The 69,170-nt window shown below is 39.3% G+C and overlaps 3 protein-coding genes across 4 annotated transcripts; all 3 read left to right on the top strand.

Annotated features, from left to right (window-relative positions):
• The first annotated feature begins 2,694 nt into the window (after window positions 1-2,694).
• On the top strand, window positions 2,695-5,814 carry zgc:162396 (uncharacterized protein LOC555292 homolog). The gene is made up of 6 exons (XM_054615366.1): window positions 2,695-3,003; window positions 3,155-3,315; window positions 3,426-3,642; window positions 4,868-4,968; window positions 5,244-5,381; window positions 5,592-5,814. The coding sequence occupies exons 1-6, from the start codon at window positions 2,893-2,895 to the stop codon at window positions 5,680-5,682; spliced, it is 819 nt and encodes a 272-aa protein (XP_054471341.1). The 5' UTR covers window positions 2,695-2,892; the 3' UTR covers window positions 5,683-5,814.
• Window positions 5,815-7,811: 1,997 nt separating this feature from the next.
• On the top strand, window positions 7,812-12,113 carry zgc:162780 (uncharacterized protein LOC555377 homolog). Its single transcript, XM_054615899.1, has 6 exons — window positions 7,812-8,059; window positions 8,193-8,353; window positions 9,756-9,972; window positions 11,340-11,443; window positions 11,585-11,722; window positions 11,966-12,113. Exons 1-6 carry the CDS (start codon window positions 7,949-7,951, stop codon window positions 12,060-12,062), a joined length of 828 nt encoding a protein of 275 aa, XP_054471874.1. The 5' UTR covers window positions 7,812-7,948; the 3' UTR covers window positions 12,063-12,113.
• Window positions 12,114-20,020: 7,907 nt separating this feature from the next.
• Window positions 20,021-60,446, top strand: ube2f (ubiquitin-conjugating enzyme E2F (putative)). 2 transcript variants are annotated; one of them, XM_054615232.1, is made up of 10 exons: window positions 20,021-20,245; window positions 22,595-22,781; window positions 24,200-24,229; window positions 28,470-28,535; window positions 36,864-36,931; window positions 39,481-39,551; window positions 39,943-40,000; window positions 45,358-45,390; window positions 46,505-46,567; window positions 57,685-60,446. In XM_054615232.1, the coding sequence occupies exons 2-10, from the start codon at window positions 22,667-22,669 to the stop codon at window positions 57,733-57,735; spliced, it is 555 nt and encodes a 184-aa protein (XP_054471207.1). In that variant the 5' UTR covers window positions 20,021-20,245; window positions 22,595-22,666; the 3' UTR covers window positions 57,736-60,446. The 2 variants fall into 2 exon arrangements, with proteins under 2 accessions (XP_054471207.1, XP_054471206.1); XM_054615231.1 differs by having other exon boundaries at window positions 20,021-20,202.
• Window positions 60,447-69,170: the final 8,724 nt, after the last annotated feature.

Below are 69,170 nucleotides of genomic sequence, written 5' to 3' on the forward strand. Positions count from 1 at the left end.
CGGGTGGGTTTATAGTGAGGTTTACTGAAGGGCACCTCCATGCGTCTGTATCAGACTTCAAGGGGCACTGACCAACCATGGGTATTTGTCGAGTTGGGACCGGGTTGTTACAACACCTCACAGAACTTCGTTGATGTACTATGCTGAAATGACTAATGCGTTCGTTTTTCTTGGGTGAAAAGTGGGTGACATTTTGGAAAGTCACAATAATTTACAGTCACAGACACAATATTTGGCTGTCATAAAGGGTTTCAGAGGCTGTGAAATGATATGACAATAGCTTAATTTAAAGCTAACTGAGACATATTATGTGCACTCTGGAGTATTTACAGCAGCAGGCTTGGGTATGTATCACATGTGCAACATTCATTGTGATAAAGGAACATGTCCCCCAGTCCAACAATGTTGATCATTGATGTGTTAAGTAATAGTTTTGAACAACAGTATATCAGACCTTAGTTACACAACAACAGGCTACTTGCTATCAGGACAGATTCACTCATTTTCATGGGATTTGTTGACAGTAAGAACAATATTACACCCATTTGTTTCTTTTTTAAGGATTTGTTTTTAGTAAGCAAATATATGAGGAAACAAATGCACAAGTCCAGTATGTTCTGCATTAATTTCTGATACTTTCAGGCTTTAAAAACATACACAATACTGTTAAAAACATCTCAATGAGGCAAACCAGCTCAAAGGTTTCAGCATAGTACTTTGAACTTTATGAACGTGTTTTTTCTTGTGTATGTAGTGTGGAAGGGTTGTATTTAAAAAGATTCATCTCTGGAAATTATTTATTATCAAATAATTTCTTAGACCTGTAAATGAACAAGAATCCAACAATAACTTCTGTACACCCATGTGTACCAATCTGAGTTACTAAGGATTAGAAGAAAACATAGTATTATGGAACACAAGTGATGCAATATTTTGCTTATTTTTCGGATGATACAGTACAACAACACACACATAGGTCATGAGTGATGTAAGGTTACTGTACTTGTATTGGTCCCTCAGGCCTACTTAATGACCACCATTGCCCTGATGTCCCTAGTGTATCTTCACCAGGTGTTGAAACAGTGCTTGCAGAATAGTTAAGGTGTGTACTGGCTTGAGATTAATTTCAGTGAAAGAAAATCTGAAAGGACATTAGATTAATGGGTTTCGCTCAACGGCAATGTTGATGAAGTTTGCGCTAATGAGAGCCCATGGGACGGTTAACTGTATGCTTTATTTTTCAGAGGTTATTAATGTAGAGAAACGAAGTACGAAATGGTCAACATGCCATTATTCCATACCCCCTGGTGAGCAATTAAACATGCCTTACTACCCTGGAGTGCCACCCTGGGTAACCAAACCAAAACAAAGATGTTTTTCAGTTTAGCAAATGGTCAAGATAATGAACAAACAAACACTCAAGTGTAACCTGGAATAATCTAGTCATTGGTTTGGAAAAACAGAGGCGACTGACTTTGTGACCCTGCACAACTTTGATGAGACTGGTATGACCAGCCTGATCACACAGAAGTAGGGGAGATGACCATGATCTCTTAACATCACTTGAAGTGTTGGTGGCAAACTGAAAGCAATGAAAGTCAATTAGGATTAATTTGTATGGTGGACTCACAAATGAAACGCATCCACGTGAATGTACAAGGCTCAAAGCTAGTGACTTAGTGTAAACAGTTGGAAAGACTATGTCAGGTGGGAAAGGAGGCACAGGAAATTCAACCTGCAGACCGGTGTCCGAGACCGGTGTCCTCAAAGTGTTGTTGAGTTAATGTGAAGTGACGGCCATGATGTGTTACATATTTTACTTTGTTTACATAGCTTTTTCAAGCCCAACCAAATGTTTTTTCTAAACCTAACTATATGGTTATATAATGGTAAATTATTCCTGTTGTGATGCGGTGTTGAGAGGTTGTGGATATTTCCCGCATTCATGTGAGATCATGATGGCTATGACAGTAGAAGTCACAAACTTTACCTTCATTCAATGTACCTTGTACTAAAATTGTCATGTTTTTATAGAGACACTACTGGTAATTGGACTCATGCTGGAATTGTGACAAATTACATGGCAGATTAAAAAACCTAGTAAAACATTGCAACATATATGGGCAGGTCGTGTAAGACTAGGCAACAATATTCTCATTCATTAACACTCTTATAACACATTTTAAATTCTCCTTAAGGGAGACGCAGAACCCCAAGTGAACCCGCTGGCGCTCACAGCAGCCCACTACCCTTAAAAATTAGGATGGGTTGGATGCAGGGGCAACATTTCATGTATATTCATTACGTATCTGTATGTTTGTGATGATAAAAATAAAGCTAAAGTTTAAATACTTAGATAAGGATGTATCTTGAGCAGCGCACATAAGATATCTTGTGTGTGAATGCAACTTTGACACCGGATAAGAAACCAAGCTGTGTCACAGTGTGTATCAAAGCAAAAGACTGAGTTTTCACTTGCAAAAATATTTGTGAGCTTGCAGAAGCGTTGCAACTAAGATCAAATGTGTTTTCCACTATTTGACGTTGGGATTTCACAATATAATTCATCATTGTGTCAATATGCAGCTGTTAAAATACTATCTGCAGAAATTCTCTGGCCATTAAAGGGTTAAGATAAAGGCCCCGTCTCTGTTAAGAATTGTTTACTAATCTGCAGCTGAAGTAGTGCAGAGAGCGTGAGAGTGCAGACAGAACAGCAGCAGAAAAAGAGGGAATGCGAAAAGAGAGAGAAGGCGCATGGAAGGTTAAAGAGGTTAAAAGAAAGGGAACAAAACAAAGGCAAAGAAGACGGGAACAACGAACAAAGGAAACTGTTTCGGAGCAGAGGTCAGAGAGGGCAAAATTTGCAGCAGAACAGAAAGAGAAGACACCATGACATACCGGCTGTTTGAGGGGAAGGATCATGCCTCCACCTACCAAAAGTATCGCTTTACACCTCCAGATGAGGTCAAGAACATCATTCTTCAATACCTCGATAAAAAGGTATGTCATGGCCAAATAAACTGTGTTTGTACAGTTCGTTCGATTATCATAGTGCATTTTGTATGCCTATTTGATGCACAGAACAAGATTTTTTTTACTTTGAGCTATTCAACATATTGCACAATGACAGCACATCTGTTAACATCCTCAGAAGGGACAGCCTCATCTGCTGGCAGTGGATCTAGGATGCGGGACAGGTCAGAACTCGAGGCTACTGGCACCGCACTTCCAGGAAGTGGTGGGCATTGACATCAGTGAGTGTCAACTGGAAGAGGCCAGGGCCGTGCCAGGGTTCTCTAACATCACATACAGGTAGACTCTTTATACGTGAGGACTTATTACTCTTTGAAAATAAAGAATGAAGTTGAAATGCTAATGTTGAGGAAGTATATCTTATTGCGACCTGTCTCCTGCACTTGCAGGAAGGGGACGGCAGAGGAACTTCCTTTTCCAGACTGCTCTGTGGACTTGCTGACAGCAGCGTCTGCAGCTCACTGGTTTGATCATTCGAGGTTCCTGGTGGAGGCAGGTCGGGTTTTGAAACCCCGGGGTTGTGTGGCTCTGCTCGGCTTCAGCGACTCTATCACCAGACTTCACTACCATGACTGTGGAGGAAAACTCAATCAGATGTACGAAGAGGTGGGTGTAGACTCTAGTTTCATGGGAGTCGTGTTAATGTATTGCTCATGGTTAAACAAAGAGCTGATAGTGAAAAGATCTGGCAAGATAATTACCTTAACCTTAATCTGGGTTTAAAGAGTGTCTCAAGTTCAGAGTCAGGATGTGGTCAGCTTATCTTGGCACAAACAACAGAAGCAGAGGGAAACACCTTTAAAAAGTCAGCTACACCAACTCCTTTTAGATCTCATTATGTTATACTTAATGTATTCTTTGTTTAATGTGCACATAAAGAGATATGTAAAAGAACAAGTTTTTCACAGTTTTTAGCGTAGAACAGCCAGGCGCAGTATTGTGTATTGTCTCCCAGAGTCTTGTCACCATAGTGTCTTGCAAGGTTTAGTACCATCATTCCTGTACTGAGACCTGTTTACTAAAAGGTAAGCTCACCAACCAAATCTGGCGACCTGTGCTGGAAACGAAAATGTTGCACAGAATACAGCAGACTGATACACTAAAACTTAAATAAATGTCATAATAACATCTCTGTTTGTCTAACGGAATAAACAAACAAGATACCGGTTAAACTGTGTGCTCTACAGGTGTTAGGAGGCAGATTTTGAAACTTTTGATTTGCGTTCAGTCTTTATGCTAACCTTAGCTAATCAACCACATCCCATCTCCAGCTCTACATTTACCACATAGGCACAAGATTTATATCAATCCTCTTGTCTTATTCTCGGATAAGAAAGGGAATAAGTGTTTTTCCCCAAATGTTAAATTTCTCCTTGCAGTTGCGATTCACTGTGAACGTATGCATAGGTGGACCATAGTAGGCCTATATTTGAGCCACACGCATTTCTGTATTAATGTATGGGTCTAATAATGTTTGTTCTGTGTCCTAACACACTTTCTATATACTTTCAAAAGTATGTTCTAGTCTTTTTTGATAACTGAGAGACTATTAACTATGCTCTATCGTTGCTTGTCCTGATTATAGTCCAAACCAGTGGTCTGAATCTGTTTTTTTCTGTGTCAAAAGTCCAGTGGTCAGACCACATCATACTATTTAATGTATTATCACCTACTGGCTACCCTCATCCTTCATCCACACATGCCACAAGCACATTTATTTGTTTGTTTGTGTTTATTGATTATTCATACAGGCAGACAGACACTGTATGCATGCAACACAAATTAAACACAAAATGGGACGATTAAACATCTATATGCATCCACTTACCAGGTAAAGCAGGTGCTGTTGCCATACACTAGCAATCGTGTAATTGTATCTGAGGGTAAGCTGGAAGAGCTCTACTCTGCCATCCCTTTTCCGGACAAAGAGAGGTAATCACCACACAAACCTAAACACACCTCTGCCATAGCTAAATACAATACCATTGTGTGCTTTTCCTACAGAGACAGATTTATTAAATTGTTAACACACTGGTTTAGAGCTGAAATCCCGATTTAAACGTAATCCTTAAAACAGAAATGGAATTATTATTGCTGCCTGGAATTAATGCTTAATGCACAGTTACATGAAAAAAAAGTGTTGTTATGCCTCAGTATTGTTTAATTGTCTTTATATGTAATAATACATCAATATAATCATACAACAGGATTGAGAGCATTCAGGTGAAGTCGTCAATCTCAGTGAGGAACTTGGTTGGTTTTATTGAGACCTGGTCCATGTTCCAAGGTTACAAGAAGAAAGATCCCAAGGCTGCTGACGAACTGCTGCTTAAAACTCAGAAGAGGTCATCTATCCACACACACACACACACACACACACACACACACACACACACGCACGCACACACACACACACACACACACACACACACACACACACACACACAAATTGAACGTGTCTGCTATTATAATGATCCTTTTTAGTAAATATTAACTGTCTGAATGTTTTTCTGTGGAGTATTGAGCTGAATAATCAATCACCGCACTTTTCACAGGTTTCTGGAGGAGATGGGAGTCATGTCTCCTGACACTGAAATAGAGCAGGAAATGGAATATTTCTGCGTCCTGGCATCAAAACCAGGATAATCAACAACATGCCATTGGGTGTGTGTTTTTAGAGAGTTTTTGGGTCTTATATGAACTTGAAAACTGTCCAATTATTGATGCATGGAGGAGTGTGTTGTGGACATTTCTAAATAAACTTTGTTTTCTGAGTAGAACTCCTGCTTCCAGTGACTGTCTTGTGTAATGCAAGTGAATAAGTCAGCTGACAAATACCTTTGACCAGACTTATACTATATAATCCTCAACGCACTGCTTATTGTCTTAGGGAAGAACGTTAGACCAGTTTACATATGACAAACTGTATTTTGCTTGTCTTAAAGTTTCATTTTGCACCTCTGAAATCGTTTCCCAATAGAACAGCTGATCCCTTGAAGCAAAGTGAGGGGTTACGCAACTGGAGATTATTTTGTAACATAATATACCTACCCTTGTTGTTACACAGAAGGGGTGCTGAGATGCTTTGGTTTAAAGGAGAAGTCCAGCTTTTTTTTGCCAAGCTGTTGAAAACATTGGATGGTTGGTGGCCCTACTATTTGTTCTTACAGCTTGAGTGCACTTTCTTTATTCTCAGTTCTTTCGCAGAGGGGTAGAAGGCAGCTTGGTGCTTCGGAGAGGTTGCCCCCGCTTTGTGCACTGCTACTGAAGCTTAAGTAACTTGGTTTCATGCTATAACTTCTCGCAAAGAAACAGAATGCAAACAAATCTGTACTGTAAAAATGGACAGTATTTATCTTTTTGATAATAATAACGAGCGATACAATCTGCACCAGAATGTATATACATTAAAAAAGCAATATTTTGGGAAATTGATGGCAGTCATCTAATCCATTTAAACAATTATGAAAAACTTGACATTCAACTGATATGGGTTTTTCTTTAATCTCCGTAGGAGTTGTGATGTTAATATAAAACAGCAAGACTCTACCTGATTATCGCCATCATTGATTAGAAAGGGTGTATTATTGAGTGTATAAATTAAATTAAAATGTGCAATAGTAAAGATTCACTGTAAAAAAGGGACCTAATGGTAACAAATACCACCTATAATAGCTTGTACATGAACCCTGAAGGGGTGAGATGTAAAAAAAAGTTAAAGCAACCTTATGTCATTTTTGAAAGAATCTGACTAACTTCCTGGATATATCCTTTAAACTTATATTGTAGACCCTTCTGTTTGCTTCTCTCTCTTTAATTTTTACATAAATTAGATATTTAGAATATTTCTTCAGGGAGTGCAGTTAGTGACATTGTGGGCTCCATGGAAGCTCTGACAGATTGACAGAGTTTGAACAGGGGATGGGGCTTATACTTATTTTCATAAGGTCGTACAAAAAAAACATTGTTGAATGTCATTGAGTTTACAGCGTTTTTCACCTAGGAAACAGACTGAACTGAACTCTACTGACCACTACATCAAGGTGTCACATTTCTACAACCCTGACCATGAATAACAAACAGCCCTCGGTAGATAGTACCTTGCGGTAATGAAATACAATTTCATTACCGCAAGGTACATTTTTCATTGAATTTCATATTCTATGGGAAAATTGCGTGGACATATACAGTATATATATTTTTAATGTCTTTACTCTGTTTATTGTAATGCACTATTCACCAAGGCAAATTCCTTTTTTTTGTGCAAACATACTTGGTAATTAATTGTTTCTGATTCTGAGAGATTCAGAGAGAGGAGAGTTGCACACAGGATGTTATTGTAAGACTCATTCACATACCATTCGTACCTCACCCTCATCATCTCCACGGGGTTTTGATTGTTTCTGACAGAAATGCATACCAACACATAAGCTGACATTTATTCACACAGACCTTTGTGCTTGATTTCCGTTCAACATAATTATTATGGATTACATTGAAAACATAGCCTTGTTTAAGTATCATGCAAGGATAAAAAAGTAAAAACTGGATGTCACATAATGTAAGAAAAAGCGGAGCTGTCCCTTTAAGGGAGTTCATTGTCAAACATGCCTCATACTAGTGAAAGTAGTGAGACCTCCCTTTTCCCATGCACCCCTTGTTGCCCCCTTTTGTGTGTGTGTGTGTGTGTGTGTGTGTGTGTGTGTGTGTGTGTGTGTGTGTGTGTGTGTGTGTGTGTGTGTGTGTGTGTGTGTGTGTGTGTGTGACTGCCGGAAGAAAGGAATAAACAGTCATTTGAATGTGGAAGCAAGTTCCTCTTATCCAATAACAAAACATAAAATAGAATACATTGCATTATTCTCCTTTTCAAACTTATGCTGGATTAGCTGTTGAGAGAGGGGTTCCCCTAGTGATGGCTTACCGTCTGTATGAAGGAAAGGAACATGCTTCATCCTACTGGAAGTACAGGATCTCTCCATCAGATCATCTAATACAACAAGTGCTCAACTTCCTGGAAAAACAGGTAGTGCATTTTGAAAAATCGTGGTGTTTGGTTGTGTAATAAATTTAAAAAAAGTAGCGATTACCATTGTTATTGATTAATTGCAAAACCAACAGTACAGCAATGTCATATAACATGCTAAGTATTACATCAGATAGGTCATCCCTTTGAGCTGGCAGTGGATGTCGGTTGCGGCTCAGGACAGGGCACACTGCTGCTGGCCAAACACTTTGCCTCCGTGGTGGGGACAGATGTTAGTTCTGCCCAGCTGGAAATGGCTTTGCAGCATGCCAAAGAGCCAAACATTACTTACAGGTAAGCATGGACCAAAACATTTCCCCTTATAAATAAAGATTTAAAGAGGAAATACATAGATGCACTCTGAATGCAACTTGTGCCTCAGATAATTTATCTTTACCTTCATTTTTTCCCTGGCTAAAGAGTGTGAGATCAACAGGCCTAATAATGTTAATAATGATAGGTTAAAAAAACAACAACAATACATTTCACATAACATAATTTGTTGCAGCTCTGAAAATCTGGTAAGCTACTTGATTGAATCTTGGCCAAAGCAAGAACAATGTGACCCTTGTCCAGTGAAATTCAGTCGTGCAGTAAGGCTTAGACAGTAGAAGACATGTAGTATCAGCACAGGACAATAAAGTCCTCCTAAAATATGTGGCATGTCACACAAGGTTGGTGGGTATATGAAAAATAAAAACTACCAAAACTTTTTCATTTATTTTAGAAGTAATTCTATAAACCATATTGTTTTAAAACTAAATTTAGGACTAACTTCCTCATGTATTTTGCAATGTTATTTACCATTTAAATTCTAATGCTTTACATTTTGTTGCTGGGAATTTATTTCATGCTACGCATGTATTTGAAGGAAGAGGAGTAAATCTTTTGTGCAGATTATAATATGAATGCAGCAAGTGACACATAAAGTCTTAATAAATAAACTGTGACCTTTAAACTGTGAAGGTATGCAAAAACTTCTAAGTGCAGTTAACGATCAAACCAAACCACGATTGTGCAATTCTACAATGAATGTGAACTGGAGCATGTCTTTTAAAGGGACAGTGTGTAGGATTTGGTGGTATCTCACTGTGTAGTTGCTGGTTGCAACCAATTGAATATCCCTCCGCTCACCTCACCCTTTACAAGACTGCAGTAATGCGAGTGCAAAATAGTTTTAAAGTTGTTTGCCTAGCTCTAAAGCAGCTCATGCATTATGGGACCCCAGGGTTCAATATCAAGTCAATTAATAAGTAATTATGAATACTTTTAAGAATAAATTGTGCTTAATATAAAAATCTACCTGAAATTTGAGAAAAAAAAAAAAAACTTGACATATTCTTATAAAATATTTTTTCCATCATTACAATCTTTTTTTCAAAATGCCCCCTTTCTAAAAGATGAAATGGCTAAATGCCTTTTTTTAAACTTATAAATGTCAAATTTGCGGTTAATACCGTGAAACTTCAAAAGTTGAGCCCCAATTCGACACCAAGTCTTTTTTGCAGTTTCACAGTGATCCAGGCTGTCTAGAAGCTACATTTTTTTGGTGCACTGTGAGACTGATATTTAAACATCAAGTTTAAAAAGTGGGTTGACAATTCAAAAGCTGGTACCTGAAAACCTCCTCCATTTCATCCTAATGTCAGCAGTGGTCAGAAGTGTGATTCGGCTGTTGCTTCTGTTCTATCTTTAGACAGTGTGTGGCTGAGGAGCTGCCGTTCGCTGACAGCTCAGTGGACTTGGTGACAGCCATGTCTGCCTTCCACTGGTTCGACCGACCTCACTTTCTCCGGGAGGCCCACAGAGTCCTGAAGCCCCTTGGCTGCTTGGCTCTGCTCAACTACACCATTGACATGCAGCTCAGCTACTCCGACTGCTGCTCACATTCACTCAACCAAGTCTGCAAAGAGGTGCTCACAAGAATATTCACCTTAGAGAAGTTATTGTAAATGTGTCACTAAAAAAATTAATGATAGCTCTGTCCTTATCCCAAGTGTCCCAGTAATCCATGAAAGTGTGAAAGTTAGCGGGCGTTAACAATACCAGGACCCTGAAACTGCCATCATTCATTGTATTATTTACACCTGTGTTTTTACCTACTGTGACATGTCTGCTATGGAAAAGGCTTGCAAATGAGATATATTATTATAAAAGATAAGGTACTGTACGAAAAAAAGGCATAGGTATATTTATACCTTTATTGTATCTCCCCTATGCCTCTGGTGGGGTTTTGTAACGGCATCACCACCTGGCTCCTCTGCCTGACTCATGAACCTAAAAGGAGAATCCTTTTTGCAGTTCTGCTGGTGTAGGGGACAAACTCTCAGTCATCATTTTCAGACCTCACATCATAGTAGATTTTATGTCCAGAACAATTAATGGCCTTCAAGGTGAGACACCCCAGGCAAAAAGCACACACTGGTCAATTTTGTGATTTTGGGCTATTTTGCCTCTATAAGTCTTCTTTCAGACTATTGGGAAAAAACCTCCAAAACATACATTTAGGTGTTTACTTAAATACTTTGTTTATTTGAGTCTGTTGATTGCTCTTTTAATCACCAAATGTTAGCATTAGATAATGCATCATTAGCATATTAAGACAAAGAATTTCCCGAAACTTGTAGTACAAAAAAGGGACTTTCTTAATTTAAATAATTTAATGTTGAAGTTTCATGGTCATATCTATATATTTTTTAACCCTATTGATCTGTAGTGTCTTCAAAATGTATTTTATCTTACAATACGTATCTTTAAAGAGCATTTCCTCAAAATATTTTTTTTCTCAGACCATTACCCAGAAATCCACTTTCCTATGTATATTCATTCTACACTTTCCAAAAACTTGTGATACAAAAAAATTATTATCCTAATCTAAGTAATCAACAAGTGTAATGGTGACATCTAATCTTTCTTTTTTTTAACCCTATTCATGTGAGGTGTCTTCCAATTAATTAAAAATGAACACCAGCATCATCTTGTGGATGTTTTTAGTAAATGAATAGCTTTCCTGAGTAGCACAGTTATCTCAATAGCACTCATTTGCAATGTGGATTAGGAGTTTGTGTTAGACAACATTAAAATATTAATAGTAAATTACACTAAGAAAATAAACACTAAATAAAAAACATATATTTCTAGGTACTAAAATCATTGTTAAATGGCTGAAAACACATCAGATAAGAAAAAACCCAGTTCATGCTGTATATTTATATATGTCATGCCATTATAATTACAGTGATAAACAATCTCATGACTCCCTGCCTCTTGGTTTCACCAGTTTTATGCAGCCTTGCAGCCTTACCGCAGTGCCCATCTCGGTCCCAGCTCAATTGAGTTATACCGGGAGGCCTATGAATCCATCCCTTACCCTGACAAGGAGTGGTGAGAGCAAGTTTTTTTGGGGGTCAATTTCAGTAAAATCCATGGCTGGCTTAGAAAAAAAAAGCATGCCAGTGAATGTTTTATATGTACTTGGATGGGCAGCAGGAACACATTTACTCTGTGTTGTTTTATTTGTTACAGGCACGACTGTGTGTGGGTGAAAAGGCCCATGCCCCTGTCCAGTTACATGGGGTTGGTGGAGTCTTTCTCCAGCTATCAGGCTCTGCTGAGAGACAACCCGCAGAAAGCCAACGCGCTCTCTCAGGACTTCTGTCAAAGGTAAAATGCATAATGGTAGCATCGGTACAGTATACACATATGTGCATATTACAAATGCTTGACAAAGCTCTGTAAAAATTATTAAAAGTAGTGATGACTTTTACATTCTGGAACAAAACATACTATCAACAGATGATGAAAATGACTTTATTTCATGGATGTTTAGCTCCATAAAACTGGCATATTGGAGAGGTAAGTGAAACTACACCCCCTGACTGAATAATGACTCACATGTCTCCTCAGGTTGATGTCCATAATGAGGGTGACCGCTGTGGAGACAGAGGTGGTGGTTTCTGTGAAGTATTTTTACCTCCTGGCCTGCAAACCGCAGGAAGCCTGACTCCTGCCAGCACTTGCATTTTTAACAAAGTCATGAAGAAACTTGTGCTACCCCCCAGTCTTTGTCACCTTTTAATGTGTCAAAGTTTTCTGCTTGACATCTAAATAAAAAAAAGTTTGTTAGATGTTCGCTTCTTATTTAATAGCTCTGTTTTGCCACCTGTTTAAAAAGGAATTGTTTGAAATTTTGGGAGATACTAGCATTTACTTTCATGAGAGTATAGAATATTTTGTCATCTAACTCTCAGCTTTCTGAAACTATTGTTTTAAAGTACCACCAAGGGAAGTTGTAGGGATGATCAGCTGTTTCTTTTAACAAAATCATGCACACACATTTTATTTAAACTTTTATTGATTTGCTAAAGTACACAGATGATATTTGTGTGAAGCTTACTTATACATTTGCTCCAATTGAATATTGTAAATGATCTACTTAGTGTGTAATTGGTCAATTTTCAATGGCTCACCCACTGTGAACAAAGTATATAAGAGAAGTATTTGGGAGGTTGTACCATGTACCACTAGAGGGAGACATGTGATCAAAAGTGATGATTGGCATTGTTACCAAGCGGGACACCATATCATCATGTTCACTGACACATACCGTGGCGGCACTGTGTCATTTTGAATCACTTGATTGTGATTTTGAGGGGGCAATTACCCTATGGCAATTCTTTTTCTTTATAAATAATAATACATAGTGGATATGACAGCTATGTTTGTACCTTTTGCATCTCCTCCAGTAAGTTATATATGTAGGTCTAGTCTTGTCCCAATGCTAATGTGGATAAAATACGTCTTTGCTGTAATCTAGCTGGGAACCACTACCACTAACCCCCCTCTCTGTTTGCTGGAAGAAATCAGTGAGTGTGAAAAATCCAAAACACCTTCACTGACCTACAATATCTCGGAAAAGTCCCACTGGCTGACTCATGCTTCCTTACAAGTATCACAAACTTTGTCATTAGTGGTGTTTGTGATGCTTGTCAGGACCGATGTAATTGCATCCCCCTCTTTTCTCACATTTGTGTGGAAATGCTCCCAGCAACCTTTTTCCACTACTGGCAGATCTGCTCTGACAGAATCCTGCACTTGTTTTTTCCTTTACCCACATTCAAACAAACACAAACACATCCCAGATGCCCTAACTTGTGAGGTCTGGCCATCTTTAAGTGTTTGAATCTCACTCTTTGCTCGAGACATTTGTTACGAGCAGAAAGTGTTGCACAGTGCAGAAGTGTTCAGCCTTCAGTTGTGCTATGTTGGTAGCCGCCGGCATGACTTGAGGCCGAGGCCCGACTGACCAATGGAGGTGTTTTGAGTGGGCATTTGAATGGTCTGCACCTGGTAGCACAGTGAGGGCAGGTTGTCAGTTTTTATCTTGTAGCCTTGAGCTATTTCAGTATCAGACTTTGGCCTCCCTCCGCTGTAAAGCCTTTTTAGTCATACCACACAGTCCTACTGTAAGCATGTGTACGTGTGAGGTTATTTCTTTGTGAAACAGAAAGTGTCATCAATCAAAAAAAGGTTAATCACAATGTTAATCACTATGTGTTTGTTTCTTTATTCATCACAAAGGGAAAGTGAGGCTATAAAGTGCTGCAGGGATGATGTATTTCTGGAGGGCAGCCCCGGAAGTTAGCATCACACTGGTTCCCCTGACAAAGAGCCGATGGAAATATTGCAGAAAATAGGCTCTGTGGTAAACTCAAGTTTATGCAATCGGCAGAAGTAAAAAGATAAGGTAAGGCTATAAGTTCGTTTATAGCCTGACGTTATCGTTTTACTTCTGCAAGAGCGCTAGTGTACACAACAAGGCTGGAAAAGGCCGATTAGTCGGTGTGATGGCGTTTAGTCATCTTTTTTAGCCACTTGTTAGCGACCGTCTAAAAGTTTCAGAATTCACTAGAGGGCTATTAACTGACATATTTCATACAAAATATTCAAATCTCTTCAGCTTTTGTTAACCGCAGACCTTATTTCATGCATCCAACCAAAATCCCATTCATAAAAAAACACTGACTTTGTGACGAGGGAAGGAAGTGCAACCATGCTGACTAATTTCCTTGTTTCATTACTTCTCCCAGCACCTCTCTATATGCAACAGCTCCAAGAAAAAACATGGCACCATCTGTTGAATCTGAGGCCTTCTTCTCTATCTGTTGTTGCAGCTGTATGAGCACAGAGTTCCTTTGAGATCTCTTATAAACATTGTGCTGTTATTGATGGAATAGCTTTCCATCCCGTGAAATCAGATCTCTTCTCACCACACGCTCAGCTTTAGGTGAAATGTTTTTATTGATCTGTTTTTGAAATATGTCTTTTCATGATATGATCCTCTCTTCTTTGATAGAAGACACACACACCATTGGTCATCATCCTTATAGGTTTGAAATAGAGTATTTTATCTACATGCAATGTTATAGACGGGATGATTCAGAAGGCACTAACAACTTAAAGTCCACCGCAAAGGAACATTGAACAAAACTACTTTTCAGCCCTCATGTTTGAATATACAAATATTAGTTAAAACTAATTTGCATACTCATTTGTATTAGTCATTAGAAACTACCCTTCTCATCCTCCCATATTCAAATCAAGGTGTGTTAGTGTTTGCTTGTGTGTCTTAGAGAGAGAGAGAGAGAGAGAGAGAGAGAGAGAGAGAGAGAAGGTTTACATAATTTGTCTTAATGACAGAAGAAAATGGCCTCTTCACATCAACGATGCACCACGGTCTCATACCAACACACAAGGCAGCCTTTAGCTACTGTATTAGACGCACTGGGCTTGCAGGTAACTACAACATAAAACCATCTGCGTCAGTATTTGACGTTCATAAAAAATGCTCCGGGGGTGTGATGATGTAGTATAAATACTGAAAAAACCCACACAGGGTTGGTGGGTCACACAAACACAGGACTTAAAACGTGTCTCAAAGTGTTTGTGACATGGTTTTTTTTGTATTTATGTTACATTGTTTACGTTTTACTTAATTCACTTACTTACTTAAAGCCCAACCATGATGTTTTTCCTAAACCTGACTAAGTGGTTTTGCTGCCTAAGTATATGTAAGCGTTTACGTTTGAATTCACAACATGAACATCTTGTTTACTGCGACCATGCGCTGGACTATCCAGTGCGTTAGAAGGCTATGGCAGGTTGTCTGACAAAGCGTTAGTATGTGACGATTTGGAACGGTAACGTGTTGCAAATACATGCAGGGTGAGTCAGACTGACTTCAGAGTTGTTCTGTCAAACAGAGAGCACGTCTGCTGTATCAGTGCTAAGACTAAAAGCTCTACTTCACTACTGTGGACATTTGCACGTGAAAGACGTGTGTTATTTAAACCATTTTTCCCTAACTAACTGATATGGTAGATGGATGTTATACTAACACAATTTGTGCTTAAAACAATAATCATTTACGATAAAATGTTGCTACTTTTCAGAATGTACTGTATTTTATAACAAGAAGCATCAAGCGGTGTGAAGGGGGGTAAATTCCTCCCATGATTCAATACATGAGTCATGTGGTGATATAAGCTTTTTTGAGCCTGTGACTCTTTGTACTTGCATACAACACACATTACAACAGATGTCCACATGCCGGAGGACAGTACCGAAATGTATTGCCACTAACTTTTCGTCTGTATCAGTGCCCTATTGCCATCAAGTTACACACTCTATTTCTGAGTCTCTGCTTATAAATTTCCATCTAATGGAACCAAGAGGGGAAAACGGCTGTTACTGTAGGACGGCTGTCCTGCAGTGAGTTGGTAGAGGCTGTATGTGTCTTCTTCTGACATGACAGATTGGCGCTTGGTAGGTGTTAACCTGAGACAATAAACTAACAGACTTCTCAGAAGAAACTGCTGTTCTGACATCGTTTTAGATCTGGCGCTGTTGCACATAAGTAATTCGCTTTCTCCGATTTATTTCAAATGGAGAATCCCGATATTCTCAACAGGTTATGGCAAAAGTGTAGCAGAAGTAAAGCAAACAAGCAGCAGAAAATGGGATATGTATTATTATGACATGCACTTTAGTCATGTTGTTGCAGAGTTGTCTTTTCCCTTAAACTCAGTAGACACTAAACTCACATCTGGGTCATCTGGTCCAGCAGGGAGAGCAAAGCCCCCAGTGGAACACTTTGTTTTTACATGATAAGGATTAGAGCAACTGGGGCTACTGCCACTGCAGTCACAGTCAAAGTCTGATCTAAATGATGGCAAGATGTCACTTAAATGTACATGCAGAGAAACTGGTGGTAGGCTTTAACAATGATTATGTAAGAAAATAGGAGAGTTGGACGTGAAAGATTGTCAGTTAAGTTCTTTGTGGAAGTTCGAAGAAACAATTCTTAGTTGAGCTAGGTCACAGAACCCTTTGGTCCAAAGTCAAATATCTCAACAACCATTGGATGGATTGCTGTGAAAGATCCTTTAAAGATTCATGGTTCCCGGAGGATAAATCCTGCTGACTTGGGTGTAGTAGCTAGTTACTACAAGGAACTTTAATTTTGTGTTGAATATGGCAGTCCCTTTGGATGAAAGTGGTAGTGTTTCCGAGCACCAGATTCTCTTTATAAAACCTTTCATTTTACCGCAGCAGGGTCCAAAAGTCTGCCCAACGCAATGCTGGTTCTGAATCTCCCGTTCCTCACTTTATTTCAGCAGGCCAACCAATACGGCCTGGGTCTCCAGCACATGGTGTCATTGTTGGCTCTCAGTGGAGCGGTGAGGCAAAGTTCTGCTCCTGGCCGGAGGATGAGACACTGCTGCCGGGCGTGGAGCTCCAAAACGTTTTGCTGGAACCCCGACTGCAGATCCCTGGTGGCAGCGAATCCAGAACAGGGTCTGTCTGCTTCAGGCTGGTTGCTTAAACAGGCCACGCAGGAGTCTGAGCTGAAGTAGTTTCTGGTGAACCTGCATGATTTCATCTTATTTTGAGGGAAATCTAACCCGGAAGCACCGCTGACAAGCATTAAGAGGAACTATATAGAAATAGCCAGGCCTTCAAATTTGAGACTATTTCATAATCAGTTAAAAGTTCCTCACAATACCCTTAACCCAGCGGCATCATCAGAATAACAGTTTTGTTTGTCCAGTACTTTGGTTTGACCAAATACCTAAAAAACCATAATGAAATTCCCATCAAGATCAGATTTTTTTGCATTGTACTATAAATATTACACAACCTGTTTGATGCAATATTAACTGAAACAACACTGAAATAAACTGAGTGAGGTGAGACCAGTTAACAGCCCTTGAGACGACCCAAACCCTGGATTGTTTGGGACATAGCAGTAGGAGACAAATCCTAATATTTTTGTATCCGGCATGCAAACAGCAGATGTCTTTTTTGAATTGAGCTGAACATTTTCCAAGTCACTGTTGTTCTGCAGACATCAAAGTCGAAAGCTAAATTAGTGGTAGGACCTGAAGGGGTGGGGTGGATTCGTGTGGGCTATGGGGGTACGTGGTGGTGGGAGGAAGGGATGGATCAAGAAGTACTACCCTGAGCCTTCCTCGTAGCACTTATTGCATTCGTATTAGTTGCTGCACTCACTGTATTCGTATCAGTTCGCTGCACTTATTGAATTTGTATTTGTTTACTGCACTTATCCTATTCGTAGTAGTTTGTAGCACTTACTATATTCGGATTAGTCTGTTGCAATTATTGTTTTCATAGTAATCTGCCTCTGCACTATACTTTTGCTCTGGCTTATGCTTTAAGATGCTTGTTTAAGAAAGGAGATGCACTTATGACTTCTGGTGACTAGTAGTTCTCTTGAATACCTATGTTGAATACACTTCCTGTAAGTCGCTTTGGATAAAAGCGTCTGCTAAATGACTGTAATGTAATGTAATGTAATGGGTGGGATGATCTGGCAGTTATGAGATTAAATTCCTGTACTTTGTTGCATTATTCCACCTGAGGGCTGTTGTGTTATAAAACCAGTAAGATAACTTAGAAATATAAGTCTAAAGATCATTTAACATTTCAGTTTTCAGAAACTGTCCTGAAAGATTAACAGAAGTCTGAAATTCCTTTAGGGGCATCCGCATCACTTAATTACGCCCTTTGGTTAGTGAAGCACAACAAACTTTACTTATCCCCCTCTTTGCGTTGTTGTCGAGCTCGAAGACTTAGAAGTGACAGAAATATTTTATTTCAAAGTGAATGCCATCATCTTCAGTACTGAATTGTCTCTTCAATGGGTCATCTGAGGAGAGGGTGGAAAGTTTCATTTGTTGGAATCGTCAGTATGTTCAGAAAAGAGTCCTCCCTGTCTAATATTCTTGATCCCATCTCGGACCTTCTGTTCTTTATCTCTTCCTCCTGACAAGGCTTCACCTCTCCTCACTCAAAGCTACAGTTGGCTACTTTAATGAAACTGTGACCCGTTCGCCATGTGGAAAACAGTCGAGCCAAAACAAATCACCGACCACTGACTGGAGTAAACTTTCTCATTTAACAGCTAAACAGTGCACTAAAATATGTTTCTGAAAACATTTGAGGCGAGAATTAGCCAAGGATGTAATAACAATCTTGATTCATATTTGATCAGTGCAGCCTACTTTGGCAGTTTGATCAGAGATCACAAGCTCCAGAGCAGTGATTGACAGCTGCGTGAGGGACTTCTCGGCTCTGATTGGTTGTTTTCCTATATAGGCTTGGTGGAATCTTGCAAATGCCATGCAGAGGAACCTGCTTTTTCACAGCCTTGTGAACTACTGTCAGGATTTAGTGACAATTTGAGAAAACATAACAAAAAGTTGTTTTTATTACTCACTGAAGCTTTAGTGCTGTTTTTTTAATCTTTTAATTGTTTGGGTGTTAATCTGCATATTGTTTTTCAGTATTCACCTGAATAGTTTTTGTTGGCAGTTTTCTTTCATTTTACAACTCTACAACATAGTTATACCACTCCCATAAATAAATACAGATGTATGTCTTGTCCTCATTTAGCACCGTTGAATAACAAAAGCATTGTGTGAAGCACACCATGTGAACAGGGGTGAGTGGACACAGGGGCAAATCCTTTGGTATGAGCAATGCAGAAAGCCTGATGGGAAACACCTGTCTACACAGATTTGGACGAAATGCAATATAATCATCTGCTCCAAGATTAATAGACTCGGGCAGGCAGGTCAGTCAAGAGCATGTTCTTGTTTACAGTGACAGCCCTCATGCCCCTGGGTCCGTAACAACTGGCTGAGTGAATCACAGCTCTGTCCAAATACTTTAGGGTGAACTGGGTTCGCTCCAAAGCAAATGAGCTGTTCTGTCAAACAGTGAGTCTCAGCTTTCCATTGTGTTAATGTGGCTCTCTTCAAGGCATGTGTACTGTATGTGTATGTGTCTGTATGTTTAATGTTTTTCAAATGTACTGTATTATTGTGAATTTTAGAAGAGGTCACCAAACTGTTCAACTTGGTGGTAAGTGACATTCCAAAAATACATGAATAAATAAATAAATGATCACCAACAGTTATAAATGTATAAAATAAGTTGCTGGTCAGATTTATCATCTTGAACCCTTACAGTGGGGCAGAATATAACACTCACTTGTACAATTACTATATTAATACTGCTCCTTATTCCGCAAATATTTTCTCTCATCTCTTTTGATTATAGAGAGCTCATTTTGAACTTTGGTTAAAAAATTTAAAAAAAAAAAAGATGGGAAAGGAAGGGGATTTATCTATTCTGGGCTTAGTGCTAAGGAATAGGGTTATCTAGCGTATTATTAGGAAATGAATACCATACATAATTATATTTATGTATTCTACAATACGACAGTAAAACCTACTCAATCAGTACCGATTCAGCGAGTTATGTTAAAGTACATTCCTGAACCAGCAAGAACCGACCAGAACTCGTCTTCTCCTCTGCGGAACTATTTATCTGCCGCCGTGTCTACACGGACAACAATAACAAACGAACGTACTGCGCTTCCGTTGCCCATGACACCGGAGCGAAGTTCTGACAGCTGATTCTCATCAGTTTTTAACCTCCGAAAGCCCAAATATTCACGTGTGAAGTTATTTACAGTCGGACCTGCCTCACGTCACCTCCGCTGGTGTTGCAGACGGCTGGCTATGGTGTAGCACGGAGCGCTGGCTCTGAGGAAGCAGGTAAAAGAACAAGCAACACCCGAGCTAACACCGGCTAGCGCAGGTACTTCAACAACAACCCGAGTCAGCCTGGGCTTAGTGAAACGAGTGACATGTCATTGTGCTCATAACAACACCTGTGAGGAACAAGCCTGAGCTGAGGCTGGGGTTACAGCCGGACGTTGTATCCAGCTAGCTGTGTTAGCTGTGTTAGCTGTGTTAGCTGCTTGTTGTTACCACTGGTTCACAAGCTAAAAGTACAGTGACGAGGCGGTAACTTCACTTCTAAAGTGTTTACGTTACATAAGCATGAATCTTGATTTCAGTTCAAGAGGTTGTTTTCTTGAATGAGACGTATTTCCTTGGGGTTGAGTCTCATTTGTTTCCTAACATTAAAGACCTGTTTTTACTGAATAAGTGAACCTGCTCAATATTCTACCAATTTAAAGTATAGTAGATATATTCATCATCAATGTTGTGGTAACCTGTGTGTGCAATGTTTTCTCTCTGCATATGCTGCATGAATCTGTCCCTACCGTGTTATTATGACCCCCAGCAGCTGTTTGACTAACATCCAGGTAGTTGGTGTCGGTGACTGACAGCTGAGGCAGGTGGGCACTGAGTACGACTCAGTGACACATTTTATGGGCGCACTGATACCTGATACCCTCGACCTCAGCTACTGCTGCTCACCAAATGACACGCAGAGTGCAGAGACGCCAGTGGACCGCTCTCCTGGAGAGGTTAAAAGTCCTCTGCACCACCTGCAGAACTGCACCACAGTGACAGAGTAACAGTGGGATTTAGCAGAAATCTAGAGGGAGCAGATCGTTTTTGAAATGACAGTTGGGATCAGCAAGACTGAGTCATGTTACTTTAAGTGAGTGATGCCAGCAGGATATTAAGGTTGGGCTGTATGGATGCTGCTGCACCAGGCAAGGTGATTGCAGATGTCTTTTGAAAGTTGCTTTAAAGGCGTTCATTTTCGATTTCATACTGTATTCTCTTTGTTTTTAAACTTAAAGTCAGGTTTCTTAATGCCTGCAAAACATTATTTTCCAATTTAAAACATTTTAGAATAAATCAATTTTAAAGCAATTTGATCATTTATTTATACAAATTTTGCACCATTATCTTTGACAGGATTAAGCTGTCTTTTTCTCGATTTGAAATACGTCAATCCATTACAGATACTGCTCATTTTACAAGTGCATGTGCAATGAATGCACAAGAACGAACACTGCCAGGAAATAAGTAAACAACAGCAAAGGCAGAGACCCACTCAGTTGGGTGTTGCAATGCATAAATAGTTACAGTAAGATGTGTTTACAAAGAGTGAATCTTTCATCTTTGAGCTTATCACTGTCATGCCATAGATGATGGCTTCCTGCTGCAGCATTCATAGGAAAGTTGGCAGAAGCACGTTGAGGTACTGTTTTGGCTTCCTATCCCTTTGCTGTTACAGTGAGTCGGTTGAATGTCATTCAGCAAATCAAACAGGCATTCAAACTAGGTGATGTGTGATGCGTGTCTCTGTAGACTCCCCTCTGTCTGGTACACTCACCTTTTTTCAGATAAGTTTTTTTTAATCTTTTTGTTAAAAACATTTGAGTTCCACGTTGCATGCAATGGTTCTATTACTGAATAACCACGATAACCAAAACAGTTAAGGTATGGTCATGAATGTTAAGAGCATATAGCAAGAATTCAACTCCTTAAGTTTGTACTGCACACATTTTATTAATTGTAGAGAGTAGGTATTTATTTTTCGAAACGAGTCATTAATCATGTCAGTGTCAGGCATTCTCTTGTAACAAGATCCAACACTTATGCCAGACAACTTGTGGCCCCACATGTCTTTCCACAACAGAGAGTCTAATTGCATTTGGCTCTTCAAATCAATGTCAAGCACTCCATTATTCCACTGGAATTTAATGGTGTCATAGTTGTTAGTTATTGCTTTAGGAAGTATAGGAGGTGCTAGACTTAACTAGCACTAGCATGATGTGAAAATATCTCAAAATCTACCATTTCTGAGCAGAACTGGGCTTTGACCTTGGATATAATGTAACTCGAAAAGCCCTTCTCTGTATATTTTTTTTCACCCATCCAGCCTTTCATTTTATATATCCACTTGTTTTATATATCCACTTGAGCCTATTCCAACTCATTGGGCTAGCTGCAGAGTACAGCCTGAACAGGTTGCCGGTCTATCACAGGACTGACACATCTAGACAGACAGACATTTACATTCACAACAGCGGCCAATTTAAAATTTCCAGTTCTCCCAGCGCCAGCATCTTTTAGTCTGTGAGAGGAAACTAGTGTGAATTTTTATTTAAATATTATAAACACTGTTTTTCTCTATTCTATACTGACTCATTTTGTTCTTTACGGTCTTTGTGGTTGTCAGGCTTTTTGAGCAGCGGGCGGCGGAGCACAGTGCAGCGTTGGGCAGACCGAGGCAGATCACAGCAGCGCAGCCATGCTTACGTTGGCCAGTAAGCTGAAGAGGGATGACGGGGGAAAGACGGGCCGTGCCTCCGGAGCCTCCGACTCCACCCACAGGGTCTCCATCAGAGACCGCCTCCTTACCAAAGGTACCTGGATCAGGCTCCACTTTGTCCGTTGTTTTGTCAGCTCACATCATTTTCTTCTATACAGATGCGAAACAAGTGAAATATTTAAAAACAGTCACTGTAGGCCCAAAAAAGTTGTTATTTGACTGTTCTCTGGTTTATTTGAATACAGAAATATAAATGCATGCTCCTCTTCCTCCATGAGTGTTTAGGCTTCTCCTTCTATTTCTTTTCTTTTCTGTTTCTACCTCCCTCTCTTTATTCCTCTTCTTTCTCTCTGACCATTATTCTGCCTCTTGCTCCTTGGTTTTTATTTATAGGTACCTCTCTCATTGCCTTGAGATGCAGCTTCCAGGCACCTGCCTCCTCTCTCCTCCTTTAAATTTCAAGCGCTTGTCCTTTTCGTTTTTGTCATTACGTTTCTCTCCTTGTGCCCGCCACCATTTCACATCATGTTTTCTTCTTTCTGGGTTGTCACCTGTATTCGCTTTAGTCCATACATCTATTTAAAGGCATTATTATACCCAAAACACATGACCGGTGAAATGAAGGCTAAAGTTTGGTGTAGAGTAGATTCAACAGTTATTAGTCCGATGCCGGTTCAAAATGATATATAGTTCTATATAAATGTGGGTGGATGTAATCTTTACAAGCACCTCTCAAATGTCCTTCACTACGACATCAGAGTGACTTGCTTTATTGTCTCTCCTAGCTTAACTTTGTAAAACAAAATAAATAGATAGATATAAATGTATTTAATTGTTATTTATTAATAGATAATAAATCATACACCAGCAACATGGTGAAAGAAAACCTTGAACATTAGCAGTAAATTACATTTCAAGTGTAAACCTTTTGAATGCAACAACAAATTGGTCAATACTTAAACAGGAATTCAAATTCCATATAATATAGTATAGTTTGGTATAGTATTCATATATTATACTATATAGTTATGTATGTAATACATGGAATAGAACTGAATAGATCTGCCCCGTTGTCACCGATACCCCTACCCCATCTAGCTATTTGAGTCAGTATCATCCAGATATTCATTCCTAGTACTGATGATTACTCTTCAGAGAACTTCAGTGGCCATGTCAAATAAATAAATGTGAAAAAGTAAGAGCCCTTCACTATTTACTTGTCGTTTCCTTCCTCTCTCTCTTTTTTTTCCTCTTACCTTCTGTTACCCACTGATCACTGTTTTGCCTCTGCAGCATTGTGTTTTGTCATGCATTTACAACTCACATATTGGACGTAATGCTTTTATGCAGAGCAACTTTCCTAAGTGACATATTTAAAATAAATTGTAGTGTTAAAGCAATGGCGGTCGTTGTGTAAGGATCTCATATCTTTGTCTGTGTGTGTGTGAGTGGCTCTCATTACCCTCTTCTTTCCTCCCTTATTCATGATTCTTTTTCTTTTCCTCTCAACAGAAGTTGCAGAACTTGAAGCCAATCTCCCTAGTGAGTATTCTTTCCACTTCCACACACATCGATCTCAGTTTAGTCAGACTCTCTCTGACTTTGCATTCCTCCCCATGTTTACATTAGTGTTTGTTCTGCAGCCCCACCTCTTCTCCTAGTCAATGCATCTGACAGTGTGACAGCCGAATGACTGACTGATAGTGATAGAAATATTAAATACACAACTGACTTAATGTAGTGTACATTAAGTCTTCAATTTTCTCAACTAAGGAAAAAAAATAAATTCTTTATGTCACTTTATCAAGTAATTAATAAGGATACGTTGGACTTGATGTATTGTTTCAGACTTGCCGGATCAATATTAATACATTTTGTGTTTTGGGATATTAGAACAATTCTACAAATGTTTTAGAGGAGACATGAAGACAAAACCAACCCAATAGATGCACTCAATTTTTTGACAATTTGCTTTTATACTTTTAGGTGTAGGTTATTTCTAACAATACTTTAAAGGCATACAGCTATTCAACCTTAATCGGTTTATTTGTAATGTACGTTCAATTTCTATTTATGATTAAATTGGCCTGATACTGTTTTGAAGTCAAAAGTATTTAATAAAGAATTAATTTAGCCAGATCGTCCAACATTTCCACATAAATGTAGTTGCTGTATCCAGATGGAAATGAGCCAAGCTCATGTGAGTAAACAAATGCGTTTTCAGCCTTGGATAGGTTTCATGTTTATCATCCTTCCTGGCCTCAGGATTTATTTGTTCAGACCAATTCTAAACCCTTAAACTAGTATTTAGTTCTGGCTATTATTTGAGAATTTTAATTCCAGTATATCAGATCTTCATTACTCAGTTATCTGGTAATTGTCATGCATGAGTTCTGAAATAATTCAGATTTCTTTGGCTGAACTCAGCATGTTTGTGGTCTGATGAGTTTCGCAGCCAAGGACAATGAAAAGTAAACAGTGTACATAGCACATGGTGTTGAAGAGGAAGTAAGAGAGCTGACGGGTTTGCTGGGAAATATTCTGAGTCATACGTCCCCTAGATGAGACGTGTGATAATTCAACAGTGTTAATCTACACAGTATGGCTGAAAAACGATTACAAGCCCATAAATAATGTTGTTGAATGAGGGTGTGCACGGCTAAAGAAACCATCCTGCTCTCTTTGACTATAACGCTCATCCGATCCGTTCTCCATTTCCAACAATGGTGAAGAAATATGGTCCTGTGGAAAGTATTGATTTTCATGAAGCTTTAACACTTGCTTTGTCCCGTGGATCTGGACTTGCAGTGTGGCACTGATAGATTTTCACCGTTATGGGCAGACAGGAACTCAGGGGAAAAAAGGAGGAGGGAAACTGTTATATAAAGTGTTCTCTGAGTGAGCAGTGGTGTCTTCAAAACACCATGAATGACTCAGCGATGCATATGAACAGATTTGTTCAAGCGATCTGAGAACATTTTAGGCACTCACCAATGTTTGTGTCCATATAGCGTTAATCTTGTTAGCGTCTTTTGTTTTCAATTGTTCCCATTGAGGAGAGAGAGCACGTATGCGGCCGCTTGCGCTCACAAAGAGAAAAAGCGCTGCACCCGGCGTCTTTTCTCAGAGCATTCCAACTTCTTTAAACTTCTTTAAAACTTCTGCTACGAGCTCTCCTAGTTGAACATCTCTGAACTTTTCACAAAGGTGCTGGTGTCGTCAGGGTTCCAGGGCGCCCTGCAAGCAGTCTTTCCGCCAGAAAAAGAACTCTATATAGACACTCAGACCTACGTGTGAACACATTTTCAGAGTGTTAAAGACCTGTCATACAGTGGGTACGGAAAGTATTCAGACCCCTTTAAATTTTTCACTCTTTGTTTCATTGCAGCCATTTGCTAAAATCGAAAAAGTTCATTTTTTTTTCGCATTAATGTACACTCAGCAACCCAAACAGAAATGTAGAAATTTTTGCAAATTTATTAAAAAAGAAAAACTGAAATATCACATGGTCATAAGTATTCAGACCCTTTGCTGTGACACTCATATTTAACTCACATGCTGTCCATTTCTTCTGATCCTCCTTGAGATGGTTCTACTCCTTCATTGGAGTCCAGCTGTGTTTAATTAAACTGATTGGACTTGATTAGGAAAGGCACACACCTGTCTATATAAGACCTTACAGCTCACAGTGCATGTCAGAACAAATGAGAATCATGAGGTCGAAGGAACTGCCCAAGGAGCTCAGAGACAGAATTGTGGCAAGGCACAGATCTGGCCAAGGTTACAAAAGAATTTCTGCAGCACTCAAGGTTCCTAAGAGCACAGTGGCCTCCATAATCCTTAAATGGAAGAAGTATGGGATGACCAGAACTCTTCCTAGACCTGGCCGTCCAGCCAAACTGAGCAATCGTGGGAGAAGAGCCTTGGTGAGAGAGGTAAAGAAGAACCCAAAGATCACTGTGGCTGAGCTCCAGAGATGCAGTAGGGAGATGGGAGAAAGTTCCACAAAGTCAACTATCACTGCAGCCCTCCACCAGTCGGGGCTTTATGGCAGAGTGGCCCGACGGAAGCCTCTCCTCAGTGCAAGACATATGAAAGCCCGCATAGAGTTTGCCAAAAAACACATGGAGGACTCCCAAACTATGAGAAATAAGATTCTCTGGTCTGATGAGACCAAGATTGAACTTTTGGCGTTAATTCTAAGCGGTATGTGTGGAGAAAACCAGGCACTGCTCATCACCTGCCCAATACAATCCCAACAGTGAAACATGGTGGTGGCAGCATCATGCTATGGGGGTGTTTTTCAGCTGCAGGGACAGGACGACTGGTTGCAATTGAAGGAAAGATGAATGCGGCCAAGTACAGAGATATCCTGGAAGAAAACCTCCTCCAGAGTGCTCAGGACCTCAGACTGGGCCGAAGGTTCACCTTCCATCAAGACAATGACCCGAAGCACACAGCTAAAATAACAAAGGAGTGGCTTCGGAACAAGTCTGTGACCATTCTTGACTGGCCCAGCCAGAGCCCTGACCTAAACCCAATTGAGCATCTCTGGAGAGACCTGAAAATGGCTGTCCACCAACGTTCACCATCCAACCTGACAGAACTGGAGAGGATCTGCAAGGAAGAATGGCAGAGGATCCCCAAATCCAGGTGTGAGAAACTTGTTGCATCATTCCCAAGAAGACTCATGGCTGTACTAGCTCAAAAGGGTGCTTCTACTCAATACTGAGCAAAGGGTCTGAATACTTATGACCATGTGATATTTCAGTTTTTCTTTTTTAATAAATTTGCAAAAATTTCTACATTTCAGTTTTTTTCTGTCAAGATGGGTTGCTGAGTGTACATTAATGCGAAAAGAAATGAACTTTTTCGATTTTAGCAAATGGCTGCAATGAAACAAAGGGTGAAAAATGTAAAGGGGTCTGAATACTTTCCGTACCCACTGTACGATTCATGTACAGATAGTCTAAAAAAAAAAAATCAACAGACATGAAAACATCCATCTAACTAGAATAAACATTGATTCTCTGTTTACCATAATAGTATCCCTGCTAAGCAACATTACCACAAACATCGACACATACACCCATTTTTATACCTGGATTGTCAATTTACGCTTTAAAGTGCCGTTGCGTAATGTTATTTGATACGTCTGATGATTGCTGGGGCATGAGATGTTTAACTCATTTCAGGCCAAGAAAATGATGACAAAGACAAATAATCTTTATGATGTGATAAAGTGATCATCAGTTTGTTGTTGAGTGCTGTATTTTCCATGCAGCCCACAGTTAAGCTTCTGCTATGCCGACTTAAAAGCGGATTCACTTTTTAATTCATTGTTTCCTGTACGTTCATAACAGTCATCACCACAGACGATGTGTTTTATATACATACAGTATGTGTCATCGGGAGCTTTGTATATCTAGAGTTTGATTTAGCACGGAACAAATTCAGTGAAAAGAGCTGACTTGACGTTTGATTAATGACTTCCTATACATTAACATGGTTAAAAAAAGCGCTCCCCTCTTGTGCGCAGTACACGTCCATGAACACCAGGGGGGAATGTGGTGCCACAGGGAGTCGCAAGGTATAAATCCTGCAGTCTGTGTGGACAGTGTGAGCTACTGTGGCTCAGGATGGATTTAATAAAAATACAATATATTATTGATGTTAATGCCACTATTTGACACAAAGGCAAGTAATAAAAATGAATGGTAGTTCTTCACACAGCTGCTTTTACCTTTGACTCTAATAACTAATATTTTGTGTTCTTGTCCAGGTACATGCAAAGCCAGTTTCCCAGATGAGGACAAGCTGCATCATTTTCAGCTGGCAGTGTCTCCCGGTAAGAAAAAAAATCACTTGTCTGGCCCCTTTTCTAACTGCTTTAATCATTTCATTACTGCTCTGTTGCGATGCAGCAGTGTTGTCGGTTGTTCATTAAATCAGTGGTGCTCTGGATTTTGTGTTGTTTTAGAGTTAAACACACATTTTTAAATCATTCTCCAATATCTGAAATAAAAGGCAAGCACAGATCAAATTCGCTGGTGTAAAGTTGGAGATTAAATAAGGGTTGTACTTTAATTAGCCCCGTTTCGAAGCTCAAGAAAGTGCAGGATCCAAACAGGTCAAGAAAACCACCTTCAAATTACTGTGAATTATTAGCCTGCAAATTGACTGCATGTTATGAATAATGACTAATAACAGGTAGAGACAGGACTTTCTCAGATGACTGGTGAGAACGTCTGGTAGCGCACGGACGAGCGCACGAGGTGTCTCTTGTACAATAATGAGTCGGGGCTGATTACTGCGGTATCACTGTCTAGACTTAATGAACTGACAAAGTACACGGAGTCGGATACAAGAGCACCAGTTTTAACAGCTTTTGACCTATTAATGAGGGAACATACCAGCGCTGACGTGCATACGTGTTGATTAGCATAAATAGCCTTGTAAAGATCTATCCTAAGATCTCATCCTGGACAGATTCCATGACCAGCAGATGGATTTATTAGTAGTCTAGCTATTGAAAAATCTTGTGGTTGGTTCATTTGCCTTCAAATCACAAACAAGCCGGGGCCCCCCTTTTTGAAGCTGCCTTGGTTTCGGTCGTTTGATCAACCAGGATTGGATCGACAGCTTTCCCATCAGCCCAAATGAACCGTTCTAACCGGGCAAAATGAACCTGATTTTGTTTTTAACAAACAGGTTATATGTGAAACCACTCGAAGCCTCCGGCAAGGGCTTGCAGCCATAGCCTCTTCTTTCTCATTACGTACCATATGCAGGGTTTCAGTGTTATGGGTATGAGTATGTCTTGTATGATGGGGTGGGAGTATGAACATGTTAGTTAGTCCACGTGTGTCTTGAAATATTCCCTTGAAATGGGCACTCCAGTCTTCTCCGTACTTTGACATAACTGCAGCACCGTCGTTATTCCATAAATGCAATCTGCTTCCTCAGCAGTGTTCCAGAGCAAAATGGGCCACCTGTGGAATATTAGACAAACCCAGCACAGTGGTGTGGGATTACCACAGGTCTCTGGAGGACCCTCTTACCTCTCCCTTCCTGCTCTCTGCTCCTCATAGACACACTTTCTCTCCATCCTCAAGCCCAATGTTACCATGTCATTTCATGGAAAATAAGAGCCGGAGAGAGAAACATGGCTTCGTGTTTGTGTGTGGGCGTGAGTGATGGAGAGAGAGGAACAAAGAAAGAGACTGGTAATAGAGTTTAACATTATTATCAAACAATTTTTGGACCATATTCAAATTCGGTCAGCCACACATTGTGTGCAGAATTGTTGACTTATCGCAAATTAATGAATCTAAATCTATTCTCTGTCAGTTTTGGCAACATTGTACAAGACTATTTGAGTCACTTTATTTGGAGGTACAACTGAAAGTAATATTCCCTTGTAACAACAGAAATGTGTGCGCACAACTGGGGGGCGACTGTGGCTTAGAGGTAGAGCGGGTTGGCCTTCAATCAGAGGCTCGGCGGACGATTCCCCGGCTCCTTCAGTCCACATTTAACCCCAAATTGCTCCCATAGGAGCGCTTTGAGTGGGAGACCGCTGATTGCGTCCCCTGTGTAACCAGAAGTCCAAACATAGATTTCTTTTGGTCATGTAACTTCCGTATTTATTTGAACTCAAGCCATGATCATTACCAAACCTCACAAAGTAGTTTTCTTGCCTCGACTAACTAAGTTGTTTCCTTTGATCAAGGAATAATTTTTGTGCACGTAATGAGGGCAATGAGGAGAAACGTTTCATAAGATATCATACAAACCGTTGTATCTGGATATGTTGTGCAATTACAGGTGCTAATATATAGAAAATGTTATATGTGGTTGAAGTACCACTAATTGCTTATTTCAAAAGAGACCTGGGTAACTTTAACATTAGTCTTTTTATCTGGTGTGTCTTATGATGTTTGATACAGTGGTTATGAGAGAGATGATGCATCTGTTTTTGCAAACTAGGATGTTATGATATATTGATGTCTTAGTAAGAGGTGAATTTATTTAATGCTTTCACGCTGTTCTGTTCTCTCTCTCTCTCTCTCTCTCTGTGTGTGTGTGTGTGTGTGTGTGTGTGTGTGTGTGTGTGTGTGTGTGTGTGTGTGTGTGTGTGTGTGTGTGTGTGTGTGTGTGTGTGTGTGTGTGTGTGTGTGTGTGTGTGTGTGTGTGTGTGTGTGTGTGTGTGTGTGTGTGTGTGTGTGTGTGTGTGTGTGTGTGTGTGTGTGTGTGTGTCTGTGATTCATCCGTCTCCCTGCCACCCAAATAGGCTCTGCGTTGCCAGCTTGGTTTTCACAAACGTCTTTGTCAGCAAAATCTGCAGAGAAAAGCAAAGTTCAGCAATTAGAGACAAGATTCTGGTGTCATGTTCTTGAAGGGGAGTTGATAAGGAGATTGAGTTCTCAGAGAAAGCCTTGCTCAATTATTCAGGACCCCCCCCACCACCACCCTTCACTTCCTTTCACTTGCTGTTTTCCCTTTTAGTATTTCTTCCCTTGTTTAATCCCTCTCTCTCTTTTGTTTTTGTTTTCTTCATCTTACCTGCTCTCTCTGTTTCGCTTCCATTACATCTGGTGTTTTTACACAGAGGCCTAAGTTTATAGTCTTTATACTACAGCCAGGGGGCCATGTTTCTCTGGAGTCAGACCGAATACAGTACATTAAGAAAAATAAGCATTTGAACAAAAATAGAGGCCCGGGTGCGACCTGTGGGAGAGAAATTCTGTCCATATATTTTTGTTGTGGACCTGATTTCTCCCACTTTCTTCCAGCTGGTAGTTCATAATTTCTAAATCACACTAAACAGTTAACTATATTTCTTCATATCTTTTACAGGAGAAAAAAATAAAAGTAGTGGAAGTATGTTAAAAAAAACAAAAAAACACTGCAAGTCATTTTTTTCTGCTGTATTCAGACTGTGCTGTCAACTATCCTCTCCAATTTGTAGTGTAATAACTAGGCATTATATACACAGAAGCATTTATTTGCACCGGAGGGAAGTGGTCAGGAAAGATAAAATGCAAAGGGAACTCGCCTCAGGATTCAGGTTGTCCGATATCTCTTATATCCAAACCAATGTAAGATAAAATCATCTCGACTCATGTGGAGAATTTAGAGCTCAAGGCTCTCAAAAGTGCTTCTTTCCTGTACTTTTCTTTCTTCCTTTTTTCTTTTGTGTTTGCTTTTTCTTTTTGTTATCCACATTTCTCGTGGGAACTGCAGTTCCTTTGTTTACTTACTGGATGAAGAGTATTCATAAATCAGGTAATGCTGTTATTGTGTTTGATTGACTACTAAAAACAAAAAACAAGGCAAATGTCTTAATGATTCCAGCCACAAAACACATTGCTTCACATAATGTTTAAAAAAAAACCTAAAAACTCAAAAGGCCATGTTTTTGGTAATTCTGAAAAATATGCTTAAGCTTTTGTGCTGACACACAATTCACACTCAGTTATTTTACTTGGCTGAGAGTAAAGTATTTTTATATTGTTTTATTTGTGATCATGTTTTTAATATTAAACTGTATATTACATCTACATATTTGATCCAAAAGATTTTCTACCAACATGAATCTATTATTTATTTTACTACTTAAAAAGAAAAAAAAAAAGAATGTTGGGGGAGATCAGTGATGTTTTTCAAGCTCGGATCAGTAGGAACGCCTCTTTGGTTACTCTGTTTAGTTTGGGTTCCTTTTCCAATGCAACAGCTCTGTGTCATGACCCCGTCGCTCTGGACCCCTGTGTCTCTGAGGAATGGGGACACCAGCAGCACTCCGGGGTGAACACATTCTCACATGTCGTTGTTTGGATTATGAGAAATTAGAATTAGAAGTAGAGAAGAGTTGCATTGTCTTTGAGTTTCAGATGGGTACTTTTTTAATGCTTAATTTGCATACGGATATATAACGTATTGTTTTGCACATTCCTGCACAAACCTGCAAGCTTTGAGTGTATTAGCAGAAGTTTTTTTGAGAGTGGCCATATTTACGGGTCAGCAAGCGGTCGTAGTGTTTGTTGAAAAAAGTACATTGTAGCAAAAAGTATAGTTTTGAAAGTTTTTCTCAACATTCAATGACTCACTTCTTAAAAAGAATAGCATGCAGTCATTTTTCTCTATCAATACTTTGTGTAAGGAACTTTTTTGGAGTCAAAAGTAGTCAAATTCAATCTTTTTTTCTTATTGCGACAAATAAAATATACCACATACAGTGAACCAACATATACGGTATATACATACATATCTGGTGAGAATGGCCAAAGCTCCCCCTGGTCACATATCCAGATACACCAAGGGATTGACGGTCATGACCAAGAGAACCAAGCAAGCAATCATTAAACACAATTTCAATCTTCTGGTAAAGCTACAGTTGGTAGCCTGTGACAAAGTCATGTTTTTAGTGCTCCTAAGGGAGGGGGAGGCGCACCCAATAAAATCAACCGATTAGAGCTGAGGTATCTCTTTTGCAGCTGTCAATCACTGCAAGCTAAGCACCTGAATTCCAATCAAACAGGCAAGAAAGGCAACATTGATCAAATCTGGTTTAAGATTATCATACTGCATTAGCTATTTCTTGCCTCAGATGTTTTCAGTAACATATTTTAGAGTCCATTTTAGCTGTAAAATGTTCTCTCAGATAAGCTGTCTCTCTCTGTTGTCATCTCATTTTATGGATGTGTCTCTCAGAACTCTGCTGGCAACGCCAATCATGCTCGGTACCTGTCACTCCACTTCAATCCTTCCTAGAGGGAAAATCATAATTAATGCCAATTAATCTGGGTATCATGGCTAATTTCTTCCTCACAGGAGTTTTTCTTCGATGCAGTTAGGTAATCAAAATTGTTGATCCAGACAATGGCTCCATTTACATTGTAAGTAAGGGTGTTTTCACCCCTACTCTAACCCTACCCTACTTATGTGTAAAAATATATATATATATATATATATATATATATATGTATATATATATATATATATATATATATATATATATATATATATATATATATATATATTTGTGGTCTAACGTATCATAAAACTCAATGTTTGGATCGGATCAGCACATAAGAAAAAAGAGGGAGCAGTTATAACTTTTAGAGATCCCTAGTCACTTTTTTTGCGGCAAATACTAATTGCCAATCTTTGCTGATTTATATTGTTTGATTATAGCAGCTGGTCTACAAGGCTCCAGACTAATTTTTTTTGGCCACCGTCCCAAATATCATTCAAGCGCTCTGAAGTCATCAACCATCAAACCATCAAAAATTCTAAATGTTATCCTTTTAATTTACTTGTTTTTTTTCCCTCATTAAAAACACACAATTCAATTGAAAAGGAAGTAATACCTTGTATATTCAAACTAATCTTGTCATTAGTAGTTTAAATTCTCTAATGTGTATTTATGTTGTTGTGAAAACATCTCCTTCATACAACTGGATTTATTCAAGTTTCTTAGTTTCTCTTAATATACCTTCGCCCAATACTCATTTTCAACAAACAGAGCCTGAACGTAGTATGTTACCAAACGGAACCTTTGTTCAAATTAAACACGGATTAGTTGTTTACAACGTAACATTATCAGAGATCGCTGACTAGAAAAGCATAAATGCCGATGTCCTGATCGCATATTTAACTGAATATCGACGGATAATAATAAAGAATCATCAGTAAAACTTTATTTCGTTGGTTAAAGTTAAACTGTGTATAATTTGAGTATTGTATGTAAATAGAAACTGCTCAATCTAAGGTAACAGAAACCCAACCATACTTATTTTCATGTGATTATACACAGAGAAAAACATACTTAATATTAATATACTCAATTGTTGCCAACAGATCCCCCTAAATGCTTCACACTGTTACTTTAACCAACTGATTTAAATCTTTCTGTTTGAACTTTTGGGCTCCCTAACAAATGATGTCTAGAATCTTTTTTTCCCTAAAGATTTGGAGTTTAGTTGTTTGAATATGTGTGTGTCAGTGTGTGTAAATTGTGCAGGCCCAGTGTCTTGTGACAGAAAAGACTGATTGTTCCAGTGTACTGAAGACACTCATGAATAATTTATGACCTCTGACTGCCACTGTTAGTCAGTAGATGCTCTCCTTTCTTTCCCTCTATCAGTTTGTTGCTTTTTCCCTTATTTGTTCCCCTCTTTTGTCCCTTTTTTCTATCCATCCATCCATTACTTGTTTTTTTTGACGTGTCGCTGTTTCTATCTTTATCCTCCTTTTCTACTTGAAAGTTTGTTTAAGCTGTATCTCTATTTCTCACAGTGTTGCTCTCCCTCTTCTCATTTATAATACAGGGGAGACTGTTTGTGCAGTCTAATTAAATTGGACCCCTGTCTTTGTCACAGTGAATGGAATCTGGGTGAGGTTTAGATAGCCCTTTTACAAAGGCCTTATCTCAAATTGCCCAGTGTTTGAGTACAGACGGGTGGGAGAGAGTGAGAGCGGGAGAGCTGCTTGCCTTTATGCCGATTTTGAATTGAAACTTTTTGCTCCAAAGTTTTAAGGGTTACTTATACTGTGTCATAGCAGCATTAAAATAACTGTGGTATTTTGTAGATTTGAATTGAACATTATTTTAAGGTGTAAATCAAATGTTTGCCACTCCATATTTGTGAATGAGATGGTTTCAAATAAATTGCAAATGTGCATTTTAGTAAGTGGTCCATGCTTGACAGCTGAGAAAGTTGCTTTTATATAGAAATAATGCACAACTGGATACTGGCTGCTCAGTGCTTACATGGCTTATTATCAAGTGCTTGACTTTCCTCTCAATCTTTTTTCTCACTTTCTTGGGTTCAATCAGAAGTTGCCAAGAGTGTCAGTCCACCTGTTTGAGCTCTAACAGGCAGGCTTTTTTATTTCAGTCCTCCTCTGATCCCTGAAAGTGCTGTAACCCTTTCATGCCTGTCCCCGTCTGACCATGTCGCCCCGTAAGCTCACAGAAGAAACGTCCAACTAATTAAAGACACCTCAGTCTTTAAACAGATCCTGTGTCTTGAATGAGCCTTTAATTGGCATTGATTGGACAGCTTACAGATGGAGACAGATTCATAAACTGGTCAAACAAACGTCGCAGCAATCGATGAAGAAAAATCTAATTTCCACTGTGTGTACATGAGTGATCTTACATGCTCTCTGCTTGCATGTGGCCCTCTCTACATTTGTCTGCGTCCAATTAATGTCTGTTATTAGGTGTGTTTGCATAAAATGTCCTTGGCCATTGTGAGATGGAAATGGAGGATTTAGCCAGTGTTTTGTTTGACCTACAGGTCCCCTCATTTATTCTCCTGTCACACACTTATTGATCTTGAATGCGCTTGTCGATCTCCACTGTTCAGACTCAATCTCCATTACAGTGAGACCACTGCTCTAGCATGGGCGTGCTCCAGTAAAAAAAACACCCAAATTTTTTTTAATCTGGCTCAACCTTTCCTCACAGTGCAACATCATCTGGTGGCATACTGCTTTTGGCCAATCAAAGCACAAGCTAGTACCTTTCTGAGTAGATTACTTTGTGACTTTATTCTAATGTGAATCTTGCAATTGTAGAGATGGATTGTTATTATTCAAACTGGACTTCACGGATCGTATATCATCTGCTCAACGGTACTTTTTGAGCAGCACACCAGCACAGCCCCTTCCATTGTAAACTATTTTTCATTTGAAGCACGGATATCAATGTTATACCCAAACCGGCTCATTAATTTCAGTTTTTTCCTTCTCATTGAAGAAAAATGTGATACTTTGCCATTGGAGGATGCACTTTCTGGACTGCACACATTGCAGTAAAATCAAAGGAAAATCTACTTATCTATCGACTAATCTGCTCCTTTGGCTATTTTCTAGTTTTACATGCTTTTTCTTTTTATATATATTATTGTTTTGGCTTTAGGTCTTTGTGTTTATGGTGATGTCTTAAAGGATTTTAATTATCTTTTTCACTGCATGATACTTAATCCAGAAAGTCTCATGCATCTCAAACATTTTTTAAACCCTGATCAGAAATGTATGACAACAATTGAAGCCCCCTCTTTCTACTGGAATTCCTAAATTGTTGTTTGTCATAAACCTGAAATGTAATGTGTATAGATTTCTGAAATCCCTTGTCCTCTGTCTTTCTTTCTCCATCTTCTTCCAGATGAGGGTTACTACCAAAGTGGAAGGTTTCAGTTTGAAATAGACGTCCCTGAAGCCTATAACATGGTGGTGAGTGGTTCAGTTATCTCTCACAGTTTGGTGTAAAAAAAATAGTCTGTGTCTGTTTGTGTGTTTGTATATATGCATGCCCACATGTGTATTTGTGTCATCAGCATCAGTCGGTAGCTTCCTGTTTTGGCCAAAATATGTGCATTGTGTTCTAATTAGAATATCAGGGTACAGAACAATAGATTTTTTTATTCTCTGGGTGGAAGGTCTGCAGACTATACTGCATCATTTTTCCTCCTGGCCTTCACAGGTTGATGTTACTCTGTTCAATTTATTCTTTACATGATCGCCTGTTAATTCTTGCTACACAGGCTTATTCACCATGCCAGCATGTGTGTGTGCTTGTGTGTGTGTGAATCTGTCTTTTGTTGGTGTCTCTATTTGTCCTTGCACATGTATGTATGCTTTGTATCCTGGTCTTTTATCACACACGCACACACTGTTTCCTCTACATGCAGCCATCTGTTGACGTTTTATGCCGCCTGCCGCAGAATGATAAATAATAAGCATTCAATCATGAAAGGTTAATCGATTCATGAAGTAAGGCCCAGCGGCGTTCGAGTAGAGAATTACTTCTGTGGTGGATATTGGGGAAGAGCGGTGTGCCCAGACAGACATTTTCCGAAGCATTCCTCATCACAAGGCCTATTACTTCTTTTAAAATCATCCTTAATCCTGTAAATGAGTCAGCATCTTTGCACTTAAAGTTCCTTTGTCTCAAGATCATTTTTTTTTTTTATTTCATGGGTTTTTGGTTAGGTGACTGAATTAAGGTCCGTTAAGCTATTTCAGGCCTTGTTCCACGAGATAAAATACGTCTGTAATCACCCATCTCTTGATGGGAATGTAGAAGCTTTTAAGTGTCTTAAAAAAGCCGCTTGGTTAGAAGTGGCTTAATGAAACTACAAAACGTGGACAAAATCCTGTTGGCTTTTTGTCGATGGAACAACTGTGATGCAGACTACCAGGTTGGCCTAAAAATGACATCATCCCTGCAGCACTTTATTGTTAAAGCAAGCCATGGGAATAATACCTGTTTACCCTGCTAGTAGTTAAAGAGACAAATTATTACAGCAGGTGACTCCTACTAAACACATTCCGCTGCCTGTTGGCCTACTCTTCAAAACTGTCTACAAAGGCAGTGAAATCTAACCCGTAGCTCACATTACAACAGCCCATTTTGATGAATCTCTAAACAGCATGTCAATGATTTTTCCTCGTATTTACAGGGCTGAGAAATCTGGTGTGAATGGGTTTCTATCCATCAATTTAACCCTTTGATTTCATTTTGGGATTACGCATCAGGGTCTGTATGGAGGCAATCAATACAACCTTTTATTTCTGGCTTTTTCCTGAGGTCTCTCAGTATTATTGTTTGCATCCTTTTTTCTTATCTCCATCACTGCCACAGCTACCGTGTGACTAAGAGAATGAAAAACTATTACATGATTGTATTCATTTTTCAACAGCTTGTGTGGCTTTTACTAATCAGGAAAAAATGACACACACTTTTCTCTTTCTGCTACAGCAGTATGCAAAGCTAATATTCAAATATGTTATTGTTTAACATTATGAAAGCAATCATACTGGATGTCTTCTCAGATTTGTAAAATTTCAAAAAGTACTTTTTATTCAAAATGTGTGGATAATTTTAAAACATGTAAGCTGGCTCCCTGTAGTGATATTTGCCTCCCCAATCAGAAAATGGTCTAACTAGACAGGTTTAAAGCCTAAAACACAGTGGGACATGGAGCACATGCAGGCTCAGAAGGCACAGAAGCGTCCATGTTGACCAACAACAGTGAATACACCATCTGTGGACCCTGGCCTGAGTTTTGAAGGCTGATTTATTTGACTGCTCACAACTTAAGAATCTCACAAAAACATTTTCAAGAAAATTTGAACCTCATCACCAGGCTGCAAATAGTGACGTTTTTTAAAATGTATTTATTTTATGGCCTTGTTGGCTTTTCTTTGCCATGTGTCTATTTTTGTGGGGGTGTCATTACAGACTAAAAATAGGTTTGATGGAAAGGCTTTGAATTGCATAAACACATGGTTGAACATACCAATGAATTGGCCTGGACAGCATTTTACACATGGTTCACAAAGAAACGAAAAACCTTGGAGAGTCAATGAGGATCTTACCTTGGTCTGACGATTTTGAGAAGGGCTGTTTTAACCTTCATAATAAATCTGTTCAATATTAATAGCTAAAAAAAAACTAAATAATTGAAGTGGTAATTACTTTAATTAATTAATACTTACATAATGATGAAAACGTTTCCTTGATGTTGTGCTGTGATTTAATTCTAGTCACTGAGGAGGATCTGAGGCCAAAAGCTCTCCTAGTAAGGCACGGCCATACACCAATGCCTCTTTACTCCAATGTAGTATTTTCCTGTTCACACTCAACCCTTGACCTTCAGTTCAACTTGTTTTCTCCATGTATACATTCAGCAAAGACTTGTATCACATAAATATTCCCAGAATAGTGTATATTCAAAGTTTGCACAAATGTCTCTCCCCTTTCTTGCAACATTTTTCAGCCTCCTAAAGTGAGATGTCTGACCAGAATATGGCATCCTAACATCACAGAGACCGGAGAGATCTGCTTGAGGTAATGCTCCGTTCACATTCCTTTAATTCATGTTTCATTTTATGTTACATCATTTTTCTTCCTGCTAAGAAATGGATGGAAACTGCAAATAAAACAATATTCCCTAAGATAGCCATCCCTTCTCATCCACATTCCCTGACATTTAATTGTCAAACCTTCAAACAAGGTAGCCAATCACATTCTCGAAAATGTTACAGCTTTGTCAGAGCTTTTATATACAGTGGTCTTTGAGTTTGTAACCTTTGGCAAGATCGTTGCGTGAGGGCAGCAATGTTCAATGCCAAGCTGCCACAAAGTGACCTAGATGACATGCAAGCATTGTAAAAGCGTCTGCTAAATGACTGTAATGTAATGTAATGTAAATGACTGTGTTTCTTTTTTTTAATTTCAGTTTATTGCGGGAACACTCTATTGATGGCACAGGCTGGGCCCCAACTAGAACTTTAAAGGTAAATGAATTGTATTCATTTAATAGAATGTGTCTTTATTAAAGAAAAGCTGTAAGCTGTTTGACGATACATAAGCCTCTGGGGATGAGGGGCTATATTTATGGGGTTCTCCGGTGTAGCCAGTGGATATCTGGGCAATGACTTCCTTTTTTCCGAGCAGCACTCATAGTAAACAGTCCAATTAGCAAACTGAGATGCAGACTCTAGTTGGAGTTGAGAGACACCATGTTGGGCCAGATTGTTTAAACAAGCCCTATTATGCTATTTTCCGGGTGCATATTTTTATCTCAAGTTTAGCTCTGCTTTTTTTAACAGATAGCACGGTTCAATGGTTAACTATTAACATCCCAATGCTCTGTTTGTATCAGGAAAACACAATGTTGAATGTTTTTATACATAATTTGTTACAGTCAAAAAGTGATAAAACACGTTTTCATAGTTATTGTAAGAACAGTAAATCTATTATTTGGTTCTCCTATCGGTACTCGGTCCTGGCAATAGCCCAAATGTAAGTACTTCTACCTGTTCTTGTACTTGAAAAAAAGTGATATTGGTGCATCCCTAGTTTAAAGGAAGGACACGTCTGCTATCCCTATTCAAGATTTGACTAAAATTATCTTTGATGGCAACTACCTTGTGGAACTGAAAGTAGTTTTACGGTGAAGCTCTGCCTTCCATGTTTAATTTTGGCCTAAGCATTCTGATCCAATGGACGCCCATCTGTGCTTCTCTGCAGGGAGGCAAAGCCAGATCAACATTCCTCTCAGTCACTGCACTGGAGTGGGATTGTAATTATGAAATATGTAAATGTATCCATACTGGATGCAGTTGCCTTTGGAAGCTGAGGGACATTGATTTGGTTGGCCCTCCGTTATCTTGCAGAATCACATGTCATATTTGTATGCACTGACGAATTTCAATCAAGACGAATCAATCTGTCTTGATTGAAAGAAGGGCAAAGAATGGCACTGAAGGTTTTTCTCAATAGTAAAGATGTTTCCGCTTTACTTCCGACTGGCTTCAGCAAGACTTTGATTGACCGTGGTTCTTCCAATCACCTTTCAAGTATTTTTTTTAAAGTGCCTGCCATTTTTGAAAGTGTTTCCAATGATGGTTTTCCTTATCGTTCAGTGTAACAAACCATCTAGCGGGGTAGGTTAGGCCATCCTACCTTCAGTGCCAGATTCTGTAGAGGTCTAGAGGGACATCCAGTAAAAATTGTCTTATCCTTAACGGTTCTCTCCCAATTTCTTTTAAGGTTTTAAGGGTTTGTTTTAATCCTTGTTTCTGTTGCTGTCTCCAAACATTAGCATACTTGGGGTGTCTTCTTTCTCTGCTTTCAGAAGAAGCCGTAGTCTGCTTTCCCTTCTTGTATAGAATGAATTGAAAACCGTCAAGCTAGATAAAGTTTGACCTATTGCGATATCATCATGACGGGTTTAGTGTTTCCATATCAATGAATACATTATGTTACACTCTGCATTATGTCAATCACATGATACACCAAGGAGAAATGGAAGAATTTTCCATTAAAGTGTAGCTCAAAATCTAATTTCTACTAATTATATCAGTATCTAAGCCTTGACTATGTTATATCCTGGTCAGCAAAAACTCAAAAGAAGAGCAAAAAAACATGCTAATGTCCATGCACACACATTCCATTATGTAAGATTTTGAGATTGCAGAGATAAACTTTCACCCAAGGCATTCAGACATGCAAACAACAAGATATATGACAGCTAAGGACTTGTATGAGCAATGTAAAAATGTAATGTTTATGTGGTTGGCTGTTCATTCCTAGCCAAATGATTCACTTGTGCCAAAAGCCACTTGTTTTGCATCCCAGCCAACGCACACTTGTGTGGTTTACTGTGAAAGATAGGATTGTGACAAAATGTGGTGGCAGACAATCCAAAGTAGCAACACATTATACAGTTAAGATGGGTCTGCTATTGACTTGGAATCCACACAGCTAGGTATTGATTTCCACTTCCAAAGACCTTTCCAATATGTTCTTCCAAAACTAATTGCAAAATAAACCCCATACAAGCAGTATTTTCATTGTTTTAAAATGAAACTTAAACATGTTTATTTTATGAATATAAAAAATAAGTTTCAAAGAATATTGCTCTGAAAAACACACCGATGATTTGTCTTTCATACTCCAGTCTCAGTTGTGTATTCTTGTTGTTTTGAACACTTCTCTTCCTCTGCCTTGATTGGAAGAAGTCACTGCAGGGAAAGCGGCTTTGCATACAGAATACGGACTCATCTTCCTGTGTGTTTTCGTTCATTATAGCAAAACTATTCAGTGAGCACACAGTCATGCTTATTATACACACTCATGGCATCGCAGCTTTTGCGTTATCGGCACGAATGCATTTGTGCAAAGTTTCACCATACAGACACATGACTGAAAGCTGCCGTATCTGTTCACTGTAAAAGTGGAGTGGAGGAAAAGGAGACATTTTAACCTCTTCTGCTGCCGATTTTACTGGTGCAACGAAGCACTTCTGCACCTTTCGAATAGTCGAGCCCCTTTCACACAGACTGGTTAAGGTGGACTAATGTGCTGTTATTCGCCTTGCTGTCTGTATAAAAGGCACTGAGACCGAACAAAAGGACAGAGTTGTTCCCCAATTAAGCCAGCAGCGAAAATAGTAACGGAGCCGAATCGCCATCTGTGTAAAAAGGTACAATCGGTACGCTGTTGTGTTACACGTCGCACCTCTTTCACTTACGTAGCCTATAGGGGTGCAACAAGGTTCAACAAGCCCACGGTTCCGTATGCATCATGGTTCTTGGGTCACATTTCTTTGTTTTGGTTCGGTTTGTTTTGCACATTAGGGAGAAGAAAAACAACCATTTTCAATTGGTTTGAACTCCAAAATATAGCAATATAGTCATTACATATAAATATCATAATGACTAGTATATAAATATAGTAATTACTGATATTTCTATATTATATGAAGCCATAACACAGATTTTAAACATGAAATAAAGCAAGCTACTTAATGGTCAAGTACGCCTACGTTCATGTTATATCCTCTCCTCAACGTATAATAAGCATGTCTGTATTTAATAATGGTGGCTCATCAAAACTGTTCGGTTTCTACGTCATTGAACGTTCTGTCCGTACGATTTGGTTTTGCATATTAGTAGCTTAATGTTGGTCATGCTTTTTAAAATCACACACTGAGGCAGCTTTACGCCCCTGTTGTTTGGTTCAACGTAAAAAATCTAATCTGGCAAGGTAGCAACTCTTGTTAAGGGCTTAGTCCCTGTGTTAAAAGGGCTATAGATTGTGAATGCAGCCATGTAGCCACGAGTTTGTGAAAATCTTCATTCTTTTCATTTGTTAATTCTAAATACGTAATCTAAATGAGCATAAACTGATGAACTAACACACAAATAAAAAGCTTTTTTTCTGCTTTTATCCGTCAGTGAATGTGACTAGTGATGACATGGAACGACTAGGCATAGGCCGACATTATCATCTGTTCAGCCATGGGGAGTTCACCTCGGATGGAAAGTACACTGACCTTTTGATGTTGATCATAGATGTGTTGTCTTTGCTCTTTGGTCTGTGTCTGACAGTCGGTGGATGTTTGTTTCGTGCTCCCGGACCAAGTTTAAATGCAACCCATCGTTGTTGACTTAAATTCAGATGTGCACATGGTGCAGCCCGGCTCGGGTTCACGTGTGTCCGCGAGTGGCCCTGTGAGCTCACAAAATGGTGTGAGGAAAAAGTAAGAGCAAAAGCTGCGAGTCAGAAAGGATTGTGCGAGTTTTTGAATGGGTGATGATGTCCCCCTTCTGTCGCCACTCTCCTCCACTCTAACACTTTTACACTGCATGAGTTAGCCTGGCGGCTAGCAGAGTTCTCCTTACTCTCAGCTCTTGTGTTGTCTTTTGATTATTTATGGGATTGTACGTTTCACTGCAGCTCAGAAACTACATTCTGAGTAGAAGGACAAACAGCAAACTCAATATCTAAAAGATTATACCATAGCTTTAAGAAATTAAGTGTTTCATAACAGGCTGACTGGAATAAAAGTGGGCAATAGTTTGGTTGCAGTTCACAAGGGATGAAACAAATAGAATGTTTTTTTGGTTTGTTAATTAAATCTATAAATATGTATGGTACAAAGGAGAAAGGAATGGAGAAAATGCAATACATTGTTCTTTGTGGTTGGTTCAGTCAGGAATTACTTTCATATATCATTTGGTTGTATCACATTCAGCAAACACGCATTTTGCAACCTTAAAGCTTAATTTCATTATGTAAATTAAATAATTTCATGTGTTTTAGAACAAGCGAAACATGGCATCCCTGAAATCATTACCTTCAAATTCTCGATCGTCGTTCTTTGCAGCAGCTCCCAGTAAAAAACAAAAAACCTTCCTTGTTAGTTGGTCTCTGTTTCATTTCTTCACCATGACACTGCTGTTCTTAGTTGGGATTTCACTTGACTATTTCTGGAAGTAGAAAGCAGGGGATAATAAAAGTCGCAACATACAGTAAAAAAAAAAAAGCTATAATGATGCAGCTTTTGCTTTTCCTTACACAGAACGATAAGGCCTATAGCTAGTGGCAGACCTGCTGTAGAGTCACACCCTGCATGTTACAGTGGTACATTAAAGAGTCTCGTGGCTTCCACTGACAGTATCCAGGGATTTGATGATTTTAAACATCTTTTGTACTCCTGTGCCTCTGCTTTGTCCCGACTGAAATGTTGAAGAAATTCTCAAATCCTTATTACAGTTGAATACAGAATGATATATTTGCTGTATATAGTGATTACCGCCATGGAGATCCAAAGGTGAAAGCTTTACTTGACGATCAAGCGAAGTGATTATACTGTATGTAGTATTATAGTACATTTACAATGTTAAGTACACATAATTGAATGCACTGCTACTGTTCATGGATGTTTCTGAATATTGTACATATTGTGTGACTGCACATTCATTAAAAAACAAAGGTTTTTGTAAATGCCATGCACTCTTGTTAATGTTGTGTTTGGTTTCTTTAAGAATATATATTTCTTTTAACCATAAGACTGAAAGGATTTATAATAATATTAGACATTAAATTGACCACCCACTAAATTAGCGTCAGCGGAATGAATGTTTTTTCATACTTTATATATTCCAATTTTATTCACAAGATTGGTAATATCATATCATATCATATAGATAATATTCTATATACATACTATGTAATATAATAATTTTATTTTTGTCTAATTGTACTGGGCTCTCCTGTGAAGCGTGTATGTTTTACATATATTGAAACTGTGATACGATTTGACTATTTGATCATTCATAATTTTTCATTTGTTTTTTTCCAGGACATTGTCTGGGGATTGAACTCCTTGTTTACTGTAAGTGTTGCTTGCTTTTACTTGATTAACATGCCTTGGTTGTTAGAAACTAAGCTACCTGAAAATACATTTTGATTTGTCATCACAGTGACGGGGCAAACGGCCATCAAATGAATAGTCAGATTCTAGGAAAAAGAATGGTTATGTTTGCGCACACTGTTTCCTGTTGTTAAATAAGGAAATAATAAAAAGGCACGGCTGCTGACTGTATGTAGGTGATACCAAGGTGACCCAAGGCTATTGTTTATCTTTCCTTACAGCTGTTATAAAACCTTCATTTCTGACTTTCGGGACATTATGTTTCTCAGTATGTAGAGCAATTTGAGATAATAAAGGAAAATAAAAAACAGAAAAAATGTATTGCACATTATGCTTCTGTAAATTCATCCCCAGCTGGTTCTGGATTTCCCCTTGTGCCAGGTCTTGAGTCTAATGCATTACAAATTCTTCAGATTTCAGGTTATGATGGGAAAATATTTTAAAATAATAGGTTACTAAAAGTCTTTGTATTCTGTTAATATGAAAGCTTTTAGGTTAAATGGAATGGAGGTAATGTTGAATTTTTAATTGAGAAAATAATATACGTGTTTTAAATAGTTTATTTAAACATTTTGAATGCAGCTGAGTGAGCAGCTGAAAGCAAACATATTATTTAGTTTAGTCCCAAATATAATATAATTATAATAATTGCAAGCCAGCATAAATCCATCATCCAACGCATTTCGAAAGCATCCACACATCCCCTGAGGTCAGCACTGTGTCTGGGATGATAATGGTGACTGTAATCTGCATTGATGTGCGTTCATGCCCTAAATCTGACCTCTTAATCAGGAAACAACCTCTCAGGCCATTCTCCTTTTTTTAATCTTTAATCTCTATTAACGCTCTTTTTTTTTTTTTTTTTTTTAGAATTGTGAAACAAAATGTGACCCAAACAAAGAACTATTAAACTTTGCAAAGATCTTCTATTCATGATCATTCACTTGTGGGTTCACTCTCTGTACCTTTTTTTTCCTCACATCCTCTCTCTCTCCTCTCTCTCTCTCTCTCTCTCTCTCTCTCTCTCTCTCTCTCTCTCTCTCTCTCTCTCTCTCTCTCCTCCCCTGTGCTCCAGGACCTGTTGAACTTCGATGACCCTTTGAACATCGATGCAGCAGAACATCATCTGAGAGACAAGGTGAGGCTTCACTGACACATTCAGGTTGATCGTATCTATAATTCTGTTTCATCGGAGGGCACAAATTTCGGTGCCAAACAGTGACTGAAGTCATCGACATGCAGACGGTTCACTTGTGAGGCCTCCCCATCGCGTCTCAGATATACTTATAGTCTCCATAATCATATTCATACCCTCAGCCCGCATAGAAATAAATTATATTTGGACAAGACGCGCAGCTTTCTGTGCACACTATTTTCTTTTTTAGGTGGGATTATGTGATATTCAGTTGAGAGGGCTTTAATCTGGTACAGTGGGCTGAAGAGCACACAGCAGCCTCTCTCAGCAGAGGATGGCTGTGACGAAAAGTTCAGAGCTGTATTTTTTTATTTTTATATCAGTACTTTATTTCTGTGCCTCAACAGTAGATAGCAGACTCTACAATCTGTGAGTCAAATCAGCATACTAAAGCATGCGTTTGTGTTTGTGTGTGAGTTTTTATGAACTTTAACTTTAGTTATACTTTATCTTGCATTTATTTAGTGCCTTTCTAGTCTTCCGACCACTCAAAGCGCTGTACACTTCATGTAGGGCTGGGCAATGTATCACTGTTTGATATCTGTTGATATCGTGATATGAGGCTATATATCTGATTCGATTTTGGATATCGTAATATCTCATAAGTAGTGCCTTTTCCTGGTTTTAAAGGTTGTATGACAGTTAAGTGATGTGATTTTCTGAACATAAAAGAATGTCCTATCTGTTCTATGATTTGCCTTTACCCACCTAGTCATTGTATCCACATTACTGATGATTATTTATCAAAAATGTCATTGTGTGAATATTGTGTAACGGCAACAATGGTCCACCCTACAAGATCGTCGCAATATTGATATCAAAGTATTTAACCAATCATGCACAGACTTGGTGAGCAATTTGGGGTTCAGTGTCTCGCCCAAGGACACTTTGGCATTTGTCCTGGAGAAGCCGGGCATCGAATGTGTGATTTTTTTCCGATTGGTAGACCGACTTCACTTCCTGAGCCACATGCCGCCCCCCTCAAGCAAAACAAACACACAAGATGTTTCAAAAAGATAAGCACCCTGGCTAATTGATTCTGAACTTATCCCCTCTATGTCTCCCCCATTTGCACTCTACCATTCACTTCTCCACTCCGTCCTTCATCAGCACATCAGGCCTGTGTCAGAAAGTGTGGGGGAACATATGTTCTCAGTGTTTCGCTCGCAGTAATTGCTTTCCTGGATTGCCAAGCGAACTAATGTAGCTCTGCGGGGAGCCTGCTGACCGGGGTAATAGTTGTTAGTTGAGCTTCAGTTGAGGCGAGCTGAAAGCCTTCTTTTAAAGTACAACATTTGACCCTTGGCACATAGCGCATACCCTTTCCCATGATGCATTGGGATGCACTCAGCAGTGCGTGATAAGTGACCCCCCGTTAGACGTGAAAGAGTTTTTTGTGTTTTGTTGCTAGAGGGAGCGAGAGAGAGAGAGAGTACAAGAAATGATTTCTGGTTTGTGGCAGGGGTCATAATTGTTAAGATGAGTCAATAGTCCCAGGTGTAGAAGGACATTGTCAACTGGGAGCCTTTTATGCTGTTTTTTAGAAACCCAGATTAATTTGTTAGTGAGCCAAGGCTTCTTCAAAACAAAAGTTTAATACCTGCAGAATGTGAATTTATTGACATTGCACCTGTATAGGATGCACCTGTTCTTTCCTTTCTCAGTTTGCCATTATCCCGATGAAAAGGTGTAAAAACACACCTGGTGGGCTACCGCCTTCTTTGATGTCCCTTTAGCTGTTGTGACCATGGTTGTTTGCAAAATCACTGCCCAACGTTTTATTTAAGTTCAAAACGTATCCCCCATACGGATATACTTTTTGTTAGCAATCCCCTTTTGCATTTTATAGATGCAAATTTTAAGTCGTATGGCTCTGCAGCTGTCAGTGACGATGTAAAATCCTGATGATTCATAAGCGTTCGAAATCTCAATGTATTGATCACTACAGAGTCAACTCTTGATTGGCCATAATTTAGTGAGTATTGGTGGAGCCAACGAGGGAGTGGTTACGTACACAGCCTGCGTCTCCATGCAAGCACTGGCTTCCATGCTCTTTATGTGTTGTCTGTAGGTCCAGGTGTAGATGCAGATGGGTTGGCAAAGCCCAGTCACAGGTCCTGGGCTAAACATATACTCAAGGCACACTGCTCAACTTTTATACTTAGACTTAACTACTTCAAAATGCAAACCCAAGGAAAATAACACTCCAAGCCTGATAAGGATAATGAACTGTACTCTGCGGGTGAAACGGTGAACACACAACATCTTTTGTCTACGTTTTCTTCATTTTCTACGCTTGCAACAGTCCTGACATGATTACATTTCTGTCAAATGTATGGCTATTACAAATTTGGAAAATTGGCCAAAGCACTGAAAGGGGTTTTTAACAATCTTGATCTTCAGCACTGCTAGTTGAATGTGTGAAGACCTTTTTCAGTTGATCAGATGACTCATTCAATTAAATCATAACTTCTCAAATGGGATGTAATTCTTGTTAAAACAGGCTTGTGTGGTGGAACAATAAGACAGGGAGGATTAATCTTAAGTATATCAGTTATGAAGAAAATTAGATGTGGTAGGAATTTTGAATTACTTCATTTTTTTATCCTTCTTTGTTATACCTAGTCTTTCAGCATGAGGCCATCACTGAGGTTGATTTCCAGGAAGTTAAAGTACCTATTTAATTCCTTATTTAGCAGCTAAAGGCAACAGGGCAGGTATCGTACTGCTCCATCCACAGCTGCTAATTTACACAATGCAACACACTCAAAAAACTGTAGATGCAGTCTTAAAAAATGAAGGTGCTATACCCACAAATACTGAACCATGAATACTTCATAGAATATCTAATCAATATATGTTTTCAAAATATGATCTTTTGCAAAATCAAAGGAAGACAACTGGTAAAAGCAATTAAAATATGTTTCTAACTTCTAATGTTAAGTTAAAGTGCTGCCTCGGTGTGCTGTTGTGGTTCTCTGGAGTCACAACAACTGAAAACACAAACTCAGCCATCCGTGACCCGCTCCCACTGCCGTAATCAACTTCAGCAGAGTGGGTGAAGCCGTGGGAGTGTGTGCGCACACGTTAATGTGTGTGTGTGTGTGTGTGTGTGTGTGTGTGTGTGTGTGTGTGTGTGTGTGTGTGTGTGTGTGTGTGTGTGTGTGTGTGTGTGTGTGTGTGTGTGTGTGTGTGTGTGTGTGTGTGTGTGTGTGTTGTGTGTGTGTGTGTGTGAAGTTGAACTCCTCCTGTGGCTGCTCTCTGAATAAATGGGCTGGTTAAAGTGGCTGAAAGGAAGCATCTTCATGTGCAATTTAGTGCGTGTATCTGTTGTACCATTGTTGCTTATGAGTGGCTTTTTGTGTGTCTGCATGCACAGAGAGATGTATAAAGAACATAGTTGGCACAGATGGCACTAAAATGGAAAAGGCCAATAGGCTTGAAAGAGTCTGCTGCTCCAGCATTAGCTGTGTTTATGACGCGTGTAATAGTGAACTATGAAATGTCAATTGACATTGCAGACTGTTTTTTATTTGAGGTTGAGGTGAGAGCACATCATATGACTGATGTCTAGGGATTCTTCTTTGTCTGCTGGACTCTCTGAGTATTTATTAGATTTTATGAAGACTGCTGATGAGTGCTGAACTGTGAAACGTGCACACCCCGTTACAGTGTAAAAGCCTCTAGAGCGTCTTTTTTGAATCTATGAATACTAATTGCGCTTCTCCGTAACATAAAAAGATTGAAATTGACACGTTTTAACAAATTGAGTGTCGACTAGGTTTCTGACTTCTGTCATTTTCATCAGCAGACCAGGAAGGATAAATCTGAAGCATCTGACGTATGTCATCTGTGTTTCCATTTCAATGTAGACATTTGCTGCGTCCCCATTCCATGCTATACACACTCATTCTAAGCAGGTTTTGAGTGTGTGGTATGTTCACAATAAAAATTGTACAAACAGCTGCAAAAAATTTAATATATGAATGGTTAAAAAGATTTCAGAAGGAATAAAACAAAAAAAAGTAAATATCAAACTTTTAGACAGGCATTTTGCTTTCAAACCGCAGCAGCATGTATTAGGAAATACATACACGAGGGGAGCGGAGATTAGAAACATGCCTCAATGGAGTGAAAACCCAGGCATCCTCACTAACATCAATGGCTTTAAAAAAATACCATAGCATTGAATCAACACACAACAACAGAAGTATTAAACCTCACAAAGACAAGATAGAATAAAGATATTGTCCACTACGGAAGCACAGAGGGTGGGACTCCAGAGTTCAAACAATCCTCGTGATCGTCCTCTGCATTCTAAATTCTCTACATCTTCATTGATCGTTACTCATCAGTGTGAGTCTCTCTTACACGCTCACGCTCTGCCCTCCTCGGGTATCTCCAGTGGCTAAGCCTCTTCAGTCAATATTCCATCATGTCAAGCGCAAACACACACAAATACAAACACACACGCCATGTACTGAATCCTGATCTGGTGTCTGTCCCCGTTATTAGCTTTCTGCCCTGTGGCAGTGTAGGGTCTCATTAGAGAACCAAAGGAAGAAGAGACATCAGGGTGGCTCCTCAGTCACATGGGAACAGAACAACAGAGTTCACTGGTTATCAAATTTATAATTTGACTTTCTTCACTTTTGACAGTTTGTAGCATATTGCTGATACTTTGGGCTAGCTGTTATTGTGTACATAATTTGGTTTGGTTTGTGCAGATGTATTTGTAAGAGCACAATGATTAAGTGTGTGCTGAGGGAGCTATTCTCAACGACCGCTATATAGTGGGCCACAGTGGTACTGCCAAACAACTAGATATTTAGATCAAAACTTTTTAGTTTATTACATTTAAATATGTGCCCAAGAATTCACGTAAATAAAAAAAAAAACGTCAAACTTATATCCATAATTTAAATGACCAGTTGCGTTTGTATATCACCAAGTCAATCCCAACACATCATCAGGTGGAGACTTAAGGGTTGTCACTGTTGGCGACGGATGCAGCACCCCAAAAATGTATTTATTTTTTTTAAATGAAAAGGTGATGTGGGAGACAACCCTGCACCAGTAAAATCTCCAAACCGTGGTGAGAACATATGACCCTGAAAACTATTACATTTGGATTCATAATGGCATGAAGTGATGAGTGAGAGTACGCAGAAAATGTATTTTATATTTATTATTACCGCTGACAGAGGCTCAACACATATTTATAGCCCAGTTTATCTTTTTGTTCTCTTTTTTTCCCCCTCATTTATTTGGGAAGGTGGGCCTTAGGATACAAAAGGTTGGCATCCATTGTGGTAAGGATTCGATAACGTCCTTTAGTATTACATATGCATAAGTAACAAAAAAAAAAAGGACCAACTAATTGATCATTGGGGGGGGGTTAACATTCAAATAGTGCAGTCAAATGCAGCACCTCATTACGGAGTGCACCTGTTCTGTCAGGTTAGTGTCAAAGTGGCAGGGAGGCGGTGACTGACGATGGTTTTCAGAGGACACACTGGCAGCTAGAATCTCTGCTGCTGTCTGTCCCAGTTTTGTGTGCGATAGCAGCTGCACCAACTTTGGGTTTGTGGATGGAGTCGCTGACTTATTGGCAGGTGAAATTTAAGAAAGAGGAATATTATTTTTGTTATTGATTCGTTTGAAGTAATTCGTCTTGTCTTGTCGCCCAGTAAACCTGCCAATTAAATAGGGAAGTGGTGAGCTAAAACCAAAATACACACACTGATTTCACGGAGGTGGAGGACAATTCAAGCAAACTGATTTCCTGGAAAGTCTGAGGCCACGGTATCGGTAATGCAAATTGTGACCGAGAGCAATGCAAAATAAGGAGGAGGGTGAGGCAGATCCTGTCACAACAACCTCCCCCCATTCTGTCTCCGCCCCTCTCTGCTACGAGTGTGATTAAAATCTGAGACAGACCTTTCTTCAAGGTTCCGGTTCAGCAAGCATCCTCACTGCTGAAGTGTGCTTTAGACAGACATTGGATCCCCATTGCTCTGGGTTATGTGTCCCAGTAATTATCCGGTTCCTTCAGACTTTTGCCTGTGATTGCATCTCAGCTGTGTTATTATCTGATGGTATCTCACTTCCCCTCATACTGTTGCTTGTACGGCGGTTGAAGGATGAAATGTGATGCATCAAGCTTTCTTGCTATTAACATCTCTTATGAATGATGAGACCGGCTCAGCTGGTGTTTAGCTTTATCAAAACCCCAGAGTTCAGGACTTGTTTTACCAGATTACAGTATTATTCCGTCAATCAATCAGACTTTGTATCGCACTTTTAATACAAATAAAATGTAGTACAAACTAAACCAAATTAAAAAGGTAAAGTACAATTCATTATAAATAATGCTTATTAAAAGAGTAAGAAGGTAACATATAATAAATAATAATGGGGATAAATAAGTTAACCCAATTAAAAGCCAAACTTAAAAGGTCGGTCTTGACTTTGCAGAGAACAGCCTCGGTGCCAAAAGAATCTAGAGAATTCCAGCAACTACTTCCAAAGATTCATTATGCAACATTATAAATAACTGAATAACTGAAATCAATCTGTCTTAAACATGAGAAATGTTATGTAGCGTTTCACCTGCAAAACATCCCTTTCCCACGCCCCCTTTTAAGTTTATTTAAATAAACCAAACTTCCTTCTACTTTTATATAAACAAGCTTAGCTTATGGCTTTCGAAGAATACTTCACCCACAAATGATCATTTGTAAATCAATTACTCACCCTGGGTTGACTTGAATGCTTAAAGAAATGTAGTTTTCATGCCTCCACTGGCTTTGATGAACTAAAACTAATAGGGACCACATTTAAATACTGCAAAACTATATCAAAGCATAAGTTTACAAACTCTCGAAAAACTGGTGCTGTATCATCCAAATCTCATTTATCCAGTTGTATGCTCAGTGCCTCCCAAACATATGCTTCTTCAGTAAAGACTGACTATTTAAAACGCTTAGGACTCATTGGTACTAGTAGTGCGCCTTCAAAAGTGTGACCGTTCAAACTGAAGTGTTTTTTAAGGTTTTAGCGAAGATGCATGTTTGGGAAGAAGTAAGAATAGGACTGGATTAATGAGGCTAAAGTATTTCTTATCTAATTACTTACTCAATAGCTTGGATTAATTGGTAGAATACTCAATTAGTAAAGTAATCGATAGCTGCAGTCTTAAAATGCATCATGATCTTTCTCTGTCTTTTGATTTTGCGTTCGCCGTGGAGGCGTGTTAGAAAAACAAGGTTTTTCTTCATGAATTCAAATTATCACAGGGTGAGTATTTGATATACGAATGGTCATTTTGTGGGTGAAGTATTCCTTTAAAGAACACATGGTGGGAAAATCTACACTTGAGGAAAACGTATAAATACTTAAAATAAAAAAGTTTATTTTTGCCTAACAGTCAAGACACCACTGAGCCTTTTATCTCAATGTAACCTGTATTTTCATTAAATCTAAGTCCGTCATCAAACACAGTTCCTAAGTATTCAGTCTGGATAATCTTCACAGTTACCCCACAAATCCTTCTCAGAACACTCTCTTTAGCTACAACATCGACAGTGCTGGATAAAATTAAAAGAAAGTTGTGATGTGACACGCTCAATCAGCACCATTGTTCAACTTCTGAGGGTGGAGCGGAAGGCTTTGACATCTGCTGCAGACCCCAGCGGACCACACTGGAGTTCACTTACATGAAACCCACACCCTTAAAAAGCCAGATCCACTTTTCTGGACCACACCTTCAGATGTGATGGGGCTTTGACATTTTTCACTAAAATCCTCAGTCAGCCCAAGTGTGAAAAAACGCAGGACTGTTGAGTGTTCTGACACACCTGTGCATCCCTGGTCATCTCCGTCTCTTCTTTATTCCATTTATTCTTTTTCCCAGTTCCCACCTCCCTTCTCCCGTTCATCTCTCTCTTTGCAATCTGTTTACCTGATCCATGCTGGGGCTTTCCGATGCCTATTTATCCACTTTTAGCAGATTTTTAAAGTAAGCGTTTGTACCCGCAGGGTTTAATTTGCATTCCCTCCCCTCAGATGACGGTACATATTTTGAGTACCTGCACAGATCGCTGGAGGAGAGGAGAATTAATTGCCTTCCGCGGGCTGAAATAGAGCCAGAAAAAGTAAGCTGAGCAAAGTTTTTTAATCGACTGCTGGGTGAGTCTTCAAACTAATGAATGCTAAAGTTATTTGCAGTTTCAGCCAGTTTTCTGCTGCAAGAGAGAAAAAAGGGGGCGGGGAAACAAAGTAAATTTATCTTGCAAATTTGTGTGAGATGGCGTTAATAGGGTTGTTACAGTCATCCTTCAAATTCAATTTTACTTAACTTCCTCTGGTGTCTGTGCACTCTGCAAACCCTCTACTCCCTCATTTTATATGTGGCAAGATGGTTGTACTGTGTGTCTCTTTAAGTATTCGTTTGTCGTGGTTTTTCCCGTAAATATTTGCAAAAGCTCGCGAGAGACAGCTGGGTTGACAAAAGATGCCAGAGAGACAGATGGATGAGCAGTGACAGACGGATGATATCCCATATTTACACGTGCTGTAAATATGGCACAGACAGATGGACAAAATGTAGAATTCCTTTGAAGCAGACCATGTTTCTGTTTATTATTTCAACTTTTCACGAAATAGAAATTTGAAGAAAAAAAAGTGATAACCTTTAAAGAACACAAAAGTGGTTTCTGGTATAGTCTACAAAATATATATTGCATGAAAACTGGTCTGTCTCCCCTCTCATCTTTGGACACTGATTTGTGAATTGAACATGGAATTAATCATCCTAATGTGTACAGGTCAGCTTTGAGGTATAGGGTTTTTTCTGAGTTGCAAATGTCTTAGCTTATTGCTCATTCTACTAATGTCAGAATGGATATCACATTTCTATTATGGAAATATTACTCTGTTCCTTTAACTGCAACAACTGTCAGATGGATTCTGGTCAACAATATATCAGCTTAGCCTCACCATTGTCATTGTGAGCACGTTAGCATGCTAGCGCTAGTATGGCTGTAGACTCTCACGGTGCGTTCTAGTAACCTATATTACCTTACTTTTAAGTATGCCAGAAGAAGATTTAGTATGTCCCACTACACCACTCGCCAGCATGCTCTTCTTGCCATTCCAACCCACAATTCTCCGCCCAGCAGAAGATGCGTCACATCAACCGAGCCGCAGAGAGAGCACAGAAATAGATACTATCAATGTGTTATTAACGTCCAATCCATTTCAGGTTATTTGTTAGTTGCTTTGAGGACTCTAATATTAAAAACGTTTACGTATTGGATCTGATACCTTGCACATTGCTCACAGCTTGAATTACACGCCTCGCCTCTGAGCTCTAAGTTTAAAAACATTATTGAATTATTTGAATCACTGACCTCAAACTGCGTCAAATCAGATTGTTAGGAGCAATCTCTGTGCTCCAAGTAGCAGAATAATAGTCAAAGTTAAAGCCATTTTCTGAAGTTCCCTCTTCATTTGTTAATCCTAGCCGTCTTACACGTTGTGCCATTGCACCCGAAATAAACCATTATAGCATGTGAAGATCCCCACACAGTTCGTTCACCCGAAACCCCACGGCTTTGCTCAATTCGCGGCACTTGTGGCATTAAAATAGGGCCTAGAAGGAGAGATCCCTCAGCGGCAATAGGACCTATCCATCATCCTGCTGTGGACAGATACTCAAACTGCTGTCATCACTGCTGGAGTTAAGGAAAGGACTAGAGAGAGGGGGCTGAGGAAGGAGGATGCAAACGTAGAAACTAAACGTGAAATCTCTACATTCAGCACACTATGAATGTCATTTATTCAAATGACATTTATGGAAAAAACATGTAAATCTTCTCTTGTTTCTCATTAGAAACCTGATTAGACAAAAGTGTGATTAAACTGCTGATCAGAGCCAAAGTTTCACATTCGGAAGCAATGTGAATTGTTAATGCAGTCTTTTCATGGAAGTCATATCTACTACAGTTCTATGGGTACATTGATGCCTCCAAAGCAATACCGACTGCATCATCATTAATCTCGCAAAAGAATGTCCCCTTAGCCGCAGAGAGCATGCAACCAATTACGCCTTCTACGATGCACAATGTGTCGACCCAAAGTGCAGTTCTGCTAAGCCGTGCACTTTCTTGTACAAAAAGAATAAAGGAAATCCTTTCAGAGGAGAAAGCTGCAGCAGCTCAAATTGATAAAGGCCTTTGACCAAATCCATGGCATTGTGTGTGTGTGTGTGTTCTGTAAACATTCAGCCCGATGTTAAAGAATAGTTTGACCGAAATATGAAGAAGATGTAGACACAAGCAAACTGAGTCAAAACCAGTGGGTAAGGGAGAAATATACGAATGCTTGAAGTGACGGACAGAGCCGAGGAAAGGAAAGAGGGCTGCCAGGAGAGGAAGCAGAGGTCACACAGGCCAGATGTAACCAGGAGGGATGGGTGAGGGGATTGACAGAGGGATAGAAAGAAGCCAAGCACGACCAGGAGGGGCATGATTAAGAGGAGAGGAAAACACGGAAAAGGGGTGGAAGGGCACACACGACCAGAAGGAGAAAGTCAGCTTGAATGACAAATATAAATAAGATGTAATGTGGTTCTACTCTTTTACACTTGACACATACACTAGATGAGATATTCTCTGAATGATTAAAATGCAATTAAAATTAAAACCATAGTCAAATATGCAAAAATATATATGCATTCAAAATTCAAATTTAAAGCAGCTGCAAAGAGCACAAAGGTTGATTCTTTTTGTTTAAAATATATATTTTTTAAATGTCTGGAACAAGCATATAATCTACAGTTAAATCAGCTGGCAAATTGGTGAATTGGCCCCCCCAAAAAGTCCAATAATGAAATACACTGAATGCCTATGTAGATGAATTATTGTCTTTTTTTTTTTTTACATGGTGGATTATATTAGTTTTTCCAATCTTGACTTTCATTCGCTCTCTACATGTGTTTGATATCAGGCTTCTCCATCTAACTCTCATACTCTCTCTTTACCTTTGTCCAATTCCAGGAGGATTTTCGGAATAAGGTTCAAGATTACATCAAGCACTACGCCAGATGATAGAAGCAAGGGCTTCCTAAATCAGCCTGCACCAACCAACCAACCAACCAACCAACGAAACTGCTCTACCTTGCCTCTGCTTATCTTGGCCAACTCCCCCCCACATGTGTGAATCAACAGCTGACTCTTTGGCTCTCCCCTGCTGCCATGCTGTTCACCAAATTGCAATTAACTCCACATTGCAAGTACGAAGTAATAAAAAAAAAAAAAAAAAAAAAAAAAAAACGTGTTTGAGTAAAGACTTGCATACAAGAGAAAAGTGTTACGATGATCACAATGTCCGTTCATTGTGGTGAGATCACTGAATGACGGCGCCTCCCCGAGGAGTCCCGGCGCCGGAGACGAGCCACGGCAACGACCGGCAAGGGACGTGGTGATACACCGGTGCGCAAAAAAAAAAGAAAAGAAAGGAAGACCCTTTCAGCTGTTTTAAAAAAAAAATTACGAATCAAGAGAAAGAATATCTGTTGCTATCGGTTCTCTGTTCCAGTGCCTGCTCTGTTTGTGTCACTAAAGAGTAAAATGCATGTGAGTTCACAAACACATAAACACACACAGCGTCACATCCTATAGTAAAAGGTAAACACATATGTATACACAGGCCTACAGCTCCACTAGACAGCATGTGAATGACCACATTGTCCGTTCTGTCATTCTCCTTGCATGTGCAAACACACACCACTCACATACGCACGCACTTTCTGTTTTGTGTTTTCAGCTCCAATGGGATAAAGTACGACTACTAAAACCACAGCCAAATGTATTGTACTGTGTTCATCTTCACCTCTCCTCTGTGCTCCCGCTACTTCTCCACCCCTCGCTGCCCTTTTGTTGTCATTCCTCCTTCAGTTCCTCTTGTGTCACACACGCAAACACATGGACATCTTTCCGTTGAGGATGGAAAAGTTCATTCATACTACAGTGCAATCAGAAAGTACTATGACAATGACACATTTTTGGTCGCTCTGTAGTTCACAGTGGGTTTAAGGTGAAACAATGACTGAGTTTAAAGTACTGACTCAGCTTTCATTTTAAAACCCATAACAATGTAGGAATTCTACCTTTTTTTTGTACAGTCAAAAAAAAGGTACATTCACACTGCAGGTCTGTTTTCAGACACAGTTAGCGACGCTGGTGAGCATTTAGCAGCTAAAGAACAAGATGTCTGATCTTGATATTTAGGATCGTTATCCTTAAGTAAAGGGATAAGGTATAAAATGTCCTTAAGTCCCACATCAATCCGGCACTCAAACCTCACAGTTATTGTTTCATGTCATTGTCATGCTGCAATATGGAATAAAATACATTTTACTGTCCCATGATGGTTAGTTATTTCCCAAGCTAACGTGTAGAGTGTGTCTTTCTGGAGGGACAGAACTATATCTCTCTTTCTATTTGTGTGTGTATCAACTGTACGTTTCAACTGTCTTTGGATGTGAACCTCTAAATAATTGTAGAGGTTCATACATTAAAGGCAGTTAGATAGCAAGCTAACTAGCAGGCAGGCTAGTGAGATAACACGCTAGCGAGTGAGCTTACTAGCTAACAATTGAGTGTCTTTCAATCCGTGCCAGGGGCTCTTTCTTTTCCCAATGTATTGTGTGGTTCATGAAGTCAATACAAAGTGGAAGACATTGGAGGTGTTGCACTCTGGACAGGTTTGGAGGACTCAAAGTGAACAAGTCACTCACTCAGCAGCCAGTTGACGTGCTCACCAGTGGGTCTGCTTGCTAGCTACAATGCTTGCTAGCTCACTCGTTAGCTTGCTAGTGAACTTGAGTAGGTGCTGCTATTCCACTGCCATTGTGGATTTTGGCCATAAACTGCGTGTTCATTTTGTGTGTGTTAGAAAGAAAAAGAAAGAGTCACTGAGTTAGCCAGTGAGGGTGTGGTCGCTTGTGTGTGTGTGTTTTGCTCGGTCCTGGCTAGCATTGTGCCTCAAGTTTGAGTCCTATATATCTGAACATCAACACTGTTCTCACTCCATTCAGCTGCGTGTTCACACGTCTGCATGAGGCAAAGTCTATGTGATCTTACCAGTGCTGCATTTACTAAGGATGTCAGATATGTAGTTGTTGAAAATTTTTATTTAATGTCAAAGGTGTGTGTGTGTAAAGTCTGAAATCATGTGCTTGTTGAGCGTGTGTGTGTGTGTGTGTGTGTGTGTGAGCGCTTGGTGTGTGGGCAGTTAAAGTATGACGTGTTGAAATGATGTGACTTGTTAGCATGCTATGGTTCCCTCTTGCTCCTCTTTCTGTTATTCTGGCAAGGGTTCAACAGCTCCAATTGTTGTGGTTTTCTAGGGCGAAAGTAAACAGAATAACAGAGAACACTGACTCTCTGCTGACATAAAGGACCTCAGAATATGACAAATACCTGGTCTGTTGAAAGCAAATGTGAATGTGGGCGTTCTGTGGTATTTTCCAGCATGGTGTTGGACCACTCAAACCTTGAAGGCTAATGTAACTGCCTATCGCCATGGCAGTTCATTGCCTCCAGGATACGGCAGCCCAATACTCTGTACTTAATGTTAGCCTTACTAATGCTCTGACTTGTCATGTGTCCTTTAATTTGGCAGTTAGCAGTGTTTATTTCTCCCAGGATGCTATTGCGACCATGTCTCTGCTTTGGCTAACGCCATGTTTGGGCCAGGGGAGAAGATTAACAATTTGTTCTTCTTCAAATCCTCAACCGTTTCTTTCTCAGATTGTATATCCATTTTTTAAGATATATTAAAGAGAATATAAATAAAACAAATGCGTCCTGTGAGTTTCATTATGTGTTTCATTCACTTAAGTATTTTTGTGACTGACAGTCAGCAATGCAAAATAGTCCGGTTGACTTCAACAAGTTATTATTATGATTTGCAAGTAACGATTATTGTAACTACCAAATAATTTGCCATTTATTTTTTCCATTAATCATTCAGTGGATAAAATTGGTCAGAAAATTGTTTTTATGGTGGAACATCGTTTAATATTTTTTGCCATGCTAATATTTGTGGTTATGAGTGAAATTTCTCAACTACTAGGGGTTGGATTATCAGGAAATTCGGTACACACAGATTAAAGCTCCATTTTTCTTAAATTTAGTTTGGGTCAAAGAAGCACAGTACTTTCATCTAGGAGGCCACTGTCCCGTGTCACGTGTGAAACCCAAAATAGACGTTAGACTTCACGTTTGTTACACAAGGTTGTTACTAAGGGCTGCTGTTATTTATTAACTGTATTGACTGTATTGACCCATGACTTTTTTCCAACTTTTACCAGGTCATTTTTTTGCCTAAATGTTAACCATGTGTCAGTGTGTGTTTCTGCAAGCGTGATCCCAGGCTGATATGAAACCTTTTTACAAAACATACTTTTCCCATGGCTAAAAGCACCAGAACAAATGTAGTAAGTGGACCTTGGGTTAAGATTTTTTTGTCAAACTTTTATTTGACATTATTTTCATTTATTTTATTATTTATGTGGTCAGCTGATTGTTTTTTTGTTAACTCACACATTTGTTGATTTTTGGTAAATTTGACAGATATTTTAGATATATTCGTGGTGCCTACATATATGCTAAACAGTCCATCCATCTGCTCTTCACTGACCTAGAAGTGAGGTATACTTAGTAAGTAGTGGGGTATATCCACATGCATGCACACGATGTTAAACTCAATCTGACAACTGTCAGCCATTCACCCATTTGACTTGGCTGAGGAGCACACACACACACACACACTGCCAACATCTGCCAGTCACCCACACAGTCCGTTATAATACCTGGTTTTGGAGGAAACACATTCTTACTGTACACTCGCCCTGTAGCTATATACGTGTGTGTGTGTGTGTGTGTGTGTGTGTGTGTGTGTGTGTGTGTGTGTGTGTGTGTGTGTGTGTGTGTGTGTGTGTGTGTGTGTGTGTGTGTGTGTGTGTGTGTGTGTGTGTGTGTGTGTGTGTGTGTGTGTGTGTGTGTGTGTGTGTGTGTGTGTGTGTGTGTGTGTGTGTCTCTATGTCTCTATGTCTGTGTGTGCAATGACAGCTGACAGCTACAGCCAGGTAATGAAATGATTGACTGCTATAAATCACATTTTCTGCAGTTCTTTCCTGGTCACAACACCTACCTGCTGAGCCAAAAAACATTCTGAACAGGTCTCTTAAACCAGCCCTGATTAAACTTAAAGTACATATTTCCATTAACCGGCCTTGGGGAGGAAGTAAGGAAATAATGAGGAGCAACACATATCATGTCCTCACAGAGTCCCTGTTGACAGCACACCTGCCAGCCACTAGATTAATGGGTTCAAATGATGGGTCATTTGTGATATAAATTGGCTGCAGTCGACACTGATGCATGGGAGCTGTGTGCTTTGTCTAAATATATGTTGTGTCTGTTTTTGTTAGCTAGAAAATTTAGCCTACAGCTGCTGTGGGACTGGAAATAGATTTCTCTTGAGACTGGAGTTTAAGGACAAACATCTTAGTTAAAAAAATAATAATACTATCCACAAGTTATATGCAGAACAAGAGTGTAACTTATGAAAAGCACTTATAAAGAACATTTTAAAAATAAATAAATCATATTCTAAGGTAATTTGGGGATATTTCTGAGTTACAAAAGCTGATTTATTTAAATACAATTTAATAAATATATAGCCCACACTCTCTTCTTCTGCAAATGGAGACTTTGCAAATTGGAGTAATTGCCACCCATCTCACTCTGACTGACAGTAATAAAGCCCATCTATCTGGCCTGCTCCTTATGATCATCTCCTGAGTCATTTCCTCATACACTCTCATGGGGCAATCAAAAGGAAAATTATATTCCTGGTTTCTTTGTTTTGGTTTATTAAGCCTGGAAGTTCACAGGATTTCTGTTGAGAGGATGACATAAACTTTATAATACAAAGAAAAATTTGAGTGGATGCACATCTTTCCTTATGGGAACATTAATTAAAAAATTTGCACGTATCATTTCATTAAAAAAGTAGGTGTCAACTCTTTTCTTAAATGTTACACTGTACTATATTTTCAAATGAAGGAATTCCACATCCCTACTTTCCACTCAGTGTACATGAAGTGAATCAAACGGCAACTTTACGAATCTCAGAGGAAGTTTTGTTATAGCACAGCACAAGAAAACAAGTTTGATAACATGATTACAAAATGATCCGGGTAATTCTCATCCAGCTAACTTGTTGTGTTTGTAATGCAGTCAGAGGATTTATTTGTCAAGATGAAGTTGTCTGGTATAATCACCATGACCCCAGGTTTCCATCCAAAAGTAGAGCAAATTTTATTTTTCAAGAAAAACTGACAAAAGAAAAGGCATTTAATGAAGGTTTCCATCCACTAAAGTTATGAAGACATTAGGCGTTGGCTGCCCATTTTGAATGTTATCAGCCGATTTAATTGCCGTTAGCGGTTATTATTACCGTTGTAATGCTTCAAACCGACCAAAGAGCACCTGCCGTTGTGAAAGTGAAACTTATCGTTGTGAATTAGCAAAACAACCTTTGCTAGGTTTAGGTAAATATAGTGGTTTGGGTTAAAATAATAAGTAGGGAGTGACTCCAGGGTGAAGTCTGTGTTTGTTCCACCCTTCCTTGATTTATTCCAATTTTTCCACCTCAAGCAAGCGTAAAAAAAAAGTTTTACAATATTCCAATTTTTCGGGGCTTTTTCTCATGTGCAAATTCGAAACAAATATTAAAACAGGCGGATTCAAACACACTTATAATCTACTCATAAGTAGCTAATGTTATTTTTAACATAATGAACAATGAAATCCTGCTATCCTAAAGCGTATTAGTGGTTCTCTAAAAGCAGAAAATACATTGTTTTAAAGAGTATATTGATGAAATTTAAATTCTCTATTTCTAAAACTAACTCAAATGTATCTAAACTTGATTGTTTCAATCCATGTGCACACAATTTATACCTGTGATAAGATAAATAATTAAATCACCAGTAGTTCCACTTGAATTGTCATACCATAGATAGATTAGATACTTTTAATTGAATCTCTCTTATGTCTTCTTCATCATATACTAAACTAAATCTTATTTCGTTCCTCTTTTTTTGGCCATTTGTGGGCAGCGGAAACAAGTTGTGAACACAACGCTGACATATCATCACCTATTAAGCTTATATGGTGAACTTGGTAGCAAAAAGTTGCTTATTTACACATCTAGCAGAGCAACATAAGCATTCATTTGGAGCATTGTTTCTGGCCATTGGTGAGTCCAATTCGAACTCTCTTTGAACTCTGTTTTTGGTCTCTACCAACTCCTGAGGGAAATCTCTGGCTCCGTAGCTGCTGAATGCTCCACTTCGGCACCAGCTAGTCGCTTACTGTGTCAAGTAAAGGGTCACATTCAGATTGCTTTCAGTTCATTTTTTTTTAAGTACAGCCAGGATTGGAAGATCTGCAGGGTCCTTATCTACATGTACGTATCTGCTTGATTTCTGCTGACAGGCAGAACACTACTATCAATTTCCTTTCCGGTGGTAATGACAGGAGCATTGTTCCTGAGCTCTTATATTTCCTCCTCCTCCTTCACTTTTACAATAACATGCCCATTTACTGTCATCACAAGTTGCAGATTACCCTTTAATAAATTACCTCCTTTAGTAGAACAGCAGTTGTGTCTAAATATATCCACAAATGAACGGCAGGTTAGTCTGGGTCTCTTGTGTGCAGGTACGGAGCGGGGTGAGGGAGATATTGTAGCCATCTGGTGTCCCCCACGGGACCCTATTTAGAAAAAAATAGTCAATGGCAAAATCTTTTTTTCATCCCATGTGAATTCTGATGAATTTACACGTCTGATGTTTGTCAAGTTATGAAATAAAATAAGTCAAGAAAGTCACAGTTTGTCATATTACCATTTACTTTTTTTGTGAAACCACACAGTGAACTACATCCCTTTTCTCGCTCAATGTACGTCACCAAAGCCTACATGGCAGTTGACTCTGCTTGCTAGCTAGCTAGCTAACTTAGCTATGTTCCAAACATAAATGTAACATTATCTTACCTGGTGCGTTTTATCCAGCGACGCTTTTTCTCGGATGGAAAGTGAAAGAACGAGCAAGACCCATTTTCAGTGTGACTGCATCCTGGTACAAAACACACAGACATCGTAGCTTCAGAGAGAGACGTCACTTCTGCAACTTATTGGTTTTAAGACTTTATAATAACACGTTTTTTCAGGCTTACACTTTAACAATTGTACGACAAAATGACATGCAAAGTCATCTTTTAAATTGACATTCATCAAATGTGTAATTCATTGCACAATTCAAACAGGATCAACCGATCTCTTTATCAACCGATTGGATGGGCGTTAGCGGGTATTATTACCATTCTAATGCTTCAGACATTAGAGCACCTGCCATTGTGAAAGAGAAACTTAAAGTTGTGATATAAAGTAAAAAAACTTTAGATGTAAGCTACAAAACTGCTTGGCTAGATTTAGGATAAGATAGTGGTTTGGATAAAATAATAAGTAGGGAGCGACACCTGGGTGAAAGTCTCGTGTTTGTTCCACCCCTCCGTGATTTATTCTCTAAGTCTGTTTTCATTGCACCTTGTCACGTTTTGCTTGTATCAACAAAACAACTTTTCCACCTCAAATAAGAGGTATTCCAAATTTCAGGGGGCTTTTGCTTTACTTATTTTTCTCCCTGCATTGAAAACCATACATATTGTTTCCGATTTAAGATCCCATGGTGGTCCTGGGATACTCTCTGTATGTCAATCACCCTGAATCCAGACAGTAAAAGATGTATCAGATGTCAAAGGTTCATCTTTGTTTCTTAATTCACTGTACATGTATGTGCACACAGTAAATGTGTGTGTGTGTGTGTGTGTGTGTGTGTGTGTGTGTGTGTGTGTGTGTGTGTGTGTGTGTGTGTGTGTGTGTGTGTGTGTGTGTTTCCTCTGTCTGTCTGTCTGCTGACCTGGTTCGGTGCCAGCAGTTTTTTTCTCTCGTGCCTCTCCTCTCCCATCGTTCGAGCTCATCTCATCAGCCACGCTGGCTGACTCTGGCTGTTTCCAAGCTGCACCTCATATCCACAGCTCTTAACACACCCTCTCTGTACTTTTTCCTCCGTCATGAGCCCTTTTCAGACATTAACTGCCGTTATATAAATGGTCTCTACGGCTTCATTCAAAGCCGACAGGATCTTCAGGGAAGGAATGGTAGCACCGCTGCATCGCAGTGGTAAATTTGAGATATAAAGACTACTGTGAGCACTGCACAGCTTTATGCATATCTAACGCATTATGCACGCCCCCGACAACATTATGCACACATAAAAGAGCATTATCTGTGTCAAACAGCATTGCACGCATCCAGCAGAATTATATACATTGACTTAGCTATTAAATAGTTTCGCTCACTATTTGCCACAGTCCTTGGGATAATCTGTACGGATTATAAACACGTAAAGACTTTAAAAAAGCTTCTAAGTATGTCACAATTCTTTGTGCATACAGGATACCAGAATGAAAACTTAAAGTGTCTTTTCAGTGTAAGCATGGAACCTGAATTTAAGAAAGACAAATAACCGAATCCTTTTATTTTTGTTCCTACAAGTAGTAGTAGTAGTTCTAAATAGTACAAATTTAAGAAACCTAACAACAGCAAGGCTTGATTGAAAGTGGGTACCACCCAACATTTTCGACCGATTCCTTCTCAGTTTTTCAGTTCAGTTCTTTAAGTGGGCACACAAGTATGCCAAAGCAAATTTAAGTAAAAAAAGAGAATCCAGGAATCATCTTGAACTTTTGTCCGTGATGGAGATTGAGTGGCGGCTGACAGTCCATTTAACACCTCTCTGTTGTGTCCAGGAGTTTGCAAACCAATGGGCAGATGTGTGTAAGGCCCACACGTGTCCATGTGGCACTCCACAGTTGTGCCTCTTAAGAGAAAACACTGCTCCGTTTCCTGTGTTCCGCTTCAAACGCTGCCCACATGCTCCTTCCAGCCGTGGGAGGCATTTCATTGTTCTGTGAGATTAGCTTGGCAGGCTGCAAACAGTAATGCATTTAGTCATGCCAACTTCTACAGAAGCAGAAACAATGAGTACATTACTGTAATTAAATAAAGCCCCATCTCCGCTTCTTATTGCTTTGTTGCATTGGAACAAAGCTAATGTCACACTGGCACGTAATTCTGTCATTATTGTTAACTTTTGATCTAGAGTCGGACGCCCTTGAGTGGTGGTGGATGTGAGATGCACTGCAAGTCACAAAACTAATCTGGTTCAAGATCCAATGTTTTTCATACAACTGCAAATCGTGTGTTTTACATGGTGATCAAAAATGAAATTGTTAAATAGGATACATATACGAACAAGTAGAAAAAGGGACAATCATTTTATTTTTGCAACTTTCAAACACCACGGTGAGCACTTGTGAAGCAATGTAACACATTATGCACGTTATTGACTTGGCTCATCACCTTTTTTACTGAAAAAACACTGTCAGCTCTGACATTGTTTAAGTTTAAACAAAGTAAATCAATCGAGATGGATTTGCCACGGGGGGTTGAAACACAGAACGTTCTCTTTCCTCACCAGCATGTGCAAGTCTGTAGAATGTGTCTATAGAGTCAGCCATTGGTACAAAGCCCAAACTGAGCACACATTTCTTTTCTCACAGATAACACATATACATGCATTCAGCAGTGCATGGTGCAGTGAATGGATGTCATACAGTCAGGTTTGATATAGGAAAGTAAAGAAATCACATAGAACAGTGCACTTACTTTACTTAAAGATCAGTGCTTCACTTCACACCGAACCTGGGTCACCAAACGTCATTTCAAAGATGATCTCAAATATCCCAAAGGGAAAAATTGCTCTACACTGTTCTGTGAAATCTAAGAGGGATAGAAATATCTCCACACAGACACCTGTTTGTACGTCGCTGTGCAGCTGCATCCTACACCAATGACCTCATGAGCAATTCCTGGGGTTTCAAACGTTTGCTTGTTAATTAGTTTCAAAAGGCAAAGCAATCTCAATTCGCTCCCTCTAACAGCCTCCTACTGTACTGACTGTATGAACCTGGTTGAGGATACTGAATGAAATGGGCTGGTGAAGTCACTGTTAATCATTTCTGTTGTTTACTAAATGAGCAGTTTATGTTGGATGGCAGCGTCAACCTAGAATGCAGGAGATAGGGAGCTAGCTTTGTTTCCAGTCCAATGCTACAACAGTAGTATTTGTTCTTATACCTTTACTGTGATTTTGACTTAAATTTTATAGATAGAATAGCAAAATTATTATAATATCTTTTTTGTTTTCTTGTATAAAAACAAACATTGGCATTTCTTGCAAACATTTTAAAAACTTAATAGCTAGCAGTTTATTTATTTTTTGCCTTTACTGGTTAATTTCTACGTTTCTTTTCACCGCTAGTTACATTTGTTGCATCCAACTCTATCAGCTGAACTGACAACTTTCACGTTTTTAGTCTCGACCAATCCAATTTAGCCATGACCTCTGCAAGCCAATCATTTTGTTGCCGTCAAACTTTTAAAACTGTCGACCACACTGATCCGTACTGCATTAAAGGAATATCAGCGGGGGATGATATTCCTGAATGCTGTGCCCCCCCCCCCCCTTTGTGTGTCTCCTGAGACAGACCCCAGTCAGGGTTCTGAGTGCAGAGCGTGTGACTGCTCTGATGAAACTGCTTAAAGCGACCGAGAAGATAAATTGGCGCCGCAGACATAACCATGCAGCATGGAATATGTGACCCGTAATTTGTTTTTTCCATATTGTTTTTTCGAAACCACGGTGACATGGAAATTATAGGAGTGTGGAGCATATCAACAAACAGATTTGAAACCACAATTTCACAAACACAAGCAAGAGTTATTTTTCTTCTTCATCTTATTATTCTATTGAGTCACCAGAAAACTCCAGACTAGTTAATCTTTTTTTGTGCAGTTCCTGTTGGCGTCTCATCTCCCAGACTGCCTGTTGGCAGATTGAAATGTGCTTGAGGTTCCACTGGGAAACTGCTTACAAGACTGAAATACACCAGAGGCACTTGGGAACAGGAGGAGTTTGGACGTGCACACATATGGAGCGCCGAAAATAACATGTATCAACATTACTAGTGGACATCTGTGAATGACATTACGCCGTCTGTTATTAACCTATGGGGACTTCTAGAGGAGGAGAGTGGGAGACCTTTGTGACGTCAGGCGCTCAGATTCATTTTAAGGGACGTTCACGTGTTGCGTCTAAAAAAACCTGTGGAAAAAGCCGCGCTTGCTGTTACTTAGTAACCAAAACCTGCACACTGCCATGACGATGAAGATGACGTTGCGGTATTTCAGAAGAAAGCCTCACTGACTAAACTAAACAAAGTCAAAACAAAGATGAATGGACTTCCTGCACCGTTAATCCCTCACAGAAGCTTAACAGCTT

This window comes from Anoplopoma fimbria, chromosome 16 (genome assembly GCF_027596085.1).
Source record: "Anoplopoma fimbria isolate UVic2021 breed Golden Eagle Sablefish chromosome 16, Afim_UVic_2022, whole genome shotgun sequence".
Lineage (NCBI taxonomy): Eukaryota > Metazoa > Chordata > Actinopteri > Perciformes > Anoplopomatidae > Anoplopoma > Anoplopoma fimbria.

Coding starts and splice junctions, on each gene's coding strand:
- zgc:162396 (XM_054615366.1), top strand. CDS start 2,893: ATGACATACCGGCTGTTTGAGGGGAAGGATCATGCCTCCACCTACCAA. Junction 3,316..3,425: donor TTCTCTAACATCACATACAG/GTAGACTCTTTA, acceptor CTGCACTTGCAG/GAAGGGGACGGCAGAGGAAC. Junction 4,969..5,243: donor CCTTTTCCGGACAAAGAGAG/GTAATCACCACA, acceptor ATCATACAACAG/GATTGAGAGCATTCAGGTGA.
- zgc:162780 (XM_054615899.1), top strand. CDS start 7,949: ATGGCTTACCGTCTGTATGAAGGAAAGGAACATGCTTCATCCTACTGG. Junction 8,354..9,755: donor GAGCCAAACATTACTTACAG/GTAAGCATGGAC, acceptor TTCTATCTTTAG/ACAGTGTGTGGCTGAGGAGC. Junction 11,444..11,584: donor CCTTACCCTGACAAGGAGTG/GTGAGAGCAAGT, acceptor TATTTGTTACAG/GCACGACTGTGTGTGGGTGA.
- ube2f (XM_054615232.1), top strand. CDS start 22,667: ATGCTTACGTTGGCCAGTAAGCTGAAGAGGGATGACGGGGGAAAGACG. Junction 36,932..39,480: donor CTGAAGCCTATAACATGGTG/GTGAGTGGTTCA, acceptor AACATTTTTCAG/CCTCCTAAAGTGAGATGTCT. Junction 46,568..57,684: donor AACATCATCTGAGAGACAAG/GTGAGGCTTCAC, acceptor GTCCAATTCCAG/GAGGATTTTCGGAATAAGGT.